This window comes from Megalobrama amblycephala, unplaced genomic scaffold (genome assembly GCF_018812025.1).
Source record: "Megalobrama amblycephala isolate DHTTF-2021 unplaced genomic scaffold, ASM1881202v1 scaffold216, whole genome shotgun sequence".
NCBI classification, from domain to species: domain Eukaryota; kingdom Metazoa; phylum Chordata; class Actinopteri; order Cypriniformes; family Xenocyprididae; genus Megalobrama; species Megalobrama amblycephala.
The window spans coordinates 1,173,000-1,245,088 of NW_025953338.1; the positions used below are offsets into that span (position 1 = coordinate 1,173,000).

Below are 72,089 nucleotides of genomic sequence, written 5' to 3' on the forward strand. Positions count from 1 at the left end.
ATGGAGACATTTGTGAGAGGCGCTGCATAATATCATTGCGCCTCCTGCACTCATGGTACGGCAGCAAAGTTCCTTGATTATTATGCCGAAATGAGAAGATAGTTCATAGCCATATCAGCCAAGAAAATCGCAAATTTTCATTTTCCGCCGGTCTTAGTACACGATGTAACTACAGAAGAGTCAAGTTTTAAATAGGAGAAATATTGAAACTCTTTGGTCATTTTTAAGCGAGATGCTAACGCTCTAATCAGATTCAATGGACTATGCTAAGCTATGCTAAAAGTGGTACCGCCAGAACCGGAGATCGGCTGAATGGATTCGAAAACGGTAAAACTCAACTGTTTAACTATAGGGGAGTTGGAAAATGAGCCTATTTTCAAAAAAAGTGGAGAGTTCCTTTAAGCTAAGCCCTGTCTGTGAAATCTTCCAATTAATACCAAGGTTTAAAACCAGCATCTTCCCTCTTCCTGTTGTTAGTTCTTTCAGCATCCCTCCTCCTCCTGCTTTTTGTACAGTTTTGCCTGTTATAAGGGGGCAATCGGAGCTCGAGTAGAAAATCCTTTCCTAGCCCCTCTATAGACGACAGCAAGCAAAATCTGTTTACCTCTTACACTAAGATTATATTGTAAGAATTGAAAATATACAAAGATAATTTAAAATGAACAAAGACATTTGCTTTACTGTTTCAACCCCCTCTCTCTTGCCATTTGGAAGGCACAAAGGTGTTGATAGTGATCAAGGCCTGTAGGCCAAGATGTGTCTACATCGGGGGTCTACAAATGGTCACACCTTTAGTACAGTGGGGGGAAGTTTTAATCTTCTAATTGGTCAGTTTGAATGTCTCACATTTGGGTTTAAGTCACATGGTCAAGGAAGGCATAAAAGAAGATTGTAATTGTCGCTCTGTCTTTTTTTCTATGCTCTGCTTTTTTCTATGCTCTTCTTCCTTGGATCTCGGGCACTCTCTTGCCCTCTCTCTCTCTCTCTCTCTCTCTCTATTTCTCTTTCAATTCAATTTCAATTTCAATTTTCAATTTCAAATGAGCTTTATTAGCATGACTGTGAATCACAGTGTTGCCAAAGCATTAACATATTATACATAAATAATAAAATAAACAAACAAACAAAACATATATGTATACATCATGTTACATGCAGCAATGCAAACAAATCCATCTTAGTAAATTAATAAATAAAGCAGGTCTCTAGAGAGTTATCCATCTCTAATTTTGTGAATGGCTAACACATATTTTGCAGCTAGTCTAGCTGTGTTGTCATCTTCACCAAGCATGAAGGGCATTTTTTCAGTATCACTTAGTTCAATGAATGATGGAAATAGTGTTCCAAGTATGGAGAGAAATGTTTCTCTTGCATTGTGATATTTAGGACAGATGAGTAGGAAGTGTTTCTCATCCTCTATTTGCTGTAGATCACAGTGTCTACAGATCCTCTGCTCTCTCGCTGTCCATGTTTGTCTATGTCTTCCTCTCTCTATTTCTAGATCATGGTCACTTAATCTGTATTTGGAGAGGATTTGTCTTTCTTTAAATTGTTTGATTAATAAATAATTTGCCAATTTAGTGGTTCTATTTAGGGTCGAGTAACATTGGAGTTTATTTTGGATCTCAAAATGTGCTTTTAGTGATTCATCATGAGTATCTTTTAGATTTTTGTCAATTTCTTTAATAATAGTATTAGGGTTGTAGCTGTGGTCAATTGGGAATTGAGTTTCATGGACAAGTTGAAGAGCGAGTGTGTTTAGAGGATGAGATACTGCTGAGATTTCATTGGCGAGGAGGGCTTTATATTGGACTGAATCAGGATCAGACTGATGGAGGTGATGCCAGAACTGAACACATCTCTTCTGGATCTCAATGTTCAGCGGGTACAAACCTAATTCAGCCCTACAGGCGTCGTTGGATGTGCTTCTGTGAACCCCTAAAATGTTTTTGCTAATTTCCAATTGTAGTTTTTCTACTGAAGTTTTATCCCAATTTCTAAAATTTTGTACTGGTCCCCAAATTTCACATCCATATAAAAGAATTGGTTTAATTATTGAATTGTATAATTTTATCCAAGTTTTAATGGGTAATTTTAAGTGACCGTATCGTGACTTTATAGCATAAAAAGCCCTCCGAGCCTTTTCACTCAGTGTTTTGACAGCCAGACCAAAGCTTCCCGAAGTGCTGATGTCGATGCCCAGATAACTGTAGCTGGTGCTATGCTGTAGGACCTGGCCTTTATAAGTGAACTGGTGTTTGTTTGCCTGAGATCTGGCCTTTTTCTGGAACACCATTACTCTGGTTTTGTCCAGATTGACTGTCAGGGCCCACTCATGACAGTACTGTTCCAGCAGGGACAGGCTTTGCTGGAGACCCTCAGGTGTGCGGGACAGCAGGACCAGATCATCTGCGTACAGCAGACATCTGACCTCTGTGTGGTGTAGAGTGAGGCCGGGGACAGTAGAACGCTCTAGCACTGATGCCAGATCATTAATGTAGATGTTGAATAGAGTCAGACTCAGACTGCATCCCTGCCTCACTCCACGTCCCTGCTGGAAAAACGCTGTTCTGTGGTTATTGATTTTCACCGCACATTTACTGTTGGTGTACAGGGATTGTATGGTGTCAAAAGTTTTCCCACCAATGCCAGTTTGTAGGAGTTTGTACAGTAAACCGTCATGCCAAATTGAGTCGAATGCTTTTTTAAAATCTACAAAACATGCAAATATTTTTCTTTGTTTGTCCTTGATGTTTTTGTTAATTAGTGTGTGAAGAGAATAGATGTGATCGGATGTGCGTTGTTTTGGTAAAAATCCAATTTGTGCCTTATTTAAAATGTTGTGTGTGGAGATGTGTGTGACAATCCGGCTGTTTATGATGCTGCAGAACAGTTTTCCTAACGCACTTTCTCTCTCAGGTAAGTTTTTCATACATGCTGTGTACGATTAATGGTATATGATTTTATCATCTCATACATCTATTTTGTAATTATTTTAAGTGTAACCATAATCAGATATTGTCATTAAACCCTTTCTATTACAAATTATGTGCTAACTAGTTTTGATTTAGTATTAACATTAATGTGCTCCCTATTGCAATACAGTACTGTCACACTATAGCAACGCTCTCCCACATATTTTGCTATTGTAACTCCCTTATGAAAAAGAAGTTTATTCAAGTGTACTATTAGCATACTTCTTTTAAACTAAAAACAAGAAAGTATACTTTCAGTCTACTTCTCAGAAATATCCTTTATGTACTTCTGAGAAATATACTTAAAATTGCACTTAAGTATACTTGACTTATACTGACAGAAAAGTCTAAGTATATTTGGCCTATACTTGGACACAGTCTTTGATCGAGATATACTTAAAAGTATATTTGTAAAAGTATAGTATAAAAGTACATTGTTTGAAAATATTGATTTATAAAGAAACAGATATATTCCAAATTCTGAGTATCTGAATTTTTGTGTAGGCTAGTCCACTAGTAGTGTACATAGGAATTTACTTCCCTCTTTCCTAGGCATTGATTGAATTTTCAGGCTTTATAATGGTAGGGGGCGCTGTTTTACATCTTCTGAAAGAGTACAGAATCTCCAGATCAAAACGCAGGAAAAGAATAAGCTGAAACGAGCGATAGAAGATTACTCATGCAAATATAAAATAAAGTGATCATAAACATTAAACAGCATGTAAATAAAAACTGCCAAACGCTTTGTGGACTATGAGGACTATGAAGCTTTGGGGGTGTTTATGGACTCAATCTACTCTACCTGTGTTTGATCATCTTTCTGAATCCCACACAGACGTAGTCTTTGACAAAAATGCAATTTTCTCAGCTTTTCATTTAAAATGTTACCCACATTTAAGTGTTGATAAAAAACCCACATTTGAGTGTTAATAAAAAAAGGATGTTTTTAAAATAGAAAGAGTTCAAGTACAGTTAAAGGTATTTCAAGTATAAAATATAATACCCAAATAGGAACATAGTAGTATACTTACATTGCCACAAATAATATATAAAAAGTAAACTATAAGTGTGATGTTATGTTCACTTAAAGGAAACTTACAAGTGTACTTACAAGTACACTAAACTAGTAGTTGTCATGGAATGCACAGACACGAAATGATAAAAACCACGTGCAGTTTAATGAGGTAGGTCCAAGGCATAAACAGTCCACAAAAACAGAAACAAAGTGCAAAAAACAGGAAACAACGAACCACAAACACAGGCAAAAAACACTGAAACTAAATAGACCGAACTAATGAGCAAACACAAAACACCTAAGTGCAATGACATGAGGCTGATAAGTCCAAGGGGTGAATTATGGGAAATGAAGTGAAAACTGGTGACGTAGTCCGTGCTGGAGTGCCCTCTGGTGGCCAACCGGGGTACTCCAACTGGATATCGTGACATTACCCCCTCCCTACGGAGCGGATACCAGACGCTCCACTTAACAAAACAAAAAACTCAGGAGGGAGGTGGATAGGAGGAGGATCAGGGGGAGGGATGGCGGGCCAGATCCAGCGTGCTCCCCCGAAGGCCAGGGCGGTGCTGGAGGAACCAACCAGGCGGGCACTGGCAGGTCTGGAGTCCTAGCTGTTTGCCAGGGCGGTGCTGGAGGAACCAACCAGGCGGGCACTGGCAGGTCTGGAGTCCTAGCTGTTTGCCAGGGCGGTGCTGGAGGGAACCAACCAGGCGGGCACTGGCAGGTCTGGAGTCCTAGCTGTTTGCCAGGGCGGTGCTGGAGGAACCAACCAGGCGGGCACTGGCAGGCCTGGAGTCCTAGCTGTTTGCCAGGGCGGCGCTGGAGGAACTGACCAAGCAAATTTCAACGGTTCAGAAGGCCTGGGCAGTAGCAGCAGAACATAAGGCCTGGATGGCGGTGGCAGAGCAGAAGGCTTGGATGGCAGCGGCGGCAGGGCTGACCAAGGGCGCTCCGTGGCCGTATCAGGGTGAGCGAGCAGCTCGGTGACGGCTTCCGTGGCCGTATCAGGGAGAGCGGGCAGCTCGGTGATGGCCTCCGTGGCCGTATCAGGGAGAGCGGACAGCTCGGTGACGGCCTCCGTGGCCGTATCAGGGAGAGCGGGCTCTGGAGTGGACTCACTGGCTGGAGTGGACTCTCTGACTGGAGCGAGCTCTGGAGTGGACTTACTGGCTGGAGTAGACTCACTGACTAAAGCGGGCTCTGGAGTGGACTCACTGGCTAGAGCGGGCTCTGGAGCGAACTCACTGGCTGGAGCGGGCTCTGGAGTGGACTCACTGGCTGGAGCGGGCTCTGGAGTGGACTCCCTGGACGGAGTGGGCTCTGGAGTGGACTCCCTGGCTGGAGCGGGCTCTGGAGTGGACTTACTGGCTGGAGTAGACTCACTGACTAAAGCGGGCTCTGGAGTGGACTCACTGGCTAGAGCGGGCTCTGGAGCGAACTCACTGGCTGGAGCGGGCTCTGGAGTGGACTCACTGGCTGGAGCGGGCTCTGGAGTGGACTCACTGGACGGAGTGGGCTCTGGAGTGGACTCCCTGGCTGGAGCGGGCTCTGGAGTGGACTTACTGGCTGGAGTAGACTCACTGACTAAAGCGGGCTCTGGAGTGGACTCACTGGCTAGAGCGGGCTCTGGAGCGAACTCACTGGCTGGAGCGGGCTCTGGAGCGGACTCACTGGCTGGAGCGGGCTCTGGAGCGGACTCACTGGCTGGAGCGGGCTCTGGAGTGGACTCACTGGCTGGAGCGGGCTCTGGAGTGGACTCCCTGGCTGGAGCGGGCTCTGGAGTGGACTCCCTGGCTGGAGCGGGCTCTGGAGTGGACTTACTGGCTGGAGTAGACTCACTGACTAAAGCGGGCTCTGGAGTGGATTCACTAGTTGGAGTGGGCTCTGAACTGGACTTACTGACTAAAGCGAGCTCTGGAGTGGACTCACTGACTGGGGCGGCCTCCGGGCCTTGACGTCCGAAGGAAACCTTCCTTCTCCTCCTCTTCGCTTTACCGGGGTGAAGCTGAGGCTCAGTGCCCACCTCCCCGGTGACTTCAGAGACGGATTCATGGTCTGGAGCAAGCACACTGCCTGATTGACTTGGTGAGGCCCAATCTACCCGATGGCGAAGATAGGCGGCGAATCTCCAGAAATCTAAGTCCTGTAGCCCTTCCATCTCACACCGAGGTAGAGGATCGTCAATGCAGCCATTAAGGATATCCTTCAGCGCCGCATCGTTGTACCTCAGCCCCACCGCCATTGTCCAAAAGACCTTGGCGAAGCATCCTACCTCTTCTTCCTCCTGGCGTAACGCCATCACTGCCCCAAGCAGAGCCACACGCTCCCTGCATGTGCCTGACAGAATAGTCCTCATGCTGCTGGATCTTAAATGGGTGGTTCGTTCTGTCACGGAATGCACAGACACGAAATGATAAAATCCACGTGCAGTTTAATGAGGTAGGTCCAAGGCATAAACAGTCCACAAAAACAGAAACCAGAAACAAAGTGCAAAAAACAGGAAACAACGAACCACAAACACAGGCAAAAAAACACTGAAACTAAATAGACCGAACTAATGAGCAAACACAAAACACCTGAGTGCAATGACATGAGGCTGATAAGTCCAAGGGGTGAATTATGGGAAATGAAGTGAAAACTGGTGACGTAGTCCGTGCTGGAGTGCCCTCTGGTGGCCAACCAGGGTACTCCAACTGGATATCGTGACAGTAGTTTACTGATAGTATATTTCAATTTATATACTAAAATGTACTACTAGTATTAAAATAGTAAACTACTAGTATACTTATAAGTTCACTTGTAGTACAGATGCAGTACAAATGAGAAACGAAACTGTGAACTAGTTGTGTACTTAAAGTTTACTACTGTTACACTTATAGTACACTTAAACGTATACTTCAGTTGGGCCAATTTAGTCCCAAGCGGTATTAAAATAGTACACTTACAAGTTTACTACTAGTACATTGATACTAGTATACTTACTACATAAAGTATACTTAAAAAATATACTTTAACATTACTAAAGTATACTTGATAAAATGAACTTGAAGTAAACTTCTTTTTCGTAAGGGCTGTGCTTATTTCCGTCATTGGTATAAGTTGCAGTGGGTGGTAATCGACAAGAAATGTACAGTTTTCTAACATCTTACTGATAAAGTTTCTTTAGTCGCTCTGCAAACCTTACAGTCTGAACCGCTGTAGGAGTTCCACCCTTACAGATGGTGCCGAAACCCGGCATCCCTTGCAGTGAGTTTTCTGAAATCTACTTTGATTGCTCATCAGAATGAGGACATTTTTTCACAGTTGATCTTGTGAATGGATTAAAGCTGACCATCTCACCAAGGAATGGGTAAGTCTGTTTTAATTGTTTAATGGTATGATATTCAGATCTCCTCAGGGATGAAAGGGAAAATTTCTGGAAAGAGTGAAGTATTGTTTGCTTTATGGAGCAAAAAAGTTGAGCCTACCTTGTGCAAACTCAAGAAACAATACATTGGGATTAAATGTTCAGATGATGAAATGCTCAAATGGTGGGACATAATTGGCAAACACCAAAAGAAATCAAAACATGGTGAAATAATTGAGGCTTTAACCCTTTAACACGTACGATCACACCGGTGTGATTAGAACGTTCAGTGCATCGCGTGATCAACTACCAAATTCAAATGTGCGTGCGCGCTTTGGCTGGCGCTAAACCAGAGACGGATGCGCGCAGCGCTTTTCATATATTACATATATGCAGTGTTTTCAACCAAATAATGTTTATTGTAGATTTCAGACATTTAAATACACACGAGTACTAACAAAACAATATATTTAGAGTTTGTAAAATACACAATGTGTCTATAGAAGCGGAAATAACAACCCTTTCCATTATAATTAGACGACACGTTTTATTCATATCAGATTGTGAAAGTAACTTTAAAGCTTACTCTATTCTTCCCCAGTTCACCGACTCACTTACTTTCATGTATTTCGGGAGAAGATAAATTCACTGGTTGTAAATCCAACAGATCCGATTCTCTGTGCGGCGCAATCTAACATGGCGGCGCCCATCGCGCATATGGCTCAACTAACATGATCGTTATAAAGGTGTTTAAACTGCAAAACACATCCACTTGCACATATTTGTCATCGGAATATTAGATATTTCTGCTATAGTCAACAAATTTGTAAATATTTTGAATAACAAAGGAAAAATTAAATGAAAGCAGATTATCATTCATACAGTGCTGCGGTGTGTCACATAACAAGCAATGACGCGTCACCATGGAAACCATAAAGTGATACTTCTAAATAACGGTCGCTTCAAAAAACTCACGCTGGGGGGTCAGACAGAATATTTAAAACTTACGTGCGAAAGGGTTAAACTTCATAAGTTGTGCGCAGCTGCGTGATGTGACCACACATCTATTTTCATGTATAGATGCTAAATGTAAAGAAGTGCATTCAAAAATGCAGAGGTACAAAAGTGTGAGGCAAAGATTCAGGATCTTCAATCACAGCTAGATAATTTACTTGCTGAACTGTTAGTTCTGACTGAAAAGTGTGAAAAACACAAAGAGACCATTGCAGATCTCAAGGCTAAGCTAAATGCTCAAAAGTCTCCCAAAACGCTTAACAGTGATGGGGCTAAAAAGCATGTTCACTCCTTAGATGATGTGACTTGCTCTGATGAATCTGGAATGTTTTGTTCAGAGGTCACTGCTAAAGAAAGTGTGCCTATTTCAGTTCTTAAGGTGATGCAGCACCGTAATAGCGCAGAGTCATGTACCAGAACGCATGGTGTTCAAGCATTAGAGAGTCATGAAAACCCTCAAACTCCAGAACACAGCAAACAACCCTGTGGCAAAGAGAACAGGTTTTGCCGTTCCTGTCAGAAAATAGGCCATACAGAGGACAAATGCTGGTCACTGGGTAGGGGTAGGCCTCCACCTTATTTTCAGAAAGGTAGGAAACCACGTTTTAAGAGTAAAGATCAGAGCTCATTTGCAGGTAAAACTCTAAGTGAGTTAACTGCATTGTTCATGCAAGGCCTCCAACTTTTGACTTCACTTGCTAGTGGATTAGCAGCCCAATAGCAATGATCCTGTTTGTATTTCCAAATTTGTGATTGTGCTAAACACATTGTGCGCATAGAACACACATTAAAGTTGTTTGTGATACTATATGTACACAAAGACTAGCTGAGTTTATTCTTTAAAACACATGATTGCTTTACTGTAAGTGTTGGATTAAACACTTAGATTATAAGGTTGTAGATGCTATGCCATTTTAGGCCAAGTATCTTGTGTAAATTGGAATAATAAGTGTAGTACTGGAATTGTGTAGCAATTTCTAGTTGCATGTGTGACTATGTTGAATTTGTTTGCTTCCTAAGTGGAAAACTCTGCTATTGTCCATATAGCTAGAGTAAAACCATGTACAGGAGCACAGAATTGCCATGTGGCTACAATGTGATTCACAATTGTATTAACCATGAAAATGCTTTCCTCACAACAGGATTCAGAAACTCTGAACTTTGCACTTTATCATGCTCCTTAACGAAAACATTGGTGTAGAAGGATTTTGAGCCAAATCACACCTCATACTCACATCTTCAAGCTGGCTTCCCTGTTACAACAGGACCAAATTTGCATCACAATTGTTAAACTTCCTCACCTTTGTTTGGAGCATGATTGAATTTACACATAGCCACAGCTAAATGCAGCCGCATAGATTTGATCTTCAAACACAAAGTCAAATCTACATCTACATATGCCTCACAAAATGTTTGCATATAATGTTTTTGTTTTTAAGTCTTTAAGTCTAGACTGCACTATAACTGTGAATTTCATCCAGTTGTTGTTGTTGTTTTTTACTTTTGGATTTACTAAATCACTTAGTTATTTGTCTCACCAAATTAAATGTTAGTATTTCTCATTCTACCTAAGCACACAATTTGTATTATCATTAATGCATTTGAAACAACTCTGAAGCTTACTTTCATATTGTTTCTTTTGTATTTTGTCCATTTGACTTGTAACAATGTTTTTGGACATTTATTCAATTGAATCTCTGTATTTGGTTACACTGAATATTTTGCTAATACTCTTCATGAAATGGGGTGTTTTAAACCAACATTTGTTGTTTTGTTATTATGCAATTTATTTCAATGTTTCCAGAAACAATGTAAGAGCTTGTACGGATCTTCTTTTATTCTTGCCTTGACCACTTTATCAAGTACATCGATTTAAGGGCTTATTGCCAGAGACAAATTTAATCTGACCACATCAAACCTCTGACCAATGACAAATGCCATATGTATGCTTTTGCTGTTTGTTGTGCTATATGTTCTTTTAAATAACAGGATCCCTGCTGCCAAAGTTCAAATCCTGTGTCTTGTCTCAAAGGAGGGACAACTGAGTTCTACCATTATCAGTGCCTGATTCTTGTGGAGGTGTGAAGTGTTTGATGGATGATTTGCATATCTATGAATGGTGCAACACCATTTGATGGACCTTCTCATGCAGGACTGAAAGGGAGAACAAAGACTGAAGACTGACCGAACTGCTATTGCCAACAAGTCTGGACAAGAAGTCCTGAAGTTGACATCTACACACAACAGAAAGCATGTCTTCATGGACTGTGCCACCTTTTGACACATGAGTGTGGCCAAAGGTGCCAAGGAGGGACTGTAAGAATTGAAAATATCTAAAGATATTTTAAAATGAACAAAGACATTTGCTTTACTGTTTCAACCCCCTCTCTCTTGCTACAAAGGGCCATTTGGAAGGCACAAAGGTGTTGATAGTGATCAAGGCCTGTAGGCCAAGATGTGTGTACATCGGGGGTCTACAAATGGTCACACCTTTAGTACAGTGGGGAGAAGTTTTAATCTTCTGATTGGTCAGTTTGAATGTCTCACATTTGGGTTTAAGTCACATGGTCAAGGAAGGGATAAAAGCGGATTTTAACTGTTGCTCTGCTCTCCTTTTCTATGCTCTTCTTCCTTGGATCTCGGGCACTCTCTTGCCCTCTCTCTCTCTCTCTCTCTCTCTCTCTATTTCTCTTTCTCTCTCTCAGGTAACTTTTTTCATACATGCTGTGTACGATTAATGGTATATGATTTTATCATCTCATACATCTATTTTGTAATTATTTTAAGTGTAACCATAATCAGATATTGTCATTAAACCCTTTCTATTACAAATGATGTGCTAACTAGTTTTGATTTAGTAACATTATGTCACGGAATGCACAGACACGAAATGATAAGATCCACGTGCAGTTTAATGATGTAAGTCCAGGGAATAAACAGTCCACAAAAACAGAAACCAGAAACAAAGTGCACGAAACAGTAAACAACGAACCACAAACACAGGCAAAAAACACTGAAACTAAATAGACAGAACTAATGAGCAAACACAAAACACCTGAGTGCAATGACATGAGGCTGATAAGTCCAAGGGGTGAATTATGGGAAATGAAGTGAAAACTGGTGACGTAGTCCGTGCCCTCTGGTGGCCAACCAGGGTACTCCAACTGGATATCGTGACATTACCCCCTCCCTACGGAGCGGATACCAGACGCTCCACTTAACAAAACAAAACAAAACTCAGGAGGGAGGTGGATAGGAGGAGGATCAGGGGGAGGGATGGCGGGCCAGATCCAGCGTGCTCCCCCGAAGGCCAGGGCAGTGCTGGAGGAACCAACCAGGCGGGCACTGGCAGGTCTGGAGTCCTAGCTGTTTGCCAGGGCGGTGCTGGAGGAACCAACCAGGCGGGCACTGGCAGGTCTGGAGTCCTAGCTGTTTGCCAGGGCGGTGCTGGAGGAACCAACCAGGCGGGCACTGGCAGGTCTGAAGTCCCAGCTGTTTGCCAGGGCGGCGTTGGAGGAACTGACCAAGCAAATTTCAACGGTTCAGACGGCCTGGGCAGTAGCAGCAGAACATAAGGCCTGGATGGCAGCGGCAGAGCAGAAGATCTGGGTAGCGACGGCAAGACCGATCGAGGGTGCTCCGTGGCCATATCGAAAAGAGCGAGCAGCTCTGGGACGGCAGCGGCCTCGGGCTGCTCAGGAACGACAGCAGGCTCAGACTGCTCAGGTGGCGTCGGCAGGGCAGAAGGCTTGGATGGCAGCGGCGGCAGGGCTGACCAAGGGCGCTCCGTGGCCGTGTCAGGGAGAGCGGGTAGCTCGATCACGGCCTCCATGGCCGTATCAGAGAGAGCGGACAGCTCGGTGACGGCCTCCGTGGCCGTATCAGGGAGAGCGGGCAACTCAGTGACGGCCTCCGTGGTCGTATCAGGGAGAGCGGACAGCTCGGTGACGGCCTCCGTGGCCGTATCAGAGGGAGCGGGCAGCTTGGTGATGGCCTCCGTGGCCGTATCAGGGAGAGCGGGCTGCTCCGGGACAGCAGCGGGCTCGGGCTGCTCCAGAACGGCAGCAGGCTCTGGAGTGAACTCACTGGCTAAGGTAAACTCACTGACTAGAGCGGGCTCTGGAGTGGACTCACTGGCTGAAGTGGACTCTCTGGCTGGAGCGAGCTCTGGAGTGGACTCACTGGCTGGAGCGGGCTCTGGAGTGGACTCACTGGCTGGAGCGGGCTCTGGAATGGACTCACTGGCTGGAGTGGACTCTCTGACTGGAGCGAGCTCTGGAGTGGACTTACTGGCTGGAGTAGACTCACTGACTAAAGCGGGCTCTGGAGCGGACTCACTGGCTAGAGCGGGCTCTGGAGCGAACTCACTGGCTGGAGCGGACTCTCTGACTGGAGCGAGCTCTGGAGTGGACTCACTGGCTGGAGCGGGCTCTGGAGTGGACTCCCTGGCTGGAGCGGGCTCTGGAGTGGACTCCTTGGCTGGAGCGGGCTCTGGAGTGGACTCCCTGGCTGGAGCGGGCTCTGGAGTGGACTCCCTGGCTGGAGCGGGCTCTGGAGTGGACTCCCTGGCTGGAGCGGGCTCTGGAGTGGACTCCCTGGCTGGAGCGGGCTCTGGAGTGGACTCACTGGCTGGAGCGGGCTCTGGAGTGGACTCACTGGCTGAAGTGGGCTCTGGACTGGACTTACTGACTAAAGCGAGCTCTGGAGTGGACTCACTGACTGGAGCAGGCTCTGGAGTGGACTCACTGACTAGAGTAGGCTCTGGAATGGACTCCCTGGCTGGAGCAGGCTCTGGAGTGGACTCACTGGCTGGAGCGGGCTCTGAAGTGGACTCACTGGCTGGAGTGGGCTCTGGACTGGACTTATTGACTAAAGCGAGCTCTGGAGTGGACTCACTGACTGGAGCGGGCTCTGGAGTGGACTCACTGACTGGAGCGGGCTCTGGAGTGGACTCACTGACTAGAGCAGGCTCTGGAGTGGACTCACTGGCTGGAGTGGGCTCTGGACTGGACTCACTGACTAAAGGAGCTCTGGAGTGGACTCACTGACTGGAGTGGGCTCTGGAGTGGACTCACTGGCTGGAGCGGGCTCTGGAGCGGACCCACTGGCTGGAGCGGGCTCTGGAGCGGACCCACCGGCTGGAGCGGACTCACTGACCGGAGAGGTCTCCGGGCCCTGACGTCCGAAGGAAACCTCTTCCTTCTCCTCCTCCTCGCTTTACCGGGCTGAAGCTGAGGCTCAGTGCCCACCTCCCCGGTGACTTCAGAGACGGATTCATGGTCAGGAGCATGCACACTGCCTGGTTGACTTGGTGAGGCCCAATCTACCCGGTGGCGAAGATAGGCGGCGAATCTCCAGAAATCCAAGTCCTGTAGCCCCTCCATCTCACACCGAGGTAGAGGATCGTCAATGCAGCCATTAAAGAGATCCTTCAGCGCCGCATCGTTGTACCTCAGCCCCACCGCCACCGTCCAAAAGACCTTGGCAAAGCATCCTACCTCTTCTCCCTCCTTGCGTAACCTAATCACTGCCCCAAGCAGAGCCACACACTCCCTGCATGAGCCTGACAAAATAGTCCTCATGCTGCTGGATCTTAATTGGTGGTTCGTTCTGTCACGGAATGCACAGACACGAAATGATAAGATCCACGTGCAGTTTAATGATGTAAGTCCAGGGAATAAACAGTCCACAAAAACAGAAACCAGAAACAAAGTGCACGAAACAGTAAACAACGAACCACAAACACAGGCAAAAAACACTGAAACTAAATAGACAGAACTAATGAGCAAACACAAAACACCTGTGTGCAATGACATGAGGCTGATAAGTCCAAGGGGTGAATTATGGGAAATGAAGTGAAAACTGGTGACGTAGTCCGTGCCCTCTGGTGGCCAACCAGGGTACTCCAACTGGATATCGTGACACATTAATGTGCTCCCTATTGCAATACAATATTGTCACACTATAGCAACGCTCTCCCACATATTTTGCTATTATAACTGCGCCTATTTCCGTCGTTGGTATAAGTTGCAGTGGGTGGTAATAGACAAGAAATGTACAGTTTTCTAACATCTTACTGATAAAGTTTCTTTAGTCGCTCGGCAAACCTTACAGTCTGAACCGCTGTAGGAGTTCCACCCTTACAGGTTTGTGCCCAGGAAACACCACAAAAACTCGCAGAAAGCGCTTGAGAGCGAGGCACACTTTTCTTACTGTTCTGCACACAGTGGCCTTACTAATGTGCTCTGCATCCCCGATGTTATAAAGAAAACTGCCGTTTGCAAAGAAACGCAAAGCAACACAAAGCATCTGCTCGGACGTAAGCGCACGGCCACGATGGCTGGTTTTTCTGATGTACGGATGGATGAGATTATGAATATACCTAATTGACTGTAAAGAAAAACGGTACCGCTCAAATAAAAATGCATGGGGATATGACAAAAAATCCACTCGGGGTCTCAAAATCCTCTCACGATGTAAATGCAACTCTCTGCGAATTAATGCAGCCTCCTCATCGACAGGATCCTCCATAAAAGGACATGCCATTTTCACTGCATGCAGGTCTCTGTATGCGCAATAAATGAGTGTATCGAAAGAATGAATGAGGTACTTAAATACCACTTCCACTTTAAAAAAGGGGAGGAGACCGAAGGAAACTGGGTTTACCGAAGAAAACCTGCTCCCGACCAGGTTAGGTTCACAGAGTAAGTTACCATGGTAACTGACTCTGAGTATAAGTTACCTCTCTTTCAGAAACGGGCTTGACTTACCCTGCTTTCTCGGGTTTGACATACCTTCCATTCTGAAACAGAAAACCCAGAGTTTCCCTCATTTCAGGGTTTTCACTTAACCTCCTTTCTGAAACGGGCCCCTGATTTACAAACAAGCAAAAGAAAACAGTAAGCTTGTTATTACTTGCACCACTGTCTGTTCATTCAGAATCCTGAGTAATCCATTTGCACACTGAAATATTTTCTATGCACTTTTACTGTCCATTGCACTAATGTAAATGATGTTCATTGTTCATAGTTTCTGCTTATAGTGTACATACACTTATACATAATCTATCTGTATAGTATGTTCATAGTACACTTATCTGTATATTATGCTGATAGTATTTAAAACCTGTAAAGTATGTCCAAAATATTGCCTTATTTGTATTTTTTTTTGTGTACATTTGTAACATATTGTAGACACTGTATATTTTGTACTTACTGCTTATTGCACTTCTGGTTAGATGCTAACTGCATTTCGTTGCCTTGTACCTTACATGTGCTACAACAATAAAGTTGAATCTAATCTAATCTAATCTAAATACGATGGTAACCTGTCACTAAGAGATGAGTGTTTATCAGAGAAACAACGTGAGGAAGGAAGATCTTCGTCTGCTGCCTCTGCTGTGCTTTGTGTTTGAGGGGAAATTTCAGTCAGTGTGTGACTGAAAACTCTGAATGCAGATGCGACGCAAGTAAGATATTACTTTATAATCCTTTTGTTCTTTATGCTACTTCTTTTAAAAGTAAAAATGATTTTCTAATGCGTACAAAGTAATTAACTAGCTAATTTATAAACGGTTCTCCTCTGTGCGGCATACAAGAATGACCTTTCTAGTACATATTGTCAGATGGTTGTAAGCTTGAATTAGTTATTCTGTAACGAAGGGGACTCACAGGCAGCGTTTTATTAATAACAAGAGTGGTCGTACAGGCAGGGTCAAGACAGGAACAAACAGGAACAGTGAGGAACAGGCAGAGTCGTAGTCAAGGGACAGGCGATGATCAGGACAGGCAGCAAAGGGTCAAAAACGAGAGACAGGCAGAAACGATAACAGACAGACAGATATACACACTCAGAAATGACACAGTAGTAATCAAGACTTCGCAAACTGGTGGTGTGAGTGTGAGTCCTTTATAGTCCTGATAATGAGCTGCAGCTGGGTGTGGTGATCAGTGTGGTGTGCTAGGGTGGATGTGGCAACAGGTGATAGGTGGAGTGAGTGCATGTGATTGACAGGGGGGATGATGGGAAATGTAGTCCGGAACTGACAGGATTCGTGACATATTCAAAGGACTAACTTCCTTCAGGCTGCGTGTCCCTGGTCTCAGTCGTCTGTCTTTCACTGGTGCCCTGAGTTCTTGATGTGGTCCTGGGTGTCCCTTCACCTTCACCTGTATACAAGCATATTGTATAGCCAGACAAGCAGTGAGTGAAATGATGAATGTGGTTGAACTTCTTTAAGAAAACAAGCTATTGTATTTTAATACATGCTAACCTTTTTCTGTTGTACTTTAAAGTATGGATGTGGCTTGAATAAATACTATTAAATAGACTCAGTTGATGCAGGTTGTGTGTTCCTGGCCTGTGTGTCACTGGTCCCTGGAGTATCACTATTGGATGTCCCTACTCCTGCAGCTGTATGTATTTAAACACAGAGTTCATCCATGCTGTTCGTTACACAATTGCATTTGGTTATTTCTATCATCCTACCACATAGCTGCATTGTACCAATACATTTTATCTCTGACCATGTAACTTGTAGTAGATAAATTACAATTACTACCACCACTACTATTATTACTAATCTATTAGGCTGCTAAAAGTAATAATTGCTAATAATAATAACAATAACAAAAACAGCAACATAAGTACTAGTTGTACTTACAAAGTTCAGAGAGAGGAGAACATGAAGGATCAGGTGTCCTTTCTCCAGCAGGTGCCGGCCTCTGCAAATATTGCCTGAGTGCATCTGGCCATGGCCAATTAAAAAAAACAAACATATTTTAGTATATTCCTAGAGGGGAACTGTACAGAAGGGTGAACACCACGTCAACACCACTATCAGCATAATGGTTACTGTGTGTGTGTAAGCCTGCTAGTTATAATGAACGTAGAGTAGAGAGCAACTGTACTTTTCATAACTAGCATGCATACGTTATCCGAAATACTGGTCTTTTGACATTTACATCCATGTAGGTTATCAGTGAAGTTAAGTTTGGTTTGCTAGTAATACGTAGCAAACTAGCAAAGTAACTAGCTAGCTAGTGATAGCTTAGTGACAGCAATGAAACGTTCAAGGTGATGATGCACAATACTAAGCAAATTTATTTCATTTAACACCTCAATGGCTGAGATGAGAAGATTTATCTCTATACTGGGTTTTCCTTTTATCTTCTTCCTTTCTCCGTTTTCTTCCCTGTGCACCGGAGGGTTTATTAGACCGCTTCATTTTCTTCAACTGCGCACTTGCCTAACGTAACGTAACGGCGACTCTAGAGGGCGCCCGCGCTCCCAACATATTTGTCGCCCTAGGCAACCGCCTAGTTCAGTCGCCGGCCCTGGTAACATATCCCTCGGTATTGTTGTTTATTGCTTTAGGTGGCATGGTTTGGTCATCAAGGTCTGTTAGGCCCAAAGTTCACCTGAAGCCAAAAACCTCCACAAAATACAGTTCAAGTCCACAATTTTGCTATTTAAAGTTGATTTTTCTCTTCTTCACACAATCTTCAAAAGAAGAATGTTGTTTTGGGCAGGATTCTTTGGATTCTTATTTGATTGAAAACCTTGCACAAGCTCAGAGAAACACTGCAGCAGCCATCTTGGATTCTCCAAGATGGGGAAAACTGTCTAATAAGTGCTCAAACTCCAGTCGAGGCTGTAATGTGATTGGTTTATGAAGCACAGCTGATCCAATCAGAGGTTGATCTCCTTATTTAAGAAGATCTGGAGGAATTACAGCTGGATAAATGGATCCTCAGATTGGGCTGACACAGAGTCTTCAATCAGAGAAAAAATTTGATATTGATGCTTGTTCACCTGCTGGAGCTTCTTTATTCTGCTGTTGAATGATGTTCATCTCAGCTTGCAACTGGAAGATCTTAGTGGCAGGCTGGTGTAGTTCATCTCAAACAAGCCTTTTGTTCCTGGAAGCAATGGACGTAAACAATGTATGGGAATGACACAGAAGAGAACACATTGGTGAATAAAGTCATTGTTTTTGCACACAAAGTATTCTCGTCTCTTCATAACATTAAAGGGGACCTATTATGGCCCATTTTACAAGTAAAATAAGTCTCTGATGTTCCCAGAATGTGTATGTGAAATTTTAGCTCAAAATACCACACAGATAACTTACTAAATCATGTTAAACTTGACACTTTTGGGGGGTGAGCAAAAACCTACCCTTTCAGTGTGTGCCCTTTATATGCTGAGCTCCTGCTCTCAAGAAGAGAGTGGAGCTTCAAGAGCTGGGGAACGGTTAAGCTCAAACCGGTGCGCAACGTTTTGCTACAGTTTCCGGTTTGAACGACATGTTTCCTGGAAACGCTGTGCAATGGGGTTTGAGATACATTTTCTCTTGTTTGGTGGGAGTGTCAGAAATGTCAGCCCAATCAATGGCAACCTGTATATAAACGTCGCTGTATTAAAGAGACAGCTCACACAATGGGTATTAAAGGTACACTATGTAATAATTTTGCCCGCTAGAGGTCTATTCAAAACAAAGGCGTAGCTTGATGACGCCACGTTTTAAGCGGAATCTTGGGACATGTGGTATCCATCTCAATGCCCGGTGCAAAAGAATAGGGATAGGACTCAGGAAGAAATCATGTTCATGGATGCGATTATTAACGTTACTGTAGTATGAAGCAGAGCAGGAGCTGTGGGAGCTGAACGAGGAGCTGGAGCGATTGAGCAACACACAAGCAGAACTTTTATTATGACACAGTCGCCAGCACTGCTTCTGCTTTTCTGGTCATGAGTATGAGGTAACGCAGCTCTGTTTATCAAATTAGATACATTTGAGAGTGTTGAAAATGAAAGTGTAAAAGCATCAACAAGGTACTTTCAACAGGCCATGAAAAAGCATGATTCTTCTACAGCAATAACGGACGGGTTAACCATAACTATAGTGATATATATGTGCATTATGTAATATATGTTCCTTAATAAAAATGTTCATGAACTTCAGCATTAAGTGAACTTTCAAAGTGATTTCCGTCATTTTTACAGATGATAAATTGTATTTACCTGTGAAAACAAACCTGGAAAGAGACGTGAGGCTATGAGAAGAAAAACTAGAGATTCTTCGTGCATTCCAATTAATTATTAAAGGTGCTACAGAGGATGTTTTGTTTTATACATTTTTGCAATATTACTTGAAACTGTCTTTACTAATTGATAAAAGACTATTTAGTAGGTGCACTGAAAGGAATAATATTAATATACATCATCTGTGCACGAGGTAGGGCCTTAAAAACATCAGCCAATCATTTGTGTGATCATCACGTAAACAATTGGCCCTCTGGCTTGTCAGTCACTGCCATGACGTTCCTTGTGAGAGACGTGCGCGGCTGCACGCTCCAGTAACTTTCCACACTCCACAGGCGCCACATGCAATGTTTTTGTCAGGAGACAGGAGTAACAACTGCAGATTATGAGTTATCTGCGGTGAGTCCGATATAATGAACATGACACAGCGAATGCCGGTGGTAAAGAAACATACTCGTGCACGAGTTTTGGAGGCGTTGTGAAGGAGGGGGGTTGTTCTCACGCATGCGCTTGTTTCAAAAACTAAACAGTCTTTGGTTTCTCAGTCGACAAAAAGAACCTCTGTATCACCTTTAATGGGATACCAAGTGTTACGTTATCCTCATGATGTATGAAAATAAAACAAGAAGGAATATTGACAGCTCATTCAGTCAAGCTGACAGATACGCTTTATTTGTAGGGCAACCTTATGATTTGAAACAATTCGTTTCAGTCTTTTTAAATGGAAGATCCCAAAACCGGAAGTGGAACCCATAATTCGAAACACAGTGGGCTAGTCATCCTGTCGATATAGCGGATAAATGACGTCAGATTTGTATTCTCTGTAATGTCAGAAACTGAGAATATACACTGCATGGAGATAGAACAGGTATAGTTTTGAATTTTGCTTAATAGGCCCCCTTTAAAGACTTAAAGATAACTTTTTTTACATACCCATTTTTAGACTCAAATTAACTAATTAATGTTAACATCATATATATATATGACTTTGAACTTTAATGTGTTTTAATTCGAACACATGAATGAACTCTGCTTTATGAACTCATACAACCTTTTTACCATGATTGTTTGTATCATATTTGTCACTGTTTTCATTTTAATAGAAATATTATCTGGTAAAACAGTCTATGCACTATGTATGGGTCTCCATTGGAGAAGGTGAAGGTTTTTAAATTTTTAGGTATTTGGTTTGAAGAGCGCATGACTTGGGCTGTGCATGTAGGTAAAATTGTGTTGAAGTGTGAAAAGGTTTTGAATGTTATGAGAAGCCTGGCTGGGTGTGAATGGGGTGCAAATAGGGAGACAATGGTGTTAATTTTTCAGGCCATGATCAGATCTGTTCTGGATTATGGGTGCTTTGTGTATGGGTCTGCTTCTAAATCTGTTTTGGATAAGTTAGATGTGTTGCAGGCAAAGGCTTTGAGGCTTTGTTGTGGGGCTTTCAGAACTTCCACAGTCCCTGCCCTGCTTATTGAAATGGGAGAAATGCCCTTATGGTTAAGGCGCATTAAGTTAGGGTTACAGTACTGGGCAAAACTTAGTGGGTGTAATCATACCTTCCCAGCAAGATGTCTGTTACAAGAGTTTACTGGAGATAGTAAACACAATATATTTTTTGTCAAAGTAAACCAGTGGGCTAGGAAGATGAGCATGGAACAGGGAGGTATTGTAGAGCATGCAAGATGGTTACCTATGCCCTATTGGATGCTGCCCGAAATGAATATTGATTTTGCTTTCCTTCAGGAAAAAGATAAGTGGAAGGTTACACCAACAATAGTGGAATATCTTAATTTAATCAGTGAGAGTACTATGATTGTTTTTACAGATGGATCTAGAGATCCAGTTAGTGGGAGAGCAGGATTTGGGGTGTATGTGGAGCAGCTAGGGTTGAAGATTGGACGGCGCATTTCTAATGGAAGCTCTGTTCACTACTGAATTAATGGCCATTCTATGGGCTCTATGGTGGATTGAGGAAGTCAGACCTAGAGAAGTCATTATCTGCTCTGATTCTGCCACTGCCCTTGAAAATTTAAAAGCGGGAAGATCTAAAGCTCGTCCTGATATTGTAAATGATATCTTGAACGTGATTTTTAGAATTAGGTTTGCTTGCAATATCAGTTTTATCTGGGTTCCTGGGCATGCTGGGGTGAGAGGGAATGAGCAGGTGGATATCATCGCAAAGGAGAGCTTATAGAGAAGTAGATGTTCATGTATTATTGGGGAGAGTGGAAATGAGAGGAAAAATTAAAGAAGACTTAATAAAAGAATGGCAAATTGGGTGGGAAAAGGAAATTAGGGGTAGACACTACTTTTCTATACAACCTGAAGTTAAGAAAATATGTTCCTGTGGTTTGATGTCCCGCAGGAATTCAGTGAAACTGTGTAGATTGAGGTTGGGGCACTGTGGGTTAAATGACTCTTTATACATTGTAGGAAAACATGTTTCTGGCTTATGTGAATGTGGGAGTCTGGAAACAGTAAGGCATGTTTTCCTGGAATGTAGAAAATATAGGGCACAAAGGAATATATTATTTATTAAATTAGCAGAACTTGGAGTTGAGGCTTTTTCTGTTTTATCTTTGTTTGGACACAGTAACAAGCATGAACTGGTCACCGAGGAAATCCTTCAGTTCTTGCATAACACAGGACTGTATGTAAGAATTTAGTTTAAATTTTGACCTGTGGAGGGCAGTAATGCGCTTAGCAGCGTCTACACTGCCGGAATCCTATACAAGAAGAAGAAGTCTATGCACTTCTGTGATTGTAGACTATCCCTGCGTTCCATTCGGAAGGGCTCATCCCTATGCCCTAATCCCTTCAGAGGGTTTACCCTCCGGAGTGAGAGCTTTGAAGGGACAAAGGGTGTAGGGGTAAAAAAAACTGTTCTTTTGGAACGCACTTCAGCGTCATCTTAACGAGACAATCAAGGAGGATAAATTGTGCAAGCTGCGCCTTTTGTTTAACGTTATTATTTATTTATTTATTTATTTATTTTAGGTTTACCGCATGTAGGCTATATTGTATCTATGTATTTGAAACATTTGAATGGACTGATAAATGAGCCGTAAAGTTTTTTTTTTTTTTGAAGTACAATGTCATTTTGACCATAATAATGTACCAAATCTAACTTGTATAAATATTACAGTAGTACAGAAAAATATTATACATACCTTTATAGTTAAAATCGAACTCCTAACCTCCTGTACCCATTCTGTGACGTCAAACAACTTCCCTGTGCAAAGGATCATGGGGGCCCAAAGTGTCCATCAGTTGTTCCCTTCGAAATCCTTCATTCCGAAGGGCCCTTTGAAGTGGCCAGTTTTGAGCACTTTGGTTTGGAACGACCCTTCAATATGGCGGCCATGATTATTTTCACTCCGAAGTGCCCTTCGGAGGGCGATATATCCCGTTTGGAACGCACCGAATGATGTGTGTGAACAGGACTTTTATTTTGGAGTTACGACATGACGTCATAAGACTGCGCTCCTGCATCTGCTGTGATTCTGCTGAAGAAAGGTTTGTTTTAAAAAATTAAGCTGTTTTAATCGACAGAAACAGTTCAATGATTTATAGTTATAGCGATGTGAAATTAGTTTATTTACTATAGGCTAATGTAACATTGTAATGCTTTATCTAACTGCAGTGAACGTGCTTCTCAAACGTGAAAGAGAACAACAAACAATAACAAACTAAACATGTTTTCATTAGTCTTAAATGCCTAAATATTAAGTTTATTCATTTGCAGCGTTAGTTTTTAGTGTTTTTTTGTCTAACAGGGCCATTAGACCAATAACTGTTAATTATTCTCTTCTTAAAGATGGAGTTTATTAAAGAGGAGGCGAATGAAGATATAAAGATGGTGTTTATTAAAGATGAGACTGAAGACATGAAGATTGAGATTAAAAAACAGGAAGAGAGTGAAGATATAAAGATGGTGTTTATTAAAGAGGAGACTGAAGACGTGTTTATTAAAGAGGAAGAGACTGAAGACATAAAGATGGAGTTTATTAAAGAGGAGACTGAAGACATGAAGATTGAAGAAACATTCAGTGTGAAACATGAAGATACTGAGGAACAAACAGGTTGGTTTTATTCTCACAGCTGAACTCAGTTATTTGATCATTATTAAAATGTCCAGCTCTACAGAAATAGAGAATATACAGAAGTATAATTTTAGAGAGAAGTGTCCTAATTCACTCAGTCGGTTCATTCACTCCTTCAAGAGGACTTACTGTAGAGCTAGAGTTTGGTTACTTGTAATTGAGCATTATTAACTCATTACTATAGTGAGTGCATGTAACTACAACAATGTGTAACTACATCACTTTAAAATTCAGTGTTTCCATTAAATCCGATCCTGGACCACAAAACCAGTCATAAGTCGCACGGACATTTGTATATTTGGGGGGGCACCACTACTATTTTAATTATGAAAAAAATAATATCTAAACGTTAAGCCAAAACTAATTAATTTAAAGCTAAATTGGAACCCGGCGTTAACCTATAATTTGGCACAAACCCAAATGTTTCCATATTCACGATTTGGAGGCTAAACTATATTATTTAAACACTTTTATTGTTCACATACTACTATAACTTTTTATATATTTGGTTGAATGTATGTTATATTTACAATTAACAGGCTGCGATGTCAAGTTACTAAAACTGATATATGTTGTGTGTACGTGAGGCGCCGGCGCGATCACTTGAATTTTCTTATAAAAGCAGAAACAACTCTAAAATAGGCTACTCAGACATTAATGGTCACATAGATGTAACACCAATCGAATCTGTGAAGGGTCAAATAGGCCTATTATTTTTGTACACTCACAATAAAAACAAAACATTGATCGTAAAATAAACAAGTATAAGAAAAGATGGAGAAGCGTAGCGCCAGATCAGTCCAAACAACAATACTTATTCTCGGTATTTCTAGTGGTGCATAGATCCAATAGCCTAAATCAATCCAATCATTGTGTATGTTTGTGTGTGTACTACAAAAGGATTAGGGCCAAGCAATAATAAAAAAATAAAACCATCTCGAGATTAAAGAATGAGAAAAAACTTGTTAAATTTCGAGAAAAAAGTCGAGATAAAATGTTGAGAATAAAGTAATTAAATTACGAGAAAAAATTTGTTAAATTACACACGAAATTATGAATAAGTTATGAGAAAAAAGTCGTTAAATTTCGAGAAAAAAGTCGAGATAAAATGTTGAGAATAAACATTAAATTATGAGAATAAAGTCAAAGATAAAAAAAGTAATTTAACACAAAGATCCAATAGCCAAAGTTTATTGTCCAGCCGCTCTGTGCTTTGAGGGGATGTGGGACCAAAGAAACCACTTCTCTTTCATAATATCTTCATGTTTTCTCCTGATGTTACAAGTGCACTTGTTGTAATGAAGAGCATATCCTCCGCAGGGGAAAGATATTCAATGTTTGATTTTGCTTCAGAGAAAACAAAAGTTAGTAAAGTATAAAATAAACTTGACGCGCCTTAGATAACAAGCACAAACTGTGTTAAATAGAAATTGACTGCAAGCAAAAAGGTTTCTGTGCTACGGTGTTTTTTTCTCTCAGTGCTATTTCCATGGCTGCGACTTAAGTAACCCATTTTCTTTTGTAAACAAAGCTGTGAACTAAGCACTACAAGAATATACCCGATGTCAACGCAAAATGGCCGCCCTCAACCTCCAAACAACAATACTTATATTTCTAGTGGTGCATAGATCAATCAATCCAAGCAAAAAGATGAATGATCAACGAGAATAGCCACAAAGCTCCAATATTTATTGCCAGAGGCCAAAGAGTGCAAGTGAAGTAACAACTTTTAGGTGAAATCACACTTAAGTGTTGTGAACAGCACAAAGGATGTCACCAATCCGCCCTCATTGCCAATAATGCGAGCCTGTATACAGCAGCACAACACCAATATATATATATATATATATATATATATATATATATATATATATATATATATATATATATATATATATATATATATATAATGTGTATGTATATAATGTGTATGTATATACAGTACAGTCCAAAAGTTTGGAACCACTAAGATTTTTAATGTTTTTAAAAGAAGTTTCGTCTGCTCACCAAGGCTACATTTATTTAATTAAAAATACAGTAAAAAAAACAGTAATATTGTGAAATATTATTACAATTTAAAATAACTGTGAACTATTTAAATATATTTGACAAAGTAATTTATTCCTGTGATCAAAGCTGAATTTTCAGCATCGTTACTCCAGTCTTCAGTGTCACATGATCCTTCAGAAATCATTCTAATATGCTGATTTGCTGCTCAATAAACATTTATGATTATTATCAATGTTGAAAACAGTTGTGTACTTTTTTTTTCAGGATTCCTTGATGAATAGAAAGTTCAAAAGAACAGCATTTATCTGAAATACAAAGTTTCTGAAGCATTATACACTACCGTTCAAAAGTTTGGGGTCAGTAAGAATTTTTATTTTTATTTTTTTGAAAAGAAATTAAAGAAATGAATACTTTTATTCAGCAAGGATGCATTAAATCAATCAAAAGTGGCAGTAAAGACATTTATAATGTTACAAAAGATTAGATTTCAGATAAACACTGTTCTTTTGAACTTTCTATTCATCAAATAATCCGGAAAAAAAAATATTGTACACAAATATTTTGTACAATTGTACACAATAAATGTTTCTTGAGCAGCAGATCAGCATATTAGAATGATTTCTGAAGGATCATGTGACACTGAAGACGCGAGTAATGATGCTGAAAATTCAGCTTTGCATCACAGGAATAAATTACTTTGTCAAATATATTCAAATAGAAAACAGTTATTTTAAATTGTAATAATATTTAACAATATTACTGTTTTTACTGTATTTTTAATTAAATAAATGTAGCCTTGGTGAGCAGACGAAACTTCTTTTAAAAACATTAAAAATCTTAGTGGTTCCAAACACATATATATATAGCAATAGCTTTGGATTGTGCAAAATTATCACAAATTATTATTGATGGTGTGGAATCTTTTTCTATTGATAAATGTCTCCTCATTTACAGTTAGAGCAATGATGTGTCATGAGTTCATGGATGGCTGTGTTTACACTTGGCATTAATATGCGATCACCGTGATCCGATCAAGCAGATCAGATCAAAATCACTTACTGTCACATATACCCTGAACTCTTGGTTGATTAACCCAAACCTTGCTTACTCGAGGTATGCTGGTTCCAAAAATGCGTCCGGGAGTAAGTTCAGCCAACCCAGAGTATGTTCCCGGTTAACACACAAGACATTCTCAACAGAGCGACGAATCGATGATTCACCATGGAAACAGACGCTAAGAAAATGCGCGCCATTCTACTTTATTCTTCTTCTTTTGTTTAATGGCGATTTACATAACCTACTTGGTGCACATCACCACCTATTGGTTGGTTGTGCAATCATTTTTTAATCTTAATATTGTTTGTTTGATGCTAATTATTTAATATATATCACATATATGATATGTATTTTATTATAGAAATTATAGCATAGAAAATGTCCTGTTATAAAGGATAAAAAGCAGATCTATGTGTGAGATGACAAAATAAATTCATATATTAGAATTGAATAAACATTTATATATTGTATAATATAACATTGTGTATATAACTGTAACTATATAACAAATTTAGATACATTAATATAACCATATTGATAATATAACATGCATCTGATATCCTCTTAAGCTAACTAACCCTTGAACATAACCTGCTCCGGAGCAGGTTATGTTCAGAGAGCAAGTTGCTATGGCTACTTATATACCCTAAAAGTTACCTCCGTTTTTGGAACCGAAAGTTGAGGTTATCAGCTTTATCAGGTATGTCACATAACCTGCTTTCTGGAATACCCCCCAGATCATTAGCTAATCAGGACACAGCGCGTTTATATTTGTTCACATTAAGTGGCCTCTGTATCTGGATAACTGATTGGATTTCTGTTTTCCACACAATATTTAAATTAGGCGCGTTTGAAAGACAGACGCTTCAAATGGCTTATAGTGTAAAACAACTTTCACTTTAGCCTCTGATTTATTCCACAAAAGTACAATCAATCACAAACAGAGAACATAATCTACCAATTTAAGTTTCCCAACATTAATCTTGTATGGTGAAAAAAAATATTTCAACGCATTTCATGATTGAAAGGAGCGCGCAAGCATTTGTATTGTTTGTGTAATATATAACGGCTGAATATGAACACTTTTGTATTAAAGAAATAAAAGAACACACATCACATTAATTAGAACTAAACAAGGGTGAAGTGAAGTGAAGTGACGTGGCCAATACTCGGAATTTGTGCTCTGCATTTAACCCATCCAAGTGCACACACACACAGCAGTGAACACACCACCCGGAGCAGTGGAGAGCAGTTGGGGGTACGGTGCCTTGCTCAAGGGTCTCACCTCAGTCATGGTATTGAGGGTGGGGAGAGCGCTGGACATTCACTCCCCTCACCGACAATCCCTTCCGGACCTGGGACTCGATCCCATGACCTTTGGGTTACACGTCTGACTCTCTATCCATTAGGCCACGACTGCCCCTTATACGCCCCTTATACGCCCTTATACGCCCTTATACGCCCCTTATACGCCCCTTATACGCCCCTTATACGCCACTTATACGCCACTTATACGCCACTTATACGCCCCTTATACGCCACTTATACGACACTTATACGACACTTATACGTAGGCTAAACGACACCAGATAAGAGTAAAGACAAGACAAATTAAGCAATGTTATTGCTTTCACTCAATTAGGCTACTTTCTTTCCGATGCAATCTCCAGTCTTTGATCAAATTATTTATTTATTTAAAAAAATACTTCCAGAGTTGAAAAATAACTGGGTTGATCGTGTTAAACAAGTCACATTATCCAGGTTTAAAGTTAACCATGCAATATTGGAAATAAACTGAAACAACAAAAACATACATTTAGATAATGTTGCACAATTAAAATGAAAAATTACACACAAGGTATCATGTAAGTCTAAATAAACTGTTGTAAAGATAGACGTTTATTGTAAAGTTCAAAGAAGTTTAATTTTTTTTCAAAACTGTGTCCATTATTTTCTGACAGCCACATGGAGAGACTGGGCGGGGATTTAAATGACGCCGCCCTCTGAATGTAGATACGATGGCTGGATCGCGTTTACATTACACTGAGATCTGATCACAATGCGTCCTCGACTACCTCCGAACCAGGACACATTGATCGGATAACATTTGAACCACAAAAGCATTTACACTTGTCTTTTCAATGCATATGTGGACAACATCCAGATACAGGTCGCATGTTAATGCCAAGTGTAAACGCAGCCAACGGCTCCAACAACTGCAGGGAAGCCCACAGTCAACATAAAAGTGGCTTTCTTTTGCCACATGGTTTGATGGTCAGTTGGAAAGTCAATGAACTGCCATAGAGTAGTGGCCAAATGTGATGTCCAGCTGTATGAAAACCAATATCTTCAACTTTAATTGGTTCTCTCTTGTTTTTGTATGACAGACTGGCCAAAAATAATTTGAAATTTCATTATTACACATGAAACAATTGACTCCAAGCACAGCTACACGATATGCTTACATCTTTTAACACATTTTTTTTTTTTTAAATATTTGAATTAAATACTAAAAACTTTAGTATTTTAATATTTTAAAACCTTTAAATAATATAAAAATATTTTTAATTAATCAAAATTGTTTGCGATTAACAAGAGAATTTATTACATTTATTTAAAGTTAGACTTATTAGGTCAGTTACAAGAAGAATTGACAATAAAAGTTTATATCATTTTATCAACTCCATGTCATCATATACTTCATATCTTCATTGGAAAGCGCGTGTCTCCTCATCTCTGCTGCCATCTTGTTGCTCTTAACTAGGTTAAGACACCTCTCCAGCTCTCTTAAATAATTTAAGAGCTAAGACCTAGTCTTGACACTTAGGAACCTTTATGAATCACAATTTTGACACACTTAAAGTATACATCAAATCAAAATTGACCTTATTTATTTTATCTCAAATTGATAGTTTTGTGGTGAACAATTAATCCGTGCAAGTCAAACCACACAAACAATTGTTTGGCTTCGTTATATTTAATCAAAATCTGAAAATGCTCCTCCCCTCTGCAACAGTGCCCCTTCTCTAGTGACATCAGTTTGACGGCTTGGGTTGAAATCGCTTTAACCACTCCCCTCCGACCGTTAGTCTGCTATGAGTGAGAGATAGAGAGGAGGAGCGCTGAAGTCAAACTCTGCCCTCTGTTCAATATTCCGTGAAATATGTCACAACACTGGAGAAAAGACGTTTGCAACTCCCGGTTCACGGGGACTTTAAAGCCGGGCACACATTTAACGACTTGTTAAATCATTCTAAGCCTGTGCTTAACATACAGAGATTGTTTCCTGATCAATCTGAGTTTAGCTCCATCCCTGGTCAAACACACCAGCAAAATTTAACCCAACCCCATTTTTTAATCGAAAAGGCCTATTTTATACTTCTGCCTCGGACCTACGCTGGAGCCTCTGCACCGTAGGCTATATGCGTCTGTTATCAGTGTTGGGCAGTAACACGTTACTAGTAACTGTAACAGTTACTTTTGACAGTAACTAATACTGTAACACATTACTTTTTAAATAAATTAACTCCCGTTACCATTACCATATGGTGCGTTGTCCGTTACTTTTTAAAATTAATTAATTTTGGCTGAAGTGTAGCCTACAGCCTAACCCATTTAAAGCAGCGACGCATTGTAGGATTGGTGGATGCCAACCACTGTAAACACGAAGACGCACTGTGGGCGTGTTTCCGTTTATTCAAGTATGTGCGGCAGTCATGGCGAGTCAAGGCGAGAACAAGACGAGTTTCTCAAAGTGGAAATATGCTCATTATTTCACTTTAGTTGAGCATAAAGACAAAAACCTTTTAGTCAAATGTAAGCTGTGTCTTTCTGGTTCGAAGGGCCTATCTACTGCGATAAACAGCAACTCCAATCTGTCGAAGCACCTCCAGAAACGTTATTAATTTAAGCCATTATTTGACTAATCACATTTATATTAATTTAATTTCTTAAATACTGGAGAGAATAAACCATAATAATGATCGTAATTTAGGCTATAGCGCACACATAAAGCTTGCCATAAAGAACCGGCAAAATCAATGATTATGAATGTGACCAAAACAGCAAGGAGACATTTTAATTGTTTATTAATAAAGTAATGTTTTCTGAATCGGTGTCGGCTGCGAAGATGAAGTTGACATTGACTCTCATCATCTCCACATACTGGATGCACCTAGAGAGAGAATGCACATTTCATTCGGATTAGGCAACGTAATCAGAGTAGCTATTTCTTTTTGTTTTTAGATATTTCGGGCTTTCTATAGATATATTTCTCATGTATGTGAGGCAAGCAGCCGCTGAGTTTCGGTTTATTTAGCCTATAAGTCGTGCTCCAGTTCACGCGCCAGTGATCGCGCCTGCGCCTGCCATGATGATATTGTCTGCTAAATTTGCTTCTTATTGATTAAATCCAGGCAATTGTTTGATGAAACATTGATTAAAATTAAGATAAAATTTTTAAAAAACGAAATTCACTTTAAAGAAAGGCTTTCTACAAAACAAAACTTAAAGGGATACTGCACCGTTTTTTCATATTAAACTATGTTATTCCCTTAACTAAGACGAGTTGATACATACCTCTCTCTACTGGTGTGATTATACATGTGTTAGCTAAGCTTACGTGTTCAGACTAACATTCTCTGGTTTTCTGGTTGGTGACAAATTCTGAAAATATTGCTGAAACTATATCTTTTCATGGTTTCCGTTTATATATATATATATATATATTAAAGAAAGATACACTGACACCACAAGGTTTAATTTTTCAATTGCACAATAAAACCAAGCATCCCAGAACACCTGAATGAGTTGAAGTAGATTATACTGATTTCATATAACAAATAAATGGGAAAATAAATAATTAACATATTGTTAAAAAAATATGCAGCTGCCATTTCAATGACGCATTGCTTTGTTCTTCTGTTACATCACCTTATGAAGATTTAAAATGGGGTCATCCCTCTGGAAATGAAAGAAATAATGTCTAAAGTCAGTGGCCTAATAAAGATTTTTGCAACCTTTTGTTATTCTCTGCCATGCGTTGTTTTGATGTGTGACTTGTGTACCTGGATATACAATGATGATCAGTGATAAATGGACAATTTATTTTGATACACAAACATTCATTATTTGGCATATATTCAGGTTGATTGGGAAACTTTTTCCCAGTCATATCAATGGCAAAAAGTTTCCCAGTCAACCTGAATTCACTGGTCATTAATGTTCATAAACATGCATGATCTTCATGGGGTTTTAATTAGGGGCACATTTGGCCTCATGAAATTTTGAAAAAAAAAAAAAAAAAAAAAAAAATTAAACCATGTTGAAAACATATATATCACAAATCCTGGAATAAAGATGGGAATATGGCCTTGATTTGCTTTTGATTTAATAGATGCTTTGTATAATGTGTGATGGAGTGAACATATTATATTGTGAGACATTTAATGACATTTTGTTTTTGTACAAAAAGATGGGCATGGACTTGCCAACAACAAACTTTAGCTACTGTAGCAGTCCCTTTATATATGGAAATATGACGCATAAGAAAGCTGTTCTCAGATCAAAAAATTACATTTTTAGTCAAAGATTGACATTTTTACCTCTCTTTGAATTTTAATGACTTTTTTTATTTACTTAAAACTAGTTTAATAACAACAAAACGTTATCTTTTTACAGACAGTGGCCCCCAAATAATTTGCACAAAAGCATTTGCATTAAAATACTATTTGAATGTCTGGAATCACTGTAGGTTTTTTGTTGTTTAAGAAATGAATTTCACAAGGATGACGTTTATTTAACAAGGATTAATTAAATAGATTTGGGGATTTTTTGTTGTTTTTTTAAAAGGGGAAAAAAGACATTTCTAATATTACAAAAGATTTCAATACTGTTCTTCAAACTTGCTGTTCTGTGAATCAACAGGCACTGTATCATGGTTTCCTGTTTCCAGCACTGATAATAGCAGCTCAGAATGTTTCTTGAGCTGCAAAACAGCATATTAGATTGATTTCTGAATCACATGACACTTAAGTAACAGGAATAAACAGCAATTTAAAATATATTAAAATAGAAAACAAATCGCAATATTACTGTTTTGCCTATTTTTGATCAAATAAATGCAACCTTAGTGAGCTTAAACATAAAGAATTTTATTAATCCTTTGAAGAGCAATAGGCATCATATCAAAATGAACAAGAATTTAAGAACAATACCAGAATATAGCCTAAGTCCTCAAAAACATCTGTACAGGTTTATTTCAGTTGTAGGCAGTGACATAGAGCTTAGATTCTCTGCCCGAGCCCGGATATTTTTTCCGCCATCGTCCTCGGGCCGGGTCGGGCCCTTGATAAAGCACGTCACGTGTCATGTGCAGCGTCTCGTCCACTCGCATTCGCAGTCTCGCACACGTGACGCATCACACCTGCTATGCATGCTATAGTATTCAGTATAGCTTAAAGCCTCGTTTACACTGCACGCGTGTGCAGCACGTTACGGCTGCGACGCAGCTACTGGAGCTGATTCGCGGCTACTCTAGTCAATGCTCGTGTTTACACCAGCCGCGCCACGGTGCGTTTGAGAAGCGTCCCAGAAGGGGCTCGCCGCGCCGCTTCGCTAAAGATAGGCGCCTCGCCTATTTTTGACGGACTCAAATACAAAATAAAGTAAACTCTTGCTGATATTTCACATCACTATGACAGAAACTTATGACAAGAGATTCGAAGTTGAAAAACTTGAAATTTCTTTTGTTGTCCATAACTGGAATTTTAAGTGTGTTAACTTCATCTGTATATGGCTACAGCAAAATAAAGTATGGCATAGCAATAAACACAATCAAACCGGACAAAATATAACCATTTAGCCATTAAAAACATGAAAAAATTAACAAAAACAATGTTGGCCAGGCAAATCTAGTGGTCTCGCGAATCCAGCCGCTTTGCTTCTGAAATGCTTCTGGTGTGAGTTGACACCGCTCAGAAGACGGAACAAAACCTTGAAGAATTAACTTTGAGCAAGTCTGGAGGAAAATCGGAGGTATGGAAACATTTTAAACTAGTTTTAATAAACAAACAACGCAGTTTACATGCTTCTTCCTTGTCGTATTATTCATTAAGATAATAATTAATAAATGCACGCACAATTATGAACTTGATAAATGTTACAGATATGTTTTACTATGCACAAACAAATGCCTTTCAACTTACAGGTGCAAATTTCAGAATTAAATGAATGTGCTGCAATTTGAACAAAAAGAGTCTGTACCCTACGTGTTTTAGCCATTAAATAAGCACATTTAGTTTCAAGTTTAAGTTTTGAAGAAAGATTTTCTTTAAGGTGAATTTCATTTAGTATAAATTGTATCTTAATTTTAGTACTTACACCATTTGAAACTTGTAACACACGCTGTCACCGAATTTACAAATGCATATCTTGCTTGTTGCTCACACACATATTATGTTGAAATAACAATAGGTTGAAGTAACATTATTAATAATAATTGATCTTTAAGAATATTTGATTGAATGCTGAATGTTGAGCTTGTTCAATTTAATAAAATTAAAACTTTAATTATGATAATTAAAATAATTTAATATTTAATATTGAGTGGCCAATTTTTGCTCATTTATTAATAGTATTTATATAATTTATATATATAACTGCGCAGCTCCCCCCTGTAAATGATCTAGCACAGCAACACCTGCATTAAAAAAAAAAAAAAAATCTGGCGCCGCCCCTGGTTATAACGGCCCACATGTTAAAAATGGTCGGGCTTAAATTGGGCTCGGGCTCATAATTACAGTGGACGTGTCGGGCCGGGGCGGGCTCGGACACAACGTGCTCGGGCTCGGGTAGGGTCGGGCTTGATTTGTTGGGCCCGATCTAAGCTCTACAGTGACATACTTAATGATAACAACTAATAAAACACAGAGTTTTAAAACATCGCAAAGGAAGAGCACAACTAGCTGAACTCTGTCATTGTTACAGACCAATGCACAAATCGTGCATACTAATGAGCACATTATAAACTGTTACCTAGAAGTAAACAACTGTAGTTTAGGCGTAAGTCAGCAGCAACGCTGAGAATATAATTACCTTTATGGAATAATCCACTAATGTGTTGAGATGCAATGTGAACTAAAATTCTCAGTTGCACGTGCAATCGCGCATTTCTGCGAAACTCATTAATATTCATGTATGCTCCGCCTTCTGAAACTGAATATCTCAGAAACCGAAAATCTCATAACACCGGTGAGAGGACTTTTCACGAGTAAAGATATTACTGCGCCAAGTCAAAGTGCTCCCGAGCAGTTGCTATGGTAGTCCGCCATACAATATAGTTATCCATTTTACACGCTTAGAAAAGCGCAACGTTTTGTTTTGTGTCACCGTCCTAGGTCGAGTTACACTACTCGAGTAACTGTATTTAAATAGGGAAAACGTGGAGGTGTTTGGTAGCTTCTCTGCTTGGCCCCTATTGAATGAACTGGGCTAAGCTAAGTGCTAACAAAGTTTCGCCGCAAGACAGAGCGATTTAGTGCACGCACTGAGACGAGAGAGGTATGTATCAACTCGTCTTAGTTAAGGGAATAACATAGTTTAATATGAAAAAACGGTGGAGTATCCCTTTAATGAAGTGTTTAAAATCATGTCTGACCCACTCCATATCTCCCGATATATTGCGCATCATATTATGATCTTACTCATGCTGTTCACTTTTCATAATCAAGTAAATGAATTTAAAACATAACATAGGACTATTTAAACATAAATATGAAACTACATTTTCTTTAATGGCTACCAACACGTATTGTACAGTACAGAGAAATTTCATAAGCAAGAGCGGATCATGAGTCACGAGTCGGATCATGAATAATTTATTCTTAGACTTATATTTAATAATGGGGGCATTCAAGTTATTTGACATTTTAAATTTTTTTTTAAGTAATGCAATAGTTACTTTCCCTGGTAATTAGTTACTTTTATAATGATGTAATTTGCGAGAAGTAACTAGTAACTATAACTAATTACTTTTTTTAAAGTAACATGCCCAACACTGGTTATCATTTATACTTCTGCATCGTTGTCCGCGTTGACATGCATGCAGACCATTGGTAGGCAGTGTCCGTGGTCATGTTGAGTATCAAGGCCAAAGCCAAAGAAGCAGCAGCTTGTCATGTACTTTGTCAGAGAAGCTTACAAATAGAGGTGGCAGCAAATAGGTAACCGCAAACCAATTATAGCGCTTGCAGTCCGCGTAGAATAGACACGTAGCATTTTCAAAGAGGTGCACGTGAGGCTGCAAATTGAAACTTAAATCTGCAAAAGAGTGGTCCTCCAGTACCAAAGCTGCCCATCCCTGATCCATAAGATAGGATAGGGTATAGATCATACATGTTGTTAATTTTGATGCTGTAAATTTCTAAATTGTTTGTCTATTTTTGCCCTAGACCTAATGGCACTGAAAGAGGCAAGCCAAGAACTTAATGAAAAAGAAGAGACAAAACATTATAATTTCATGACTGGAGAAAAATCATCACAGGTTTCCTCACAAAAAGGAGCTCAAAAGACAGGAACTAAAAGTTATTTCACCTGCCAACAATGTGGAAAGACTTTCAAACATAAAAAAAAACTTAAAGTTCACATGAGAATTCACACTGGAGAAAAACCTCATACCTGTCAAGAGTGTGGAAAGAGTTTCAGTCGAAAAGAAACCCTTATAGCCCACATGAGAATTCACACTGGAGAAAAGCCTCATACCTGTCAAGAGTGTAGAAAGAGTTTCAGTCAAAAAGGAAGCCTTAAAGTTCACATGAGAATTCACACTGGAGAAAAGCCTTACACCTGTCAAGAGTGTGGAAAGGGTTTCAGTGAGAAAGGAAGCCTTACAGCCCACATGAGTAATCACACTGGAGAAAAGCCTTACACCTGTCAAGAGTGTGGAAAGAGTTTCAGTCACAAAGCATACCTTAAAATCCACATGAGAATTCACACTGGAGAAAAGCCTTACACCTGCCAACAGTGTGGAAAGAGTTTCAGTCATAAAGGAAGCTTTAAAGCTCACATCAAAATTCATGTTAGAGAGAACCCATTCACCTGCCAACAGTGTGGAAAGAGTTTCAGTGGAAAAGGAAAACTCAAAATCCACATGAGAGTTCACACTGGAGAAAAGCCCTTCACCTGCCAACAGTGTGGAAAGAGTTTCAGTGAGAAAGGAAACCTTACAGCCCACATGAAAATCCACACTGGAGAAAAGCTTCACACCTGCCAACAGTGTGGAAAGAGTTTCAGTCGAAAAGAAGGCCTTATAGCCCACATGAGTACTCACACTGGAGAAAAGCCTTACACCTGCACTCTGTGCGGGAATGGCTTCACGCAGGAACGAAGCCTTAGGGAACACATGAATATTCACACTGGAGAGAAGCCATTCGCCTGCCAACAATGTGGAAAGAGTTTCATTAGAAAAGCAAGCCTTAAAGCCCACATGAGAATTCACACTGGAGAGAGCCCATTCACCTGCCAACAGTGTGGAAAGAGTTTCATTAGAAAAGAAGGCCTTATAGCCCACATGAGCACTCACACTGGAGCAAAGCCTTACACCTGCACTCTGTGCGGAAATGGCTTCACACAGGAACGAAGCCTCAGGCAACACATGAATATTCACACTGGAGAGAAACCTTTTAAATGTGATCAGTGTGGAAAGACTTTCACACATAAAATGAGCCTTTATTACCACATGAGAATTCACAATTGAGAAAAGCCTCATACCTGCTAACAGTGTGGAAAGAGTTTCAGACACAAAGGAAACCTTATAGTACACATGAGAACTCACACTGGAGAAAAGCCTTAAGCCTCGTTTACACTACACACTGCTACTCAAGATTAAATACAAAATAAAGTCAAAATAATCACCCTGATTTAACTCCTTTAAAACTTGACATTTGTTTGTTCTTGTCATCCATAACTGGACTTTTTTTGTATGTATTGTGTATTAACTTTGTCTATAGGCTACGGCGAAATAAAGTATGACATATCACAATCAATCAAATATACAAATATAAACATTTAGCCATTAAAAACAGATAAGGACGAGAGAGGACCAGGCCTGGACTTTATTTTATGTTTGGTTATGTTTGTGTGGCCAGCAGACGTTGTAACGGTCACTTAGAGCATTTATAGTAATTTGAGGTAGAATGTGAGGTTTTCCAGGCAGGACAACTAGCTCGCTGGCCGCGGAGAGCGCGTGGAATTCAGTTGATGGACATGCAATCGCGTTTCGCGGATTTTCTGCTGTTCTTTAAAGACTCTTACGAGATCGACTGGAGCTGCAAGTAGTGCAGGTGAACTTTATGTTGTTTTATTTCGTCTAGATAGTCATATTTTTCAGTGGGACTGACAGTTTATTGTTCCTTGAATTCAGTACTTTGTTTGAAAAGACTTAAGACAGAAGAAAACACTTGGAATATTTATTTTAAATTTTTTTTCTTCTTCCACTTTGAAAAACGGACATTTGTTTTTGCCGGATTGGACATTTTTTTGAGGCAACTACACAATACTTTACCGTACGACGTCATGTTTTTTTTTCTTCTTCATCTCTTCATGTGGCCTGATACTTTGTCTAATAAAAAACTGTCATTGGTTTTGTCATTAAGTTTGTATTGTATTTTGTGCACCTTCTCTGAGTTAAATTGTTATATTGTTTTAACAGAGACTGTACAGGTGCACATTAATATTTCTTCAGCAGACAAACAGGTTTGATGTACTGTATTGTGCTTATTTCCTGATTGATTCATTGTAAACAGTGCATCTGCATATAATATTTTGGTTTACTTTTCTGATTATATTACTGTAATTTGCTGTCATAGTCATAGATTATACAAGATGGCTGAAAATCGTGACCTACTTTATTTACTGTCATGTTCTGACTATTTACCGAGACAGACTACATCTCGGAGAGAGGATGGAGACTTGCGGTCTCAGGTTCAGTTCCAACAGGACAAGGTCGCTGTACTGCAACGCTGTCTCCGTGACTCGCTGGACCTGCAAAAGAGTGTGATTGACTGCATGAGTCCAGATAATGGTACTGTTTCTGTTGTGTAATGCCCAGAATCTTGTCCTTTAGCTACTTCTACTCCATATGTTGGGGGCCAGGCTCTGATGGGTGATTCAAGGTCAGTTTTTCATAATGCACCTCATGTATGTACACCTGCAGCGTCTCAACCAGCTTCTTAGCCTCTGTCCTCCATCAGTCACGTCTTGAACCTGTAATATTCGACGTTGAAGGAAAGACGAGTCCCGATGATTGGCTTCAGTCTGTCGACATTTTCAGGACTTCGTTAGATCTTACTGATTCCCAGATGTTAATGGAGCTTCCTCGCTTTCTCTCCAAATAGCCGAATAAGTGGCTTAATGTCCTGAGTTCTCATGTTTCATCATGGGCCCAGTTTTGCGATCTGTTTAGGAAGGTTTTTCTGCTATCTGATAATCAGGAGCACATTATGAAAGGTATCCTGGACCGGGTTCAGATGCCAGACGAGCCTTTTCCTACATTTGTCGCCCACATGCTAAGTGAATTTCGAAAATTGAGAACTCCACCTCCTCAGCTGGAGCAAATTGAGTTAATATGCAAGCATGCTGTGGAGAAATACAGGTTAGCGCTCTATGGTACTCCAGTAACATCTGTGATAGACCTTCTTTTACGTGCGCATGAGCTACATGCAGTCCTGGGTCCGTGTGGTTCTTATGCGCCCCAAGCCCGTTTCAGAGAGGCAATCCTCCCCCGAGACAGTAGTTGAGCCTCTCATACCTGACTCTTATAGGTCTACTCAGTTTGCTCTTGGTCATGTGGAAGACGTCACATCTTCATCATCCTGGAACACACCTTTCCGTGTTCAGGTCAATTTTCACAGCCAGGTACTTGAAGCTACCCTGGATACGGGTGCTTCCATTTCAGCTGTGCGAACGGATGTTTCGAAAATGGTTCCTGGGGGGTCTTAACAGTTTGGTCTGTGCCTGCTTTACAGCTTGCAGATGGTGCATTGTGTTGTCCTTTGGGTTTAGCTTGGCTACAGTTTGGTTTCATGGGCCAGTGCTTTTACCATCGTTTTGCAGTCATCGAAAACCTTTCAGCGCCGCTCGTCTTGGGCATGGATTTTATTATGAGAGCTTCTGTCGTGATTCAGGTCCCTTCCAGAACGGTTGTTCTGGGTGATGTGCCAGAGGCCTCAGAAGAGCTGGAGGGAGTTGACTTTGTCACCAAGTCACAGTATACTTGGTTTAGTGTCTAGTTCTTCTAGTTTGGCAACAAAAGTGGACGAGGCTGCTCTAAATGATGGTGAAAAAGTTAAGCTTGCTGAGTTGTTGAGATCTTTTTCTGAGATCTAGGCCACACATCCCTAGTTGAGCACAAAATTGACACAGGTCAGGCCAGACCTGTCCATCTTGCTCCATATCGTACCTCACCTGCGAAGAAAGAACTGATTGAGAGACAGATTGACATGATGTTAGCAGAAGGTATTGTGGAACCAGCATCAGGGCCTTGGGCTGAACCAGCTGTCATCATTCAAAAGCCGTCCGGTGAACCAAGGTTTTGTGTAGATTATCGGGGGCTGAACCATTTTACGGTGAAAGACTCGTACCCACTTCCGAGAATAGACGAGTCCCTTGATTTTCTAGCGAGAGGAAATTTTGTGACCACAATCGATCAAGCCAGGGGCTATTGGCAGGTGGCCGTGGAGGAATTGTCAAGGCCTAAGACTGCTTTTATTTCTCACCGTGGGTTGTACCAGTTCCGTGTTCTTCCTTTTGGCCTTTGTAACGCCCCAGCCACTTTTCAGAGGCTTATGAACACGGTTCTGGCAGGCCTTATCTACAAGTCGTGCGCAGTTTACCTTGATGATATTGTGGTTGCCTCACCCATGTTTGAACAACACCTGATAGACCTTGAGGAGGTTCTGGCTAAGCTTAAGTCTGCTGGTCTCTCGATCAAGTTGGAGAAATGTCAGTTCTGTAGGAAGGAGCTTACCTTCTTGGGGTATCGGATCACATAGGATGGCATCCTACTCAATGAGAAAAAGGTGAAGGCAGTTGTTGATTTTGTTACTCCAGTAAACGCCAAGCAGGTGAGACAGATCTTGGGTCTGACAAGTTACTATCGACGATGCATTCACGAATATGCCCGACATGCTGAACCTCTTTTTGCTCTTACGAGGGCCAATGTTCCTTTTCTGTGGACCCAAGACTGTCAAAATGCTATGGATTTCCTCAAAAGTAAATTTACATCTGCGCCCATTCTTCATTCACGTTGACGCGTGTGATGTCGGTTTGGGAGCTGCTTTGATGCAGAGGGATGAGGAAGGAAGACATTGTGCAATTGCTTATGCCTGCCATGCTTTGCACAAATCTGAACGCCCTTACTCTACCCCCGAGAAGGAGTGCCTAGCGGTAATTTGGGCACTTGAGTATTTCAGACCGTACATTGAGGGACTGCATGTCACAGTTTTTTCTGACCACAGCATTCTGAAGAGGCTGATGTCAAGACCAAACCCCACAGGAAGGTTGGCTCGGTGGTCACTTCGGTTACAGGATCTTGATTTCGAAATTATCCATAAACCTGGAGTGTCCAACAGTGTTCCCGACAGTTTATCCAGGAACCCCTGACCTTCTTGTGGTCAGCCGCTCAACATTCTTCCTGATCGTGCTGTTCTTGGGAGTCTGGACCTGCGTTCCTTGCCGTCTGTGTTGTTTACGGACCGGGATCATTTGAGAAGTTTATAGCTGAACGATCTGGACATTGGAAAGCTGTTCAAGGTGTTGGAGGATGGTGAGAGTGTATATCCAGAAGAAGATCCACTGAATGTAGTTCTTGATGGTCTTCTGTATCACAAAGACCCAAAATCATCTTGTACCTTGCACCCTATGAAACAGTTTAAGCTGTACGCTCCTCAGACTATCAGGAGGTCTCTGTTGGAGTATTTTCATGATCATCCTACTGCAGGTCACTTGGGTGTGACTAAAACGGTGGCAAGGCTTAAGCAGAGATTTTTCTGGCTTAACATGCTGTCAGATGTGAAGAAGTATGTGGGTTCATGTGCCATCTGCCAGTTCACTAAACCTTCCCAGAAAAAAACCTGGTTTCATGGTTCCAATCCGCCCTCAATATCCCTGGGAGTATATGGGGGTGGACTTAGTGGGCCCTTTGCCCCAGACGCCGAGTGGTAACGCGTATATCCTTGTGTTCGTTAATTATTTCTCGAAGTGGATCGAAGTTTGTGCTGTGAGGGAAGCTACAGCTCTTGTTGCTGCTAGGAAGCTGCTCAGTGAAGTTTTCCCCGGCATGGTTCCCCGAAGTACTTGATATCAGACCGAGGTTCTGCTTTTATGAGTGATCTCTTCAAACACACAGTTTCTGCTTTGGGTACTGAGCACAGGTTTACAACAGCTTACCACCCTCAGACCAGTGTCACTGAGCGAGTGAATCGAACACTGAAAACTGCCGTTAGAGCATATGTTGGGACCAAGCATACTTCTTGGGATCGGTTTCTTCCTCACATTTGTTTTGCCTTACGGACAGCTCAACACGAGAGTACTGGACTGAGTCCGTCAATGGTGTTGAATGGCCGAGAACTGGACACGCCCTTGGATCTAATTTTCAACCTGATTCTCTTTGAGTGGACGATCCAGGTGTGACTTCGTTGGATGCCCTGAAGCATTCGCTCCAGGAGGCTTCTGATCTTGTTAGGTCTTTTCTCGAAGCAAGTCACTCTAAGAAAAAGCGCCACTATGACAAGAGGCGTCGTCTCGTTTCTTTCTCCGGTAATGATCTGGTGCGGGTTAAGTCTCGTCCACGTTCAGATGCATCTACGAACTTTGCTGCCAAACTTGCGCCCTTATACACAGGTCCTTACTGTGTCACGAAAAAGTTATATACAAATCAACAATTCTTGATCGCAGGTCTTCAGAGAGCTCTTTTTAGCGAGCCATGGTGCACATCAGACAATGTTACTTATTCCTCCCCCTTCTGTTATTGTTTGCATGTTATCCTAATTAAAAATATGAAAACCCATAAATGTTTGGGTGGTTTTAGTTAAAACAGACCCTGTTTTTTCATTTGTGTCATTTTGACAAAGATCCGATCACATTTGATGGTGATTTTATGCAGAAATGTTAGCAATTCCAAAGGCTTCAGATACTTTTTCATGCCACTGTATATATTTCATATGTAAGATAGTACAATGGTACATTATAGTCTAACAATAGCTTACATTATTCCTGTAAGTTACAGAGATTGCAGATGATAGCAGGCCAGCTAGTTACATCTCATACTGATATTGACCTAACTTTTAACACTAGAGTTAGAGATTGTGTATACTGTCTCGTTTTTAATGCATCTCTCACACTGTTCTGTTAAAGTATGGGTGCAATCATATGTTAATTCTCATGATGAATAATTACTAATGTAAAAATATGTGTATGTTATATTATTTCCACAGATGCATTGATGAGCGTTAGTGTTGCAGTGATCAACTGTGAGGAAACACAATAGGAGGATCCATCTGTCTCTGACCACAACTACACTTCAAAATCACATCTCGACCTGAAGCACCTACATCTGACATGGGAACACAATGCGTTGAGCTGGCGCCATTGTACACAACTCTGCTGAGAAACAACCACCATTCATTCAGTCGCCGAACACCTTACCAATACATACACCTACAGCTTCCAGCTACACACTTGGGATCAGCTCCTGATGACTCTGATGGAGCTGCGTCGTAATTTATTGGAGGATGATCTTGCTGAAAGGTTTGGTGTTTCTAAACCTGGTGTTGTGGTAAATTCATAACTGCAAATTCAGGGTTCCAGGAATACCTTTGTGCAGGTGATGAAGTAACGGCAGACAGAGGCTTCACCATTACTGATCTCCTCTATGTCAAGTCAAGTCACTTTTATTTATATAGCGCTTTTTACGATGCAGATTGTGTCAAAGCAGCTTTACAGTCATAACTGCTATATAATTTTGGCTGCACAGCAGCTCTTAAAGAAAATGGTGTCAGTATCCATCTTAAGTAAATTCAGTATTGATTCATTGCGATGTAAGAATCAATAGTTATTAATTTAGTTAATTTATCTATATCAGTACTGGAGTAAACGGTGATGTCATCATCCAGCTAAGTTTAGTTTGCATACAATGTTGTCAATGCAGGCAGATCAAAACACTGTTGAATATCAAACGAAGGTGATACTTGTCATTCCAGCATTCACCAAGAGAGGCATGCAACTCTCTGAAGAAGACACCACCAACACCAGGCGCATCGCCAATGTACGCGGGTCATATGACTGAAAATCTTCAAAATCCTCTTATAACTGTTCCAATTAACCTCACCCCTAAAATTGATCATTTAGAGAATTTGCCCAGTTTAACCTTCTAAGCAACATAATTTCTGATGTAGAGAATGAATAAGTGTTGATTTGTAGGCAAGTTTGCCTGTGCTGTGGTTTTGCATTAACCAATGAAAATAGTGTATAGTGTAAATTAGGGCTGGGCGATATATCGCATGCGATTGTCACGCGCATTTCGTCAGTAAAGCCGGTTCCCTGATTGCCGCTAAATCGCCATCACCTGCTTTCAAATGGAGCGGCATTTAATAGACAGAGCCGTAGATCACTGATAAGCCACGCAATATCGCGTTCATTATCGAAGGCGATACATCTGCGATATGATTAACAAAACTGATTTAAAATAATTCCAGTCTTCTTCACCTACACCCTCTACATGCTGCTCTATCAACTCCTGACAGTCCCATGGTTACCTCTGGCCACTTCATATCATCTACCAGTTATGGCCATTAACAATGATGATATGAGACCATCTGATCGTCGTATAAAATTTTCTCTGTGCTCCCAATTTGAAACATTTACTGCATTAACATTATTTGTCATTTCTCTAAAGTTATAGCTCGCTATAAACAATATTTGAACTACTGATCTAGCTACCGGATGTGCCGCATCAGTTTAGCGGAAGTCGGATGACAAAATGCAGAAGATCGGAGAATTAAAAATGGGTGTGGTGGAATAAGGTGAATGTATTGGTTTCGGTTCATGATGACGATTGCATTTCCTTTGTCAGCTGGTTTTATAACTATACCAGGTTCTGACATTAAAGTCTTGAGAGCTATTTCTTCTCCTTTGGTGAGGTTTGGTGGATCTCTGGGATGGTTCTTGCCCCAGTTTTGGAGAGTTTTGTTATCTTTATCTATAATTTCTCCCACTGCTATTGGTAAGTCCTTTAATTGGTAAGAAAGGGGTCTTGGTATCATTCTGTTCATCTTCAAAATATGCAAGAAGTTTTAGTCTTTGATGATATTGTTTGAGTTGGGTTTGGATTTCTAGTCTATCTTGGTTGATTAAGTCGGTATAAGGGATGAAGGATAATCCTTTTTCTAATAATGAGAGTTGGTTGGAATTTAATATCAGTGAATCTGATAAGTTTATGATGGTTTTGTTTGAAGTGTGTCCTCCTATTGGTTTGTTCAGTTTAAAGATTTGAGCCAATGATTTAACATGGCTGTCGCTGTGTCCTGTGTCCAATGTATGTTGTCATCAATTGTGTTGAATTGGTCGTATGGTAGTGCTTCCATCCACATTCCTGTGTCTTTTATATGTCTCCTTTGTGCATTTGGTGTTAAGTTGCTGCTGAAGTTAATCAGTGGTATAAGAATCCTAGTGTTGGGGAATGTCTGTTTTGCTACTCCTGCGAAACGGCTGATCATTTTTTGCAGTAGTGAGGGGTTGTTGTTATCTCTATTATTAAGTCCAAAAGATTGAATGACCTTTTGCACTTCTTCTGTTGATCCTGTTTTGTGTTTAAGTAGATGGTATGCATGGGCCACTTGTGCTCCACGTTAGCTGACCATCTGGATTCTGTCATCGTCAATTATGGGGAGGCGACTAATATTGGAATCTCCTATTATCAGAACCGGTCTGGTTGTGTTAATGACCAGTTACCATACTTGTCACCAAAATGTTCTTTCCTTGACAGGATGCTTTTGCCTTTGTCTAGCCTGACTGGGCTTTCTGATGGCGGGGTGCTTGATTCTGGATACCTACTTTTCTCTGTTTCCATGATTGGTGTGGGTAGTATGGTGTACCGCTTTCTATCTGGCTAATAACTTGTAGATTTAATAAATAATTAACTTGTTATATGCCAATCTATGGACCAGCGTCTCAGAAGGACAGATTCGCTACTGAGAAAGATGCAACAACAACAGTGAACAGACTTGAAGAATAATTTGGTTGAACACACAATGTGTATTTGTTTGACTGCATTCAAAAGGTAAGTTGAATCAATGTGAAATAATAAAAAATATATATATATATTTTCACAATTGAAAATATTGTTTCTGAATTTTCCTATCAATCTTTTCTTTTCACAGGTTTCGTGAAACTTTTCCCTTGATTGTCAACAAGGTAAGTACTTTATTCACTTTAACTCAGTGTTCGATTCACCCAAAAATTAGTGTTCAAGTATCAAAACCCAAACAATATATCACTTGTCAACCCAGAAAATTGACACTTCTCAATGAAATAAAATAATGTCCTTTGATCTCAAAATCCTCAATTTCTCAGTCTTTCAAGAAAAACAGTTCTTCAAATGGTCCATAGAAGTACAAATGTCTTTTCTTTGTCCATGAGGAACATCTCCATCCAAAACACAAAAAAAGAAGAGTTATTCGATTTCCTACCATTCGCAGAGTTCAGAAAATCTTTTGTTTCCACAGAAAATCCAAGAACAACTCAAGGGAGGCTCGCCAGTCCAAACCCTCCTCAAAACCACTGGAAGGCCGGGACAAATCCAGAATACAGGCATCGGTACATCTCGTCACATCGGACAGGACAGCAATCCAATTTTGGACAAGGGCAGAACAAGAAAAACAGAACAAAACCAAACAAAAACAAAAAACCTGACCTTGAACAAACAAGGTCATGAAAATATCATGAATATCTTCATTGTAACAACATACAATAAAGTTATCAATCACTATACATCATTCAAATTACACAGAACTTGAGTATTCTGAATATATGTACATGTATCTTTTCAAATAAAGAATATTTTCTTCATATATGCAACGTCTGTGACTATTTTTCCAACATAGCGCACTAATTATTATATAACTGACAACTTTCCGTCACATACTTGAGCACACAGTTAGCTCGTATGTACTAAAGACAGCATTACACATTTTTTCATATATAAATCAGTCACAAATTCAATTTCTCTTGCTTTTTCCACTTAAACAATAATAATGATTCAATTGTGATGAATAACAAGGCAAATTGACTTACCAAGGAGATCTTTAAACTCACAGAAAATTCCAGAATGGAGCGGTTACAACGCGTCCGATTTAAACCCTTTTCTTTAACCTTTTTAATCAAAAATACACTTCGTAAACACTTTAGCAACACTCTGTCGCTAGTAAAGTATATGCATATCACCATTAACTTTTATATTTTACAAATTGAATGTCCATTTCACTCACATTACAATATCAACGTCATTCACAACCAATGGAAAATAAAATGCGTCACTTCACTTACATCAATCCATCGATAAAACACATCCAGAAGATTATTTCTATGTTTCTGTTCCCCGGAGCGTCAGCAAACACCGCGCTCATCAGCACCTATGCACGATAGAGAGAGCTGCCTCTGACTCCACGAGCAAACCTCGTGCAAAATCCGGAAACTAATTTCTCCGCTGCGCCACATTCTGCGCTCTCATTGGCTCACGTTGTATTAAAAGCTACTCTCTATTGGTCACATTAATAACCAAGTAAAATATATGTTTATATAAAATTAATATTTTCTTTTATAATAGTACTCGTTTTTAAGTAGTTCTCAATAGTTTTGTTTATATATTAGTATGTTTATATATTAATAACTTTATTTCTATATTACTCTGGTAACCTTGGTTACACTTCCCCCTCCTGAATCATAGCACGTCCCTGTGCTTGGGAGTCGTTAAGTCACACAGGTGAGACTGCATTGAGTCCAGCATCATGATTTCTTATATAATCAGATTCCTCCACTGATTCAGAAAGTGCAGAACTCAATCCTTGCAATAAAGATTGAATGACTGAAATCAAGGGATTTCCCAGCCGTGCATACTGCAACTTGTCTGGTGGTCTACTCTGCCTTTTTGAACGTCTTGGACCCATATCTCCTGCATCCTTGGGCACAGTTGAAATGCCTGGAAGATGTCTGACAGGGGGTGAGTCAGGATAAGGAGTAACATTATTTTCATGTGCATCTGGTCCAGTTTCATTGACCACATCATATGACTCATCTGATAGCTCACTTGATTCATCACATTCGTTTTCTGAGATTACTTTTGCTAATCCCTCTTCTCTACTTTCAGGTTCACCTCCAGAGGCGTCTGGCTCTGCATGGTGCATCACAGGTGAGTTCCTCTCAACTCCATCACTAATCGGGTTTTGTTCAACAGGTGAATCATCTCTTGACTGATCCAGGACAGTGGATTGTGGACTTACGGAATCAACTACAGGTAAGTTTCTGGTAACCGATGAACTCTCTGACTCATGAGTTGGTCTTTCTTCTGGAATAACTCTAGTAGTGAACTCCAAAGATTCTCCAGGTACATCAAGGTGAATAGATTCACTCTCAGATTCAGAATAACTATGCACAGTTTCTGCTTCGGTAGCATCCTTGATTCTGGATTGGGCTCTGGTTCTAGGCCTACGATGTTCTTTTTGCTGGACAGATTCTTCGAACTCAGTGTTGGGCAAATACCCACAGGGCAGAAGTAAATCGCGATGCAAAGTACGCACTGGACTTTCCTTCCCTTCTGGCCGAACTGTATACACGGGAATACCACTGCTTTTCTTTAACACAATATAGACGTCAGGTTCCCATCTATCCGCTATTTTGTGTTTCCCTCTTAGCCGGACATTCCTTACTAGGACTCGGTCACCTATGTCCAGAATGGAAGCAACTACATTTCGATCGAACCTCCTCTTGTTTCTTCCCGCTACCTTCATAGCATTGCGAGTTGCGAGCTGGTAACTCTCTTCTAACCGGTCCTTAAGAGATTTCACATACTGTGAGTGAGACTGGGAGGAGTCATTGACTTGGAGTCCGAAAGCAAGATCCACGGGCAATCGAGGCTGGCGTCCGAACATCATTTCGTAAGGCGAGTACCCTGTTACATCGTTCTTGGTGCAGTTGTATGCGTGCACAAGCGGTTTAACAAATTCCTTCCAGTGGGCCTTTTTGTCGTTTTCCAGGGTTCCTAACATTTGCAGAAGGGTCCTGTTGAACCGCTCCACTGGGTTCCCTCTTGGGTGATAGGGGGTCGTCCTCACCTTACGGATACCCGCAACTTTGCACAGCTCTTGAATAGTTCGGGATTCGAAATCTGGGCCCTGATCACTATGCAATTTTTCTGGGAAGCCATAGTGCAGTAAGAAATGATCCCAGAGACATCTGGCCACAGTCCGAGCCTTTTGATCTTTGGTAGGTATCGCAATGGCATATTTTGTAAAATGGTCTGTGATGACCAATATATCCTTTGCGTTGCTACTGTCTGGCTCTACGGACAGGAAGTCCATACAGACCAGCTCCAAGGGCCTGCTGGTCTGTATGTTCACTAAAGGAGCTGCTCTCTGTGGTGGAGCCTTCCTCCGAATACAACGCTGACAGGTTTTGATCTTTTTCTCTACAGCATCAGCCATTTTAGGCCAATAGAACCTGGAACGGAGGAGATCAAGAGTCCGCTCCAGCCCTAAATGACCCATGTCATCATGAAGACTGGTGAGTACCATCTGTCGTAGATCCCTGGGTAACACTAGCTGGCCCAACACTCTACCTTGATCCATTCTTTTCCTATACAACACTCCATTCTTGATTTCGAGCTTATTCCACTCTCTCATCCACATAGCCATGGTAGGTGACTGGGATGTTCTACCAAGGGGTTTTTCACCAGACTCTAGGTACTCCAGGAGCTCTTTCAACTCTGGATCTGCTCGTTGTTGGGCTGCTAAATCTTCCTCAGAGAGGTGAGGGATCACAGGTAAGCCATGATCATATTCTTCCTGGAATCCTTGGGGTAATGCACTCGCATCCATCATCATGGACTCTGCTAATGTGATCAAGACAAGGCGTCCATCCTTTGACTGGCTAACCTGATGCTTCTCACACACAGCCTTCACTGCTTCTGGTAGTATCACCGACAGATCTTCATTGGTTTCAGCTAGATGATTCAGAGTGAACTGTTTAATCCTCTCCTGTTCTTTTTGAGACTCCAGATCATTCAACAGCTGACCGTTTGGACGTCTGGACAACCCATCGGCATCCTGGTTTTGGGCTCCTGCTCTATATTGGATTTTGAAATTATAAGCTGATAACCCAGACAGCCATCTATAACTGGTGGAGTCCAATTTGGCAGAAGTCAAGATGTAAGTTAAGGGGTTACTGTCGGTGACCACAGTAAATTCAGCCCCGTACAAATAGTCACTGAACTTTGAGGTAACTGCCCACTTGAGGGCCAGAAACTCAAGTTTATGAGCGGGATATCTGGCTTCGCTCTTAGTTAGTCCTCGACTAGCATAAGCAAGGACCCTCAACTGGCCTTCCTGTTCTTGATATAATGCAGCACCTAGGCCTATGGTGCTGGCGTCAGTGTGCAATACGTATGGCAATCTAGGGTCAGCGTATCCCAAAACCGGTGCAGTTGTTAGTTTCTCCACAATTTTCTCAAATGCCTCCTGACAAGAAGCATCCCATCTGTCTCCCAGCTTTTCTTTCGGGTCATAGTAATGACGATTAACGTCTTTACACTTCCTCCCTTTTCGAATTGGGGGATATCCGGCAGTGAGGTTGTTGAGTGGCTTGACTATTTTAGAAAAGTCCTGAACGAACCTCCTATAATACCCGGCAAACCCCAAGAATGATTTCAGCTCTTTGAGAGTCTGGGGCCTTGGCCAGGTTTTAATGGCCTCGATTTTCGCTGGGTCCGTTTCTACACCTCGTTGAGAGACAATATGTCCCAAATATCGCACTGAGGTCTGAAAAAATTTACATTTCTCAGGCGAGAGTTTCAAGCCATATTCCTTCAGACGGGTAAGTACCTGCAATAGTCGACGTTCATGTTCTTCAAGTGTCTCCGAAAAAACTATAAGGTCGTCTATGAAAACTAGCACCTCTTTCCGGTTCAGATGACCCATACAGCGCTCCATGAGCCTTTGGAAGGTACTGGGAGCATTTGTGATTCCCTGCGGCATCCTATTGAACTCCCAGAATCCTTGTGGGCACACGAAGGCTGTCTTGTGTTTATCCGCTTCCTCCATTTCGATTTGATAGTACCCCGACTTCAAATCCAGAACAGAGAACCACTTCGAGCCGTTTAATACGGAAAACACCTCTTCCAAGTTGGGAAGCGCATAGGCGTCCTTTATAGTTTGGGAGTTAAGTTTTCTAAAGTCGATACATAGGCGTACGGAATTATCCTTCTTCCTCACTACCACTATAGGAGAGGCAAAGGGAGACTCAGATTCTCTGATAATTCCAGCAGCCAACAAGTCTTGCAGGTGTTTGCGAACAGCATCGACATCCTGTGGGTGAATGGGCCTAGCTCGATGTTTGAAGGGAGTTTCATCACTAAGTTTGATGTGATGTCTCACTTTATCTGTATGCCCAAAATCCATGTCATGTAAGGCAAAAACCTCAGGCATCGTGTTCAGTAGAGCTGATATTCGGGTCCTCCACTCTGCTGGTACAGGGGAATCACCAAAATCAAATTTTATCTGTGAGCTGCCAGAGTTCAGTTGAGTATGAGGAGCATCATGTCTTGGCTGTGTCTCAATCACACGCTGAACAGCATACATTTCAGCAATCACAGCTTTTGGTGGAACAGCAATGTCAGTCTGGGTGTCGTTTCTCACCACTACAGGTATACTATTGGAGCGTTTAGCAGGCAAAGTATATAATCCGCTAGCCACTAATAATCCACCTGGCATAGAAGACATTTCTGGCTGCCCTAAAGTTATCAGGCCTTCTGGAGAACAGCGACTTATATGCACAACTCCATCGAGAACAGCTACACTCCCTGCTGACACAGTTTTAGGAGTAGTTCCTCCCAATGTCACACATCCCAGAACTTCAGTGCTCATTTGCTTATGTCTGACATCCAGAATTTTGAGTACTGCTCGATATCCATTAAAAGCTGGATTGAGGTTTCCTGAGCTTTCTTGAGCATGGTTCGCATAAAGAGCATCCAGGGAATTGGTTCCCACAAGGACTTGGGGCACGTTCATCAAATCAGGGACCACTAGAGCTAATGTTGTAACTTCTGCTTTTACTCCCAGGAACTCCTTAGGAAATATCAGAGTGAGCTCTACATAGCCTAAGTAGGGAACCGATTGCCCATTTGCTCCCTCCACTTCCAGTAAAGACTCAAGTGGCTTCAACGGGTGATTAGATAGATGATCGTGGTAAAAGGAAAGTGGAATGGTGGTTACTTGGGAACCTGTATCTAGCAAACAATTCACTGGAGTTCCTTCAACAAGCAACTGGGCAGTACACTTCATTCCAACCAATCCTCTTGGTAATTTTCTCTGCATTACTTCTTCACAACACTTGTTGAATACTCTTCTAGGTTTATTAGGGCATGTGGGTCTTTCCTCAGTTTCTGTACGCCCTGCTACAGAGACTGATTGGAGTTTAACCGTGAGGATGCAACTTTGTTATTCAGGTCCCAGTGAGCCTGTTTCTCCCTCAGCTGACGACGTTTGCTTTCTACTTTGGCAGAGTTTGGATCATTTTCACAATTTACGGCGATATGACCATCTTCCCCGCAGCGAAAGCAGTATCCTGGACGCGGTCGGGCTGAGGTCAATCCATCCATACTGACTGATTTACTCTCTTCACGTCTTGTCTGCTTGGGCTGTGACATAGCAGAAAGGCTCCTGAACCCGGATGTTCTTTCTGGCTGACGTTTCTGTGAATCTGAGACGGTTAATTGAGCTTTTAACTCTGCAAGCTGTCTTGTTAATTCGACAATTTCCTCAGCTTCTGAGCTTCTGTTCTGGACCTTTTGGGAAACTGCAGCTTGAACCTGGGCTCGTAGTTCAGTCAGTTCTTTTTTCAGCGAAGTCACATCCACTACTTTGGAACAAGCAGGCTGGCACTTCTGGTGAGTCAATGATTGCATGGAGGCAAGTCGAGCATGAATTTCTGATATTTGTTTTCTCATGGAGTCTGTTTCAGGGGCTGCTCCGCTGACTACCTCTTGTGAGTGAGCAGACAACTGATGAGCTGCAGCTCGTGACTTGGAAGTGGCTAGACTTTGTTTAGTCATCCCAAAATGACTCCTCATCCGATCCTCCTTTGAAGCTTGCCGGTCTTCTTCCGCTCTGACAGACACCACAAGTTCAGCGAAGGAAGGTGGGTTATTCTTTCTCCTTTCCAGCTGAAGACTGACAATTAAGCCATTATCCCAGCACCCACGACAGAATTGATTCAACAAACTGCGATCACGCTCCCTCTCTGCAATGCCACCTCTCCTCACCGCTGCACTTAACATCACTTGTAATCGATGCAGGTAGCTGGAAGGCTTTTCTCCCTGATTCTGCAACATCGTCATGAACTTTGCCAGCAGCTCTTCCCCATCCTCCACTGATGCATACACTGATTCTAGCAACTCTAAATATACTGAGGGCGATGATTGTGGGCTAATGTGTTTGATTACGTCAGCAGCAGGTGGAAGCAAGCTGTCTAGAATTCTTCTTGTACGAGACAAGTCTGAAACCGATGGATCATCCAGTAGGAATTGCACACTTGCTCGCCATGTTTCAAAGTCGGGTTCATTGGGTGGGCGTGGAATTTTCCCTGAGAAGGATCTGAGACGTAGGGAAGTATGCTGGGCTGTCATATCACTTGTCCTCACAACGTGCTCAACCACGACTCTTTGCACACCAGGAGGATCTATCATATCCATGGTCAGAACTGGATGTGGTATACCTGTGGCTGAAGGATTGTTAATTCTACCAGTATTAGGTACAGTATTCATCTCATTCTCCTTGGACAGGTTTTGAGTTTTCTGGCTTCCAACACCCAGCAATGGAGAAACATTTGGTGAGAAGGTTCCATCTCTACTTTCTCCCATTCTCTGTGATGTGGCGGGTGACCCACGGTCATTGACTGAACTGGCAGTACTGAGTCCCTGAGTTTGGGAGTCTGCTACATTACAGCTGGGCAAATGTTCGGTGGGAGGGCCAACTGACCTCATTTTTACTAACTCCTCTTGAAGCACTTCTTCAAAAGATTTGCCAGTAGCATTAGCAATGGCTTTCAATTCTGCTAAATAGCCCTTAGTAGCGTCATCTTTAACTACAGGTGAGTATACACTGCTTAGGGCACGTACAGTGAATATGACATCTGCATCCGAAGTGCTAACAATACTTAAAGGCAACAGAGGGTTCAGGTTTTTCATTGCAGAGCTATGTGCAAACTCTATTATAGCCTGCCGATGAAATTCAGATGTTGGGTCATCAATAAGCAGATTACGACTAATGCTGCCATACCGTACAAGCCATGCTTCTAAGTTTTGGTCAGATTCACTCAATGTTATGCCACCAACTATGACAGCATTGGAAACATTCACGTTTTCTCGTTCCACTATATCCATACTGATAAAACTGAGATAGCTTGTTTCACAGAAAGAATTATCTTTTTGTCGTACTGAGAGGTCACTGTTGTTGTTAGGCAATCAATCTCCTGGCTGGCTCTCGCCAAGTTTTTGTACCGCTTTCTATCTGGCTAATAACTTGTAGATTTAATAAATAATTAACTTGTTATATGCCAATCTATGGACCAGCGTCTCAGAAGGACAGATTCGCTACTGAGAAAGATGCAACAACAACAGTGAACAGACTTGAAGAATAATTTGGTTGAACACACAATGTGTATTTGTTTGACTGCATTCAAAAGGTAAGTTGAATCAATGTGAAATAATAAAAAATATATATATATATTTTCACAATTGAAAATATTGTTTCTGAATTTTCCTATCAATCTTTTCTTTTCACAGGTTTCGTGAAACTTTTCCCTTGATTGTCAACAAGGTAAGTACTTTATTCACTTTAACTCAGTGTTCGATTCACCCAAAAATTAGTGTTCAAGTATCAAAACCCAAACAATATATCACTTGTCAACCCAGAAAATTGACACTTCTCAATGAAATAAAATAATGTCCTTTGATCTCAAAATCCTCAATTTCTCAGTCTTTCAAGAAAAACAGTTCTTCAAATGGTCCATAGAAGTACAAATGTCTTTTCTTTGTCCATGAGGAACATCTCCATCCAAAACACAAAAAAAGAAGAGTTATTCGATTTCCTACCATTCGCAGAGTTCAGAAAATCTTTTGTTTCCACAGAAAATCCAAGAACAACTCAAGGGAGGCTCGCCAGTCCAAACCCTCCTCAAAACCACTGGAAGGCCGGGACAAATCCAGAATACAGGCATCGGTACATCTCGTCACATCGGACAGGACAGCAATCCAATTTTGGACAAGGGCAGAACAAGAAAAACAGAACAAAACCAAACAAAAACAAAAAACCTGACCTTGAACAAACAAGGTCATGAAAATATCATGAATATCTTCATTGTAACAACATACAATAAAGTTATCAATCACTATACATCATTCAAATTACACAGAACTTGAGTATTCTGAATATATGTACATGTATCTTTTCAAATAAAGAATATTTTCTTCATATATGCAACGTCTGTGATGGTGATTATGTATTGATGATAATGAAATCATCATGTAGTTTCTTGATTCACTGATCTCATTCAGTGTCTAATCTCTTATCAAAAGTGTTACACTATTAACACACTATAATCTAAACTAATCTAAGCTGCCAGCGTCTGTTTACATTATAATCCTATGGAGTAAACCGTGTTTTCAAAAAATTCCTGAGCGCTTTTTAAAACACCACCGCCGGCGTCTTTTTTCTGCAGCTCAGACCGTCTTTTCAAGTTGAAAAAAGTTCAACTTTTCTGAAGAAGAAGAAAAAAAAAAAAAACGGCCTACGTCATGCGCCAAGCGAGTAGCGAGACCTGTCATTTCCATAACAACAAAAACAACAAGGAAAAATGGACAAGGTGCTGGTAGATAGACTTACCATTCTAGTTTCTGAGCACAAGCAGTTGTATGATATGAGCACAAAACTCTATCATAATATACATCACAAAGAGACTGTGTGGGCACAGATTGGACGGATCCTTGGTTGTTCATGGTAAGTGTATCAGCTACTACTTTTTGTTAACAAAATTATCACCTAGCTAACATTAGCCAGCATTAACTTTTACACAAAAACAGTTATCGGTAACACTTTAGAATAATGGTCCGCCATTAATAAGTAACTATGCAGGAAGTAATGCAGGACTAATGAGTAGTACTACATTAACACTTCAGCTACTACTATTAATATATAGAAACAAGCTAATCAATAATTAGAGAATGAGATTGGCATCATTAAGAACTAATAGGTAACTATGAAAAATGATAAAGAATTACTAAATATTATTAAAGAATTACTAATTAATTACTAATCACAACATTAAAGTGTCTGAGATGTGAGAAATTGTCTTTTTTACTCTCAACATGGTCATAAAATGCAGAAAATGCATCATTAATTACTCAAGTGTTACCTAGTCACTATGCAGGAACACTTGTATCAGGCATTATTTTAAAGAAAAAATATGTTTTTCACTTTAAAATAATGTCCCTGATTACTTGTTCCTCATCAGGTAACACTTCAGTAATTTATGATGCATTATATGACTATTTCAGAGTAAAAAAGTGATTACGTCTCAAAAGATAATGTTTTTCATTTGTCCATTAGTTAATAGTTATTAATGATGGTAATCTCAATAGGTAATTATTGATTAGCTAATAAGGAACTATCTTCTAAATTTGATATTACTACTGATTAATTAAGCTTGTTTCTATATTAGTTAATAGCAGTAGCTGAAGTGTTATGTAGTACTACTCATTAGTCCTGCATTACTTTCTGCAAACCTACTTATTAATGACAGACCATTATTCTACAGTGTTAATCAGTACCATAGCTGATAACAGCAGCTGTACTTTACTTCTTTTAGGCAACTTGCCATTGGAAATGGAGGGACAAGTACAAAGGTGAAAGGAGAAATTAGAAAGACAGGAGAAGTGGTTCTGAGGGAGGCTCTAAACACTCATGGAAGTTCATGGGGTCATGTCATTCTTGTATCCCCATGTCTAGGATAGGCCGACATCTACAAATTTTGAAACACCAGAAAGAATTTTAAATGTGATGTGTGAAAGTACAGGAGAAGAGAGTTCAAGATATGTAGTCTGTGACATGTATTAGTGTACAAATAAGCCTACTGTATGTTTTACATGTAGCCTGCTAGGCAAGGCAAGGCAAGTTTATTTATATAGCACATTTTATACACAATGGTAATTCAAAGTGCTTTACATAAAGAGGAAACAAATACATAAGAATAAAAATGGAATGCATAAAAAATAAAAATTACAATAAAGGCAGAGAATACCCCTATCTGGATGGAAGAGTCAGGGAGTTTCAATGCTATGATGATATAAGCATGTAAGGTTTGCTTATACATATTGATAATATATTTATTGGTGTGTTGTCTTATCTTTTTTTCCCCTCAAAGTGCAATGGTGACTCGGTGGTCAGCTGGACACCTAGCCCTGGCAGACACCAGTACCACCAGCACAGGACTCCAGTTTGAACGCAGCAAAATCCTTCTCCAGCACCAGCATCAAGGGGAAAGTGGAGGGAGGTAGCACCAGGTCTCACAGTACCAAAAACAAGTGCTGCAGTCCATACAGCAGGATTAGTGAGCATACTTTCTGCTTATGCACCAGCATTAAGAAGCTTAGCTCGCAAGAATGGCTATGTGAGAATGCAAACACTGTTATTTGACTTGGAATTTGGGGAATAGCCTTAGATTATCAGTTGTCCATATTGTTATGGCTATAGCATTACAATTAACTGAACAAATATTAAATTGTTGCTGTTTTTTTTTTTTTTGTTTGTTTGTTTTTTTACAGTAAAAACACTTACAATGGTAATAAACTATGCAATTACTATAAAACTGTTATGTGCTATCTTGTTCTTAAGATATGGAAGAGGTTTTTAAACATTAAAACAAAGCATTGCCCATGACAGCTACAGCTGCTTAAAACATTTGTTATTACATACATTTTGAGTGATTTATTTACAATTGAATGGGATGGTGGCAAAGAATGTGAAGATAGGCTTGTAGCTCCCGTGTGTGCACAGAGTAACAACATGTTTTGTGGGTTGGGGGTGGGGTATTTTGTAAGTTTTGTAAGTTTGTAAGTATTTTGTAGGGGTGGAGCTTGTCTATACATAAAAACATGCGAGTACTGAAAAATTGATACTTGGAACTGGCTGCAACACAACAACAATACTGAGTGTGTTTTGTGTTTAACAATAGCAGCTCTTAGCTGAAGTGTTAATGGGTAGTCTTAAAAACTACTCATTAGTCCTACATTCTTTCTAGCTGGGCTTGAAACGCTACTTATTAATGACAGACCTTACAGCATTCTACAGTGTTACCCATTGTTTGCCAAGAGGGTACCATAACCAGCTGATAAAGATGAGCAGGAGCAAGGTGGCCTTACTTCTTTCTAGGCAACGCTTGCCATTGGAAATGGAGGGACCAATGTCTACAAAGGCTACAGAAAGGCAAGAAGATTAGAAAGACTTTGTAGTTGTAGTATAGGAGAAGCTTCAATGGCTTTCCATCCATTCTCCAAGGCAGTTGGGAAAAGCCAAAAGATGTTGGAACTCAGCAGCTATTACCCTCCACTCTGCTGCATCGGCACAGGCATGTAATCAGACAGTAGACAGTTCCAGATTGCCTCCACACCTGCTGATTAGTTCATGGGCTAAAGGCTAAAGGCAATAGACCGGAAAGAATCGCCTGTTGCCAAGTACCTTTAAAACAGATGAGAGATTTTATTTAAACCTATTATTAAAGTGATCTTATGTTAATCTTATTCATCCTAGCTTGTCAAGAACTAGAACAGAGAGCCATTATATAATTTACAGAGACTACAAGATCACAGCAGCCTCTGGCAGTGAAAATGGATCCTGTGAATATGAGGCCATCTAGTGGCATATGCTGCATTACAAGATGTGTTGGACTGGCTTAATTATTGCATTCCTCCGGGCTGATGGTTTCCCTGAATTCTGTCTGCGTTTTTGCAATCAATGGTGCAAGGATTTGTACCAGGGGCCTCATTTATAAAGCGTGTGTATGCACAGATTTGACCTTAGAGTGTGCGTACGCTTAAATCCACGGCAACGCTCATGTTTATGAAAACGGTCTTTGATGTGGAAAAATGCTTAGTGCCTCGTCAGGGTCTGAGCAGACGTATGCACTTTTCCTTGTCAGATTACTGCAGGTTTTTGGAAATCTAAGCTACTTTTGCAGCTCGCCATTCTAAATTAAAGAATTTGAATGATGACTGGTCATCTTTTTTATGTAAATAACATTAATAAGGTGTTGTTTACAACGCGGAGAACTGAAACCATTCAGCTGCGTGCAAGTTCAAAATCATTTGCGATTTATAGGTTTCACATCTGAAAGTGAACCGAATTCTCCTCCCCATTAACTTCAAAAGCCAACGTAAGAGCCAACTTCCTCTTTCTTGACACTTCTGAACCACACAACACTAGGCTACTGTTGCAGCTGTTATTATAGCAACAAAAGACGCCCTCGTCTGCTATTTGCAACCAAAACGCTGTCAGCTTTTTTTTTTTTTTTTTTTTTTTTTTTTTACTAAAGAAGTACCCTTATCAACTTTTTCATCAAAAAAGACACCAAGTGTGAACGCCCTTAAACTACAGCAAGAGTTCCAGTAATTAAATGAATCAGTTAAAAAATCAGTTAAAATGAAAGATTTTTAAAATCATCACATACCAAAAAACAAAAACAAAACAAAACAAACAAACAAACAAAACTAGAACTTCACTTAGGCACACAGACATCAAAAATCAGCATATGAATCTCAACAATGGTGATAATAGAAAAAGAAATACTAGATAAACTCTGAACATCACAAAACAGGCTCAAAAAGTCACAACAAAAACAACAGCAAAAAATACAATCAAATAAAGAAAATAGCAAGACCATTCAGCTGCATAATTTATTCATGCCGCAATGCATGCTGGGAGTTTTGTACTATGCTGGCACCCAAAATGCATTGTGACATGGAACTTTTGATTGTCACTATTGTTGAGATTCATATGCTGATTGTTGATTCTGTTATTCTAAGATAATTTTTTCATAACAACAATGTACTAGAAACAAAATGTTTTTCCTTTTTACTTTTTGTGTACAGACAATGTTGTCAAATTGATCTTTACTCACACAGATCCTAAAAATGCTGTATTATGCTGCCAATCCAGTAGTTAACAAAGTCATTTTGTAAAGAAGTTTTGTAAACTAAACACCTATAGACTGAACGAATAATGCGCATTCACAAATTTGTGTTTTTGCAGTTACAACAACCATAGAAAAACTGATGTTAAAAAGTGAAGGGTCAAAAGCCCAGCTAAAGCAAACACTGATCTCAATAATGGTAAACCTTATATATTTTTTAATGAAACATCAACATCTAAACCTTTGTTAATTCTCAATAAGAACTTTTGTACATGTATGAAAGAAATAATGTAAAATTAGTTAGTAAACTGGTTTCACACTTCACACAGTGTGATAGGACCTTAAGGCTGTGACTGGAAGTCAGTTGTAGTCTGTGTTAGGGATGCACCGATCCGATACTCCGATCAGGTATTGACTCTGATACTGCCATTTTTGCCGGATAGGGTATCGGCCAGATGGGACAGATAAATATTTAAGTCGTTAAATTAAAGTTCACATAAATGCCTCCCTCCGCTGCGCCTGTCAGTCATTCTAAATTCAGCATTCAAACTGCGTGTCGCATTCAGTTACGACAATCATCACAATGAAACTCTTTCCAAGATGATTAAATGTTTCTATTATTATACTTAATCTGTAGACAAAGACACTGGTAATACAATATGCATCAATGTATCTTCACTTTGTGCTTTGAACTTTTCAATGCGGAGCGCTGCCGCTGCACGCTGTGACTCCATGTTGCTTCAAGCACATCATTCTGCACACGGGATGCACATAAACGCTTTGTGCCGCTCTGTATGGGAGCCGTTCATATTATAATACTTTTGTGCAATGAAAGATTGTTAATAGCATTTTTTGTTCTGTCCTATATATCATATGTTGCTGTCTCATTAAAAAAAACTCGGCTATAAATTTAAAAGAAATGTCTTTTAATTTTATAGTATATATTTATATATAAATATATTTAGTTTATGTCATGTATGACTCAAACATTCATAAAAAACAAGTCATGAGTCATGGATGAAGGAGTCAGCTGGACTCCTGTTTATTTTGAATGTCTACCAAGCTAGTGAAGCTATTGGTTTATTTACATTGTTGCTGTTACATTCACGCCTTCACGGACTCCAGTTCCCAGCATCCTCCTGTTCTCCACACCTGTCTTCACTAACCTCATCAGTCTTCCTGCCACCTCCCCAGATTCCCAGCACCTGTTGTTCCTTGTCAGCTCTCCCTTTAAGTTGGACTCACTCCCTGCACTCCTTGTCTGTTCTCTTGTTTGTTTAAGCGTGTATGTTGTTGTCGTATTCCTGGATTGTAAATAAACCTCCTTTTAATTGTGGATCTCCGTGCTCGCCTCATCTCTCAGCAACAGCACGTTAACAGTTGCACAGATGCACAATTTTTTAATAAATAATTCATTACATTTGTGTCTGATATTTTGTTTTACAAAGTTAGTAAAGTAATGTTTAAGTCAAGCCTGATGCCTTGCACAAAAGAATGATCCCAGTTTCTTCCACACAGTAAGGCATACAGTTTATTAGGTAATTTAGCACATTTAGCACATTTTTGTTATTAATTGAATATAGGATCGGTATCGGCTGATACTGAATCCCAGGTATCGGAAGCAAAAAAGGTGGATCGGTGCATCCCTAGTTTGTGTGTTTCTGCTCATCTCTTTGCTTTTTTTCTGTTCTTGTTGTTCCTCTTTCCTTCAGTGATTCTGCTTAACAGCAGGTGCTCATCAGTGTCTGAATTCACTCACTTCTTTTCATCCACTCTGTCAAGTGGACTATATTAGTAAACTAATGTAGGGAATAGTGAATGAGGGTATAGGGTGTGATTTGGGACACAACCTCTGAGTGTCGACTTTGAGTGCTGTTTATTCATAGGGCCCTATTTTATTTATCTAAGCACATGGTCTAAAGCGCACGGCGCAAGTGCACTTAGGGAGTGTCTGAATCCACTTTTGCTAGTTTATGGGAAAAATGGTCGGCGTGCCTGACGCATGGTCTAAAAACAGAGAGACGAGCAGACCATCTATGGGACAAGCCGGATTCCACCAAAGCATTTTTATCTTTATTCACACAATAATAATCTTTTACATTGTAATCCTTTTATTTTTATTATTTGGCATGTGTGCTGCTGCGTGTCCCTGTGTGTAATAAGCAGAGTGCACATGCATTGTGCACCCACCTATATTTTAAATAACAACGCTCTTTAAATAACAAAAAAATATATATATATTGTACCATTGACTTTAGACCAGGTTTTTGATGGTCAATGGCACAGTCTATTTCAGTTGCCTCAAAATAGCAATGTGCCAACAATGCACCTGAACACACCTCGTTTTTAGACCAGCATGCCCATAGACACACAAATGAGTGCAAATGCATTTGCTATTTAAATAATGTGGGAGCTGGACATGAAAATAATAACTGCTTCAGGCTGAAACTAGCAAAAAACATGCATGGCGCCTCATTGCGCCGGGTGTATGATAGGGCCTATGATATGTTTCTGTAGGCTGCTTCCTTGAAAATGACAGATATTACCCAGAATGCATGGTTTCTATGGTATATTGCTGTTTTAAATGAAAACAGTATGTTACCGTTAAAATTGCTTGTTTTTACAGCATTTTTTTATATTGATATCTGTCTAATGTGATTAAAATCATAGTGCTCTATATATCTTAATGCTATTATGTTTATTCTGGTTATAAGCATAATCACATTAACATAATTGCAGTATTCTGTTTACATGAACTAAAGTTTAAATCACAGTATTGCCCTATTCACATTATACATTAATTGCATTATAAGGGTGCATGTAAACACAAGTCAACACTTTAATTTTATGGTATCTTTAACTTCCTCTCCCCTTGTGTTTCTGCAGGTCCCTGAACGTTTCCTGGAGGTAACTCAGATTGCGCTACATGAGTTCTTCAATGCCATAGTGGCCTGTAGAGATGTGGATCCATCATGGAAGAAGGCCATTTATAAAGTCATCTGCAAACTGGACTCTGAGGTTCCGGAGATATTTAAATCATCCATTCGTCTTCAGGAGCTCCTGCATGAGTAACTTATAACTTATAACAAATATATGTTTTTCTATCCTTTTTAAATGTATATTGATAATTTTTTATCTCATAGTTGAATGTGATATATGAAGTAGCATTTTATTTATTAATGCTCTCATTTGGTAACCTTTAGTGTATAACTCTAATCCATACAACCTATTGATTGTGGACCAATCTCACAATCCCGGTGTGAGACATTCCGATTTTGTAGTGTGTATTTTTCTTGGAAGCAGGCCATTGAATGTGAAGGGTGAACAGAATTATGGTGAAATAATTTTTATCATTAATTTTATGTACCCTGTAATTTTGTGTATTCCTGCTATGTTGTTTTCTATTTGTTCTTTGGTAAAGCTCCAGTACATTAATTATTTCAAAATATATAACTCAATATGCAAATTGTATACTACTGAAAGAAAAGTAAAAGAGCTGTTTTTGCTAAAGAGCAAGTTTCATTTTTTTCTTTTCTTTTGTGGTTTGTTGGACCGCTTAATATGCCAAAGAGAGTAATCCCCTCTTGATTGAGCTTGCTTCACAGAAGCTTACTTCATAGAAAACAATTGTGCTCACTATTTGATATAGAAAGGCTGGCACAGCTGGAAATGGCTCTGCTATCAGCAAATTCATCAGTATATTCCTCAATCAGACTCTATCAGTATATACTTCTCACTATATCAGAAGTATATGAGTGAAGTGGAGTCACTCCTAAGTGTCCTAACTCACTGTTATTGCCTCTTTTAAAAAGAGATCCAAAACATTTGGGGACAGTGTTAGTATATTCATATATGAAACTGAAACATGTTTGGCTCCAGCTTGATCTCTTATTTGAATTCCTTCTTGTCATACAGTACACACTTTTGTGAATAAAAAGTTACCGTGATAAGATACACAGAAAAAGAACAACAAACAAAAACAAAACTTTGAACTGAGATATAGGCAACATTTTCATTGCCTGATAACTATTTATGACACTATTTTTTTATTTAATAAAGATAAAAAAAAAATAAAAAAAAAGCTTGTTTGACTTGTTTCATTCTTGGGTAACACTTTAGAATACTGTATCGTACTTACTGCATAACTAATAAGGAATTACTGCAGAATTAATCGGTAGTTCTTCATTAACACTTAAGTAACTACTAATAACTACTAAGGAATATGTGTTAACTAATCAGTATGTCATAGCATTTTTTAATTGTGTTAAGAAACTATTAGTTAATCAGTAACTAATCAATTCAGTCATGCCTCCTGAAGAACTACGATTAAGTAACTACTAATTCAGCTTCAGGAGGAATAACTATTAAGTAACTATTAATGAACTGTGAAACTCAGTATCAGGTTATGGCCCTTTCTTCTTTACTACTAATGTTAGTTGATATACTTAGATTTATGCCTACTATACTGATATATATATATATATGCTCTGCAAATATTGTTAAACATTCGTTCATTTGCGCCACTGTATGTTTCTGTCGGTGGGTGCTATAATGTTGCACGTCTTGCATCACATGCAGGTCAAAGTTTGAGCGCAGACATGTAATATCTGTGAGTTTTGTAATATCTCCCGTTTTGCAAGAGAAAAGGGACTGGGATTCCAACTGTCAGCTCTCGCATTATAACAATGCGCTGGCGACACTTAAACTAAACACTGTAGATACCACATTAATGAACTGTAGAATTAGAAGAAAGTTGTTTATTCATTTATATTTTTTAAACGAATGGTGAATTCTTCGTGTTTTTCCTCGTGCTCGACCATTTCCGTGGATGGCGCTTGAGAGTGTTAATTTTTTTATTCAAGTGTTGTCTGCAAACAGAAAATCAGGATGGATCCGTGACCTGCCAATACCTCAGGTATGTTTATGGCCTTATATATATTTTGTGTCTGTTTTTACTCAAGATATTTCACATTACTATTATAAAGTGATGCCAAATGAATTCTGTATTTAAGGCAATGATCATTACCACATCATGCTCAAAGAATTACTTCAAACCCACTGATAATTAATAAAGAATTACCACATCATTCTCAAGGAATTACTAAGAACCTGGAACAGTATTCTAAAGTGAAAACAATGGGAACCCATTGATAATTATTGAAGAATTACCAGATCATTCTCAAGGAATTACTAAGAACCTGGAACAGTATTCTAAAGTGAAAACAATGGGAACCCATTGATAATTAATAAATAAAATTTTCCGTGGATGGCGCCGTTTTAATTTTACTTTAAAAGATGACATATTTTAAGAACATTTACATTTATTGCAGTGTTAATAACATTTTCAAAAAAAATAAATTCTATTTCCATACAACAAAACAATGAAAAAAGTGAACACTAAAACAAGAAAACAATACCAAAATTTTACACTTTAGAATACTGTTCCAGGTTCTTAGTAATTCCTTGAGAATGATGTGGTAATTCTTTATTAATTTATTAATTAATTTATATCAGTGGGTTTGAAGTAATTCTTTGAGCATGATGTGGTAATGATCATTGCCTTAAATACAGAACTCATTTGGCATCACTTTATAATAGTAATGTGAAATATCTTGAGTAAAAACAGACACAAATATATATAAGGCCATAAACATACCTGAGGTATTGGCAGGTCACGGATCCATCCTGATTTTCTGGTTGCAGACAACACTTGAATAAAAAAAATTAACACTCTCAAGCGCCATCCACGGAAATGGTCGAGCACGAGGAAAAACACGAAGAATTCACCATTCGTTTAAAAAACATAAATCAATAAACAACTTTCTTCTAATTCTACAGTTCATTAATGTGGTATCTACAGTGTTTAGTTTAAGTGTCGCCAGCGCATTGTTATAATGCGAGAGCGATGTACCTCTCCGCTGACAGTTGGAATCCCAGTCCCTTTTCTCTTGCAAAACTCACAAAACTCACAGATATTACATGTGTGCGATCAAACTTTGACCTGCATGTGATGCTGTGATGCAAGACGTGCAACATTATAGCACCCACCAACAGAAACATACAGTGGCGCAAATGAACGAATGTTTAACAATATTTGCAGAGCATATATATATATATATATATATATATATATATATATATATATATATATATATATATATCAGTATAGTAGGCATAAATCTAAGTATATCAACTAACATTAGTAGTAAAGAAGAAAGGGCCATAACCTGATACTGAGTTTCACAGTTCATTAATAGTTACTTAATAGTTATTACTGATTAGTTAACCTCCTGAAGCTGCAGTAATTCCTTATTAATTAGTAGTTACTTAATCGTAGTTCTTCATTGGGTGTTATCGGGAGTGTTCCTGGTTCCAATTGATCTAATTCAGGAGATACATGATACATCACAATGCATTAACTAATCTTAGCATCTTGATTTTAATTATGTATTAGTAAATGTTGAAATTAACATTAAGACTGAATTGATTAGTTACTGATTAACTAATACAGAAGAACAAAGTTACTTAACATATAGAACAATTAAAAAATGCAGTATGTATGACATACTGATTAGTTAACACATATTCCTTAGTAGTTATTAGTAGTTACTTAAGTGTTAATGAAGAACTACCGATTAATTCTGCAGTAATTCCTTATTAGTTATGCAGTAAGTACGATACAGTATTCTAAAGTGTTACCATTCCGAGTATGAGTTGCCAAAATATCTCTTGGCCATCACGCACCCACCTCTCATGTCACTTTCCTCTTATGATGTAACAAGACAGGCCACACTCTCTCTACATTGGGTGTTATCGGGAGTGTTCCTGGTTCCAATTGATTTAATTCATGCAGCCTAACAATCCTTTAAGGGATTTAAATAGAACTGTGATAGTGTGTTATTTGTATGCTAGGTTAAAGAGATGGGTCTTTAATCTAGATTTAAACTGAAAGAGTGTGTCTATTTTTCTGAACAAGGCTAGAAAGACTGCTCTAGAGTTTGGGCGTTAAAAAGGAAAATTGGAAGATTTTGATATTCTAAGTATTATCAAAAAAAAAAAAAAAAATTATACTTTGGACCAACCTAACAAAAATAACTGTAATTTGTTACAGCTTCATTGTGATGTAGCACACATGATTCAAGTGAAAAGAATACACTAGACAGTTGGGTAAGATCTTTATTTTACTTTAGAAGCAGTCACATGGAAGGTGTACATTCCATGATGACTGCTAGCAACATGAAGCATGCAATGTAATGATGAATCAAGAAATGTTTGTATATTAATGTGAATGTTTCTGTCTTACCGGTTCCTGGAAAAGCCTAAAAAGGAGTGGCCCGTGAACAGGAAAACAGTTTTATGGCATCCTTAAGGATGTGTGGATTAAAATGTCTTGTACATGTATATTTTGATGATTTACTAAGGGCAAATGCCTTTGGTTAAAGGTAGACTTCATTTTGGTATGACTTGTAAAGTTGAAAGTCTATGTGAAGTGTAAAATGTACTGTTTGTAACAAATGGAGTGTTATGATTGGTCCGTTTGAATATGAAGGGAGGGGACCAAGACTATAAAAGAGCAGAGGAAATGTTTGAAGAAAAAACAAGGGGTACTTGTTGGAACAGTAGCTAACCATTTATCTTTTTTCTTTTTTTTTTTTTTTTGGTTATGTTTTGAGTTGTACTTTGAATAGTTTATTTTATTTTATTTTATTTTTTTTGTGTTAAATTTTGACTTTCAATGGATATTTTGCCTTGGCTTCTGTTACACCTGCTTGAAACTTGTGGCTCACCAAAAAAGAGAACTTTCCTTGGACTTTTCTGGAGTTTTGCCACTTCTTTTGCTGCCAGTTAGCCACTGCACTGACCATCTTACCACATACATTTATTTGTTTTTCTCAAACTATATTGTTGATTTGGTTGAAACTTTAAAATTAAGTATTACAATTTAATATCAATAGTTCTTCTGCCCAAGTAAAAATAAAAAAATAAATAAAAAAATACATTCACACAAAGTTAGGACCATAAATTATTATTATTTTTTACTTTGATACAACTTACACTTTTATTTTGGAAAAACCTAACTCTTACTATTAAATTCAAATACAGTTTTTGCTTTTGAATAAACAAATTACAAACAAAAATCTAATTTTGTTAAAAACAATTTTATTAACTTATCCCAAATAAAATTTCTGATTCTATATAGCAAAGTTGGATTAACAGTATTGTTCATCAGTATGCACAATCTATATAATGAATCACTAAGTAAAGACAAATGTCAGTATTAAGCAAAATTTTCAGTGTCTAAAAGGAGGGAACTGCTCATTCCTCAGGAAAAAGTATGAAAAAAAAAGACAGATAAAAATTTTGTTTCAATTACCCAAGTGTATTATAGAATTTAGAAAAATTCTTGACCCACAATACAACCAGAAAAAATGTTAAAAACAAAAAGTGTATGCAAATCAGTCTCAACGGGGAATGTCCATGAATGAATGAATAAATGAATGAATGAATGAATGAATGAATGAATGAATGAATGTCCGTGAGCAGATCCAACGTGATAACCGAAACTGTTAAAATATCCTCACTGGTAAGTAGTCCAAAGTCAAAACAACACCAAGACAAAACTCCACAAGTGAGGCGGCAGTAAACTCCAACAAAAGTTCAGTAAGTATTCCATAACGGGACAACAGAAGGGAGCGAACACAGACGCTACTAGACGCCGGTAAGCTGGCTACCTTTAAAGTTCCGCGTTATGGTCACGTGCTGCGTAGGTCACACGGGACCTGCGGAATCTCGTTCTTGTGATCCCGTTCTTGTTTACATGGGGTCTCACACACACACCGGAGCAACGGAACAGGACACAAGGTGACAATTAAAATAAATGATCAACCATACATTCTTGTTAATCATACATGAGTATAAATATCACCCCTTATGTGGCAATGCTACATAAATCTGCTGCATGGGAATGGTCCCATAAGGTCCACCCCCATAATTTGACCAGGCTCTGTGACTTGTGTTGTTTGCAGCAGACCACTGGGTTTAGTATTATCATGTTTGTATTTTTGACAGGTTTCACACCCCTTGACATAACTCCAGACGTCGGCACGCACCGATGGCCACCAAGCCACCTCCAGGAGCCTCAGCAAGTGTCCACCCAATGGATTGTCGTGGAAGTAATGCAGAAATCCAGGTATCAAGGCTTGAGGTACAACCATCTGGAATTTGTTCCCATTTTTCATTGGAACTTGTCGATATAACACCCTCTGATGTACTTCAAAGGTAATTTGCATTTCGGAGGGTCCAATGAGTCAGACGGGAGTTGGTCTTGGGGCTGTTAAATACCCAGGCCAAAGCAGCATGGTCGGTAAACACATCAAAACGCCTTCCCTCCAGATAATGTTTCCATTTTTCCACCGCCCAAACCACTGCCAAACACTCTTTTTCAAGTCAAGTCAAGTCACCCTTATTTATATAGCGCTTTTTACAATGCAGATTGTGTCAAAGCAGCTTTACATTGATAATTGGTATATAATTTTCCTTTTAAAGAATAGTGTCAATGCAGGCAGATCAATTTTCAGACGTGGAGTAATTAAGTTCTGCTCCGTGAAGCGTTCGTGATGCATATGCAATTACTCTCTCTCCTTCAGGTGTTTGCTGGCAAAGGATGGCACCCAAGCCCACATCGCTGGCATCCGTATGGACCTGGAACGGCTGATTGAGGTCTGGTTGGATTAAGACAGGTGGACTTTGAAGTAAGGTCTTGATGTTCTCAAAGCTGGCCTGACATTCTGGGGTCCATTGCCACTGGACATCTTTCTTTTTCAGATTGTTGAGGGGAGCTGTGATGTCTGCGAAGAGAGGTATGAATTTGTGATACCAGCCAGCCAACCCGAGAAAACGCTGGAGTGCCTTTAGGTCTCTGGGTGGAGGATACTGAACGACCGCTTTGGTTTTTTCAGCGCCGACCTCAACTCCCTTCTCGGAGACAATATGGACCAGGAACTTCAGCTGTCTTTTGAAGAAATGGCACTTCTTCATATTGAGAGTAAAATTGGCTTGGGTGAGTCTTTGGAATATCAGGTTTAGATGAGATATGTGTTCTGGTAAGGATCAGGAGAAGACAATTATATCGTCAATATACACAAAACAAAACTGCCCCCTAAGCTCTGCTAACACCTTCTCCATCAGTCTTTGAAAGGTGGCTGCGGAGTTCCTGAGCCCAAACGGCATAGACCGGAATTGGTGGTAATGAAGGCTGTCTTGTCTTTGCTGCTCTCCTCCATCTCCACCTGCCAATAGCCTGGACTGGAGATCCAGGGTGCTGAACCACACAGCTCCTTCCATGGACTCCAGGATATCGTGTACAAGAGGCATGGGATAAGCATCTGGTATTGTCTTGCTGTTAAGTTTTCTGTAATCAACACAAAATCTATATATTCCATCTGGTTTAGGAACCAGGATAACAGGTGATGCCCAAGGGGAAAAAGAGGGCTCAATGATATGGTCTTTGAGCATCTGGTCCATGTGATCTTCAATGATCTTCTTCTTAAAAGGGGAAACACGGTAAGCATGTGATTTAATAGGTACTTCATCCATCAAAATGATTTTGTGTTTTTCCACATCTGTCTTCCCCAGGATGTTGGAGGTAGCACGTGGCCAGGCAGCCATTAGCTTCAGCAGTTCCTCTTGGTTGTCTGAGTCCCAGCTTGGAGCATCTAGAGGCAGAGGGGAAATGAGTGGCATTTCCTAGGTTGGAGGTAAGGCTTAATATAGACAGTGGCAGTATAGAAATGGCAGTGTGGAGCCTAGTTTGACCATCAGACATGGTAGCTAACCCTGGATTCAGCTGGGTGTGGTAGAAAGAGTAATATCTGTAACCTCCTTCTGTCTCCAGGCCATATCTATTCTGAGCCAGCTCCAGAATGGCACCCGCAGCCCTCAAAAAGTCCAGTGCAGCCAACAGAGGGAATGCTAAGTGAGCATCTTTCATTATAAAGGTATTTAGTTGACATACCTTATTGTGCCACCTGTAGGTGATGTTCCTCTGGTCTACTGCTTGATGAACCTTGCCATCTGCCATTATGAACTTTTGGGGAGGGTCTGTAGTTCTTGTCGTTGACTCACCTCCTAACTGTCTCCACAGGGTTTCCTGCATTAGTGTAAAGGTACTTCATGTGTCGAGCACCGCCTTCATTTCTTTGCCCTGCACTTCCAACGGAACCAATAGGAGGGATGTTGCTGCATGTGGTTGGGCGATGGATAAGCCAGCCATGTGTTTGGAGGTATTTCTTTCAGATGGTCTCTTATCTACCTTTTCATTTATATTTTGACTGCCAGTAGTCCTTCGCCCCTAAACAATCATTCTCCACCTTTGACCCCACTTTTACCAACTGTTCTACCGTTTTCACAGTCCCTCGTAGGCAACCAGCCACCCTGGGGTTGATATTATTAAGGATGTGACTCACCACCTCGTCCTCGGAAATATCAGGTTTCCACTTTAAGCAGAGGGCCCGATAGTCATAGGCAAAGTCTCTTAGGCGTTGTTTCGGCTGCTGCACCATCGACCTCAGTTTGTCCTCGACCTCCGTGAGGTAATCCTCGGGTAGAAACTGGACTGGGCAGTGGCCTGATTTCCAGGTAATTCTCGCACTGTTCGATGAAGGCGAGCACATCCGCCATCTCACACGCATCACCAAAGGTGGGAAACTCCAGTATGATTGGAGGCTGCGCACAGAAGGACATGGCACTTTGAACAGCTGGATTATTAAGCACAGTGGTTAGTGGGGTGTTGACAGGGGGTACATCATACGTAACACTGGCAGTTTTAGACGTAGGTGTTTTAGTTCTGGCAGCAGGTATCGGGGTTCTAGGGGCAGTAAAAAAAAGAAAAGAAAGTAGCTGGAATGTATGCTAGTAGGTGGGACATTTTGATTCTCTCCTCAGAAAGCAGTCTGTAACAGCCCTCTCCAACTTCTCCAGACTCTACTGGAAATATTCTTCCAGCTCCACTGTGTGCA

At 40.0% G+C, this 72,089-nt stretch overlaps 1 protein-coding gene and 1 long non-coding RNA gene across 3 annotated transcripts; one reads left to right on the forward strand and one right to left on the reverse strand.

Annotated features, from left to right (window-relative positions):
• Positions 1-16,201: 16,201 nt before the first annotated feature.
• Positions 16,202-18,313, reverse strand: LOC125260981. Of its 2 annotated transcripts, XR_007183181.1 has the most exons (4): positions 18,167-18,313; positions 17,016-17,099; positions 16,626-16,765; positions 16,202-16,521 (listed from the first exon to the last, which is right to left on the reverse strand). It is a non-coding gene; the product is annotated as an uncharacterized LOC125260981 (long non-coding RNA). The 2 variants fall into 2 exon arrangements; XR_007183180.1 differs by having other exon boundaries at positions 16,202-16,765.
• Positions 18,314-22,856: 4,543 nt separating this feature from the next.
• Positions 22,857-38,384, forward strand: LOC125260975 (gastrula zinc finger protein XlCGF57.1-like). Its single transcript, XM_048179519.1, has 3 exons — positions 22,857-22,915; positions 23,217-23,481; positions 36,018-38,384. Exons 2-3 carry the CDS (start codon positions 23,217-23,219, stop codon positions 37,319-37,321), a joined length of 1,569 nt encoding a protein of 522 aa, XP_048035476.1. The 5' UTR covers positions 22,857-22,915; the 3' UTR covers positions 37,322-38,384.
• The last annotated feature ends 33,705 nt before the right edge of the window (positions 38,385-72,089 follow it).

Excerpts from the sequence above, each read along its gene's own strand:
- LOC125260975 (XM_048179519.1), top strand. The coding sequence starts at position 23,217 with ATGGAGTTTATTAAAGAGGAGGCGAATGAAGATATAAAGATGGTGTTT. Across the intron at positions 23,482-36,017 it reads AGATACTGAGGAACAAACAG|ACCTAATGGCACTGAAAGAG; the intron begins GTTGGTTTTATT and ends TTTTTGCCCTAG.